The sequence below is a fragment of the Cibotium barometz genome, chromosome 21, assembly GCF_041138505.1.
Source record: "Cibotium barometz isolate CiBa-2024 chromosome 21, ASM4113850v1, whole genome shotgun sequence".
NCBI classification, from domain to species: Eukaryota; Viridiplantae; Streptophyta; class Polypodiopsida; order Cyatheales; family Cibotiaceae; genus Cibotium; species Cibotium barometz.
In genome coordinates this window covers 54,272,695-54,344,783 of record NC_141066.1, presented here as the reverse complement: position 1 = coordinate 54,344,783, position 72,089 = coordinate 54,272,695, and the positions used below count along the sequence as shown (strand labels likewise).

Here is a 72,089-nt window from a genome sequence, read left to right as displayed (position 1 = left end):
CACACCTTGGACATACTGACTAGTCTAGGAAGGGGGATGGCCCAAGGACTCACTGAGTCTCTTCCAACAAGAGCACTCACATATGGCCTCAGTGACATACAAAAATACGGCCGTACAAATTTTTAAAATTATGGGCAAATCTGATGGAACAATAGACCCTGTTCAATTCATTCAAATGCTTGAACAGAGATGTGAAGCCTTTGAAAATCCCAACTGCCCCACTAAGGTACATGTGTTGAACTTATGTTTAAAGGGAAAAGCTAGTCAATGGTTTATCATCTTGATACACCGGCGATCAAGAATAACTTCAAAACCATGAAATCAGCCTTTATACACAGCTTTTCCAGACAAGGTGACTGGTGGAGTGCAGTAACAGAACTCTATTCAATTGAGCATCAACCAAATGAATCCATTAGAGATTTTATCCTTAGGATAAAACTCTTAGACTCACGTTGTGAGTCATGGGAAAAATTAAACGATGTTCAATTGAGGAGATGTTTCATGATGGGCTTGAAGAATAACAACTTACACAACTTGATCATTGTATCCAATCCGGAAACATTCGATCAATGTTGCAAAGAAGAAATACGTTTAGATGACAATAGGCTAGAAGATGATCATGCTATGAGGTGTTTCTCATCTAAACCAAGTGAAGCAATGGCAAATGTGTTGAGATTCAAGCTCAATGTCAACTTGTGCCAGCCGCACCATGTGTTGGCATGTTAGGTAGCAGCATGTGTGAGACATAAATGACCGCGTCCAGCTGGTCATAGTGTGTGGACATTAGCTAGGGTTAGCTGTGTGTGGACATAACATATAGTGTGTGCTGTGTACTATGGATTATGGCTTTATGCATTGTGTGAGAAGGGAGTTGGCTTCCCTCTATGGTTAGGGTTTGCAATATACATTAGGGTTTGCTCCTGTGTGTGTGTGTCTCCTCTCCCTCTACCTATTTTTCATCATGGTATCAGAGCCTGGTGCTCTCTATTAGGGTTTATGAGTGAGTGAGAGAAGAGGGAGAAGAATCTGTGAAGAAAAGCTATGAAGCTTGCCATTGATGCTGTGAAGCTTGGAGCACACCGATTTCTATCAGATCTGAGAGAGCTTGGCCTACCAGGTAAGGACTACTAAACACCCTTGAGAAAATTGCAGGTGATTCAAACACAACAAGGCAAATTAGGGTTGCCCAAAGCAAAAGAAAATTCTGGTTTTTTGCAAGCTCTCCATTGAAGCTTGAGTGTGGTGAATGTATGAGGCAAATAGATGTAAATCTAACAAAGAATCATGTATCCGGCAAATGGGAATGTATTGACAACTCATGTGCAAGCCCTATAATGAATTTGGAGCAAGTATAATGCATTTGAGTGATTGAAAAATTATCGTTTTTGAAGCTCTCCATTGAAGCTTGAGTGTGGTGAATGTATGAGGCAAATAGATGCAAATCTGACAAAGAATCATGTATCTGGCAAATGGGAATGTATTGGCAACTCATGTGCAAGCCCTACAATGAATTTGGAGCAAGTATGATGCATTTGAGTGATTGAAAAATTACTGTTTTTGAAGCTTTTACAAAACAGAGAAGAGAGGTCAATTTTTGATGAAATTAAAGCTAGTTTTTTGTAAAAATCATGACATTGATGGATTGGGTACATGCCTAGGAGTGTTGGGCATCTTCATGTATAATCAATAGCCATATTATACTCTCCAAATCATCCCTACAACAGGCGGCGTAGCCAGATATGCAAAAACAGAGCAGATTTCACATATTTTTGATACGAGGAGGCCAAATACTACTTGTGTGTTAGATTAAATCCATAACTTGCTTAGCAATTGTGTGATACAAATACTAGAGGAGGTTGCTATATGATTGGTTGGAGCAATTATGCATTATGGAGCTGGAAATGAGCTGATTAAACAGGCTGTCTACTGTGATTAGTGAAACAAGGGATGATTAATCAGCTAATTACTCTCTCATCTTAAACAATTGGTCTAATTACTTTTACATGGAGTTAGTGGACATCATTGCTAAGCTAATGAATGCCTAGTCTCCCAATTTGGACAAGCATTGAAGAAATTAGAGCAATTCTACTACTGGTTTTTTGGTTTTTCTCAAAACAGAGAAGGGGGTTTTAAAAATTTGGTATGTACGCACCTTGGTTGGTGTTGATATGCAACATTGAGCTTGTTTAGGTGTCAATTCAAGTTATCCACACTTGATTGAACCACTACATTGTAATTTGAAGCCTTGGAAAGCGTGCCAAAATAGGATACCTTGGACTATGCATGTCAGCTCAATTTGGATGCAATCAGTTTGATTTTCTACATCAAAAGTGAAGTTTGTTGAGTACTTTGGAGTATGTGGAACACTTATTAGAGTGTAGTTGAGCTGAGGAAAGATCGTTTATAGATTTGGACGTGTGCGGAAGGTGCATTTGCATTGAGCAAATATGTCAGATAACCCAGTACAAATTGTGGGTGAAAAGTTAGATAGGAAGAACTTCCAGGCATGGAAGTACAGGATCAAAAGCTTTCTGAAGGGAAAAGGTTTTTGGAATCTTGTTACAGGTGCAGAGCCCAGAGCCGAAACTACCCCGATAACCTACACAGCAACAGGTCATAGCTCATAAGCAATGGTCAGAAAGAGCATACAAAGTTTTGCATTACCTGTCTATATGTATCTCGGATGCTATACTCATACATATACATGATGCTGAGAATCCCAAGGATGGGATACATTAGTAAAGCTGTTTGATATATACAGACACCTAGTGCTCGCAAGTCTCAGTTGTTGCGACAACAGATTCATAATGTGAAACGAAAAGGAAGGAGCATCCATGATTATGTACAAGAGATAAAGAAGTATACAGATGCATTAGCAACAATCAATGCCCCCATGCCTGATGATGATTTGGTAGATATATTACCTTGCATGGTCTTGGCAAGGAGTATAAGTCTTTTGATACATCCATCTCGGTTCGGAGTACAGGTTTACCAGATTTTGATGAGTTGGTTTCCCTCTTGCTTGTTGAGGAAATCAAACTCAATGACTTTTTTCATGATGCATCTACTAGCCATGATGATAATGGCAGAAATCAGGCTTTCTATTCACAAAGGGGATTTAGAGGCAGGGGGAGATTCGCATCACGTTGCCGTGGTAATGGTCATGGATGGTAGGACAAGTCACCACAACAGAATTTTTAGCCTACATATGGTGCAAGAGGTGGTCATGGATATACACCTCAGAGAGACAGAGGTAATCCTCATGGGAGAGGATGTTTGGCAAGGCCAACAAACATCTATGCAAAATGTGGAATGCCATTACTGTGGAAAATTTGGTCATATGGCACATGATTATTTCTGCAAACAAAATGATTTGAGAGGGGGTAGAGCACAACATGGTGGACATTATGCACAACATGGTGGAAATTATGCAAGTGGTGGAAATTATGCATCAAGCAGTAATGATGGCAGCGCAAATCACTTGTTTGCCATGAAACATGTTGTGGGATCTATGATGACAAATGGTGAAAGTGATGACACTTGGTATATGGACTCACTTGGTATATGGACTCTAGAGCATCAAACCATATGACTTGTCATGGCGAATGGTTTGAGCATATGAAGCCTATGGATGTGAAAGGCTATGTGGAGACAGGAGATGATACCCAACATGCTATCACACATGTTGGAAGTGTACCATTGGTTATGCACAATAATGAAACAAAATCTATGGCAGATGTCTTGTATGTGCCTTCTATTACAAAACGTTTGGCCTCAGTTGGGTCAAATGGTGGAACAAGGTTTACAGGTTCGTTTCAAAATGAGCATGGTTGTTTCGTTGAGGATTTCAAAAATGGATGTCGAGTCATTGCCAAAGGCAAGAAAGAAGGCTCTAGGAGAGGATGAAAACCTTCAAAACCAGACATCCTTAATGACTTTAAAAGTGAGGAATTAAATGCCTTGTATTGAATGTAATCACTATGACCATCCCAATCCTCATTGTGCATACAAGGCACCTATTCTTATATATTGCATATATTGTAAAACCTTTGACCATGATACTAAAAAATGTCCTGCTTCATCCACAATGGACTCAAAACCTCCATCTCCCATGTACCAAACAGAAATAGTCCAAAAGGTCAAAACTGCTTTGGAAGCAGTTAATCGGACACTTCAGTGTTTCTATTGTCATGGACCTCACAAGGTGGCAGAGTGCACAATTTGGAATACTTCCATGCCCATAGTCACTGACACCTTGCGAGGACGACCAATGTGTGAACAATGTGGCATTGATCACATGTTTCAAGATTGCACAAGACGAGTTGTCTCACAAAATACAGCTCTTAACATCTTAAGTATATAAAACGGGCAATTGGTTGCAGTACCCTTGAATGTGCTTACACATTTACAAGCTAAGGCACGAGAAACAGTCAAAAGGAATGCAAAAGTCAATACCGCAACATGGGTAGAAAAACGTGCTTTAAAACAGAACCCAAAAGAGAAAACAAAACCTTCTAAAACCAAGAAAAACAAAGGACAACAAACTGTCAAAACCAAGGTCGAATTAAAAGACAAGGAAAAGGAGCCTATAGTAGAGGACATAAACCCAAAAGGAAACATAAACACAAAAGAGCCAAAAGCTATACAAGATGTAAAAACATCCACCTCAAAGACCACCACACAAACCTCGACACCCATATGTGCGACACAGGATATAAAAACCCAAAAGAAAATTCGATCTCGTCGCATGGGTAAACATAATGAAGAACTGACAAACCAAATAAAGTCAAAGAATGAAACAAGTTCTAGTACATAGCTAAGTGAGGATGAGAAAAGTTCTTACTCTTCAGTGCACCACATAGACCAATCAAGAAACTAGAACCCACCCAACCACCCCAAATGGATAATAATGATCACATGACATATGTGGAATGCAAAAAGCAAGCTCAGGAGAGCATGCTTAGCTTGGTTGAATGTCTTATAGGGTCACCAGTTGTGATTGATCATAATGCCAATCCTAAAACAACAACCAGAATACAAAGCCCACAAGAGTATCGCTTCCCCTTTCAAGAGAAAAACATAATCTCTACAGAAGAGTCATTTGAAACAGATTGTATGAATTATACGCTTGAGAAAGCACGTGAGAAATTTGATAATTCTCTTATAAGATTAAAATAGTCTCTTAAAACCTCATTTGGAGGAATGCTCTTCTCTCATGATAAAGCCAGTATCACATTAGCACTTGCACCTTTAAGGGCTCTCAACCTGAGTTAGATAAGGACATAACAATTTCCATAAAATAGGACTGTCAGGATTTGCAAGTTTCCAAACAGTCCTCATTAAGAATTTTCAGAGGGCCAAGTGTGCCAGTGTACGCATTGGGTACTCTTGAAAAAGCTGAAATCCAGATGAAAGTGAATGGGAGTATGAAACAAAAACGGGATCTGAAGCTGAAACAATAACCGAAACACCCATGGTTTCTTTGGAAGATTCTATCATGGTATGGTTGGATTTTCCTACATGCAATCATGTTAAGCGCAAATGTGCATTGATTAGCCCTCGACCAAGTCATAATATTGTGACAATAGACACTTGGGTTTCATTGGGACAACCTAAACTCATCCCTACAAGCAAGTCTTGCAAAAGGAGCCAATGGACAAAACATTGAAGTTCCTGGCTACTTTAGATACACTACTCAAACAATCGATGGTGATATAAAATTCACATTCCATGTTACTCTAAATTCCCTTAAGTATGATGTCGTCCTTGGGTGGTGAAACTTAGATAGGTGAATCGTTGTATTCAATAGATGAATCCATGCAAACAGTCACCTTGAACACTCTTGCAGGCAATGTAAAATTGCTATTACGGGAGGAAGAGACCTTGCAAAAGAGCTGGAATTTCCAACATATCTTACTAAAAAGATCCCTAGGATTCTAGTTGGATTGGAAATTGCAAATAAAATCACCACAGCTCAAGCACAGCTTTATCCAACACGAGAACACAATTTCATGACCCTCGAGCTATGGGATTTGTTAGGTCAACCAACACTCACGGCACATTTTGAAAGGATTACCTTTATACATAAGACTTGAACATGCCATGTTTGGGGTACTTTGAACATACAATGTATGTTGAAACTAGCCCCCTCACTTGTAATTTTTTTGTGGGTTGAGTATGTGTTGGAAGCAGATTTAATCTTGGGACATAAATGGACTGTTACTGCCCAAGCACCACTGTGCTTTGCGAGCAATAGAGTAATCATGATGGTCAACGACAAAAAGTTGACAATACTATACTGCAAGGAAGAGGATCCAACTATAATGGATATCTATGATGCTAAACGCAAAAGGATACAAGCCTCTTCCACAAAATCCCCTGCTTTAGGGAGGTCGCCGTTGTTTGTAAAAATTATCACGTGCATAAAAGAAATAAAGGCAAAAGACTCCTCTGACTCTGATGTTTCTTGTGTCCTTAGGCTCTTGGGATTAGCTTGTTCTTAGAATAGACACATTGTGGTCATCTGTTTATTTATTAAGCTCGGTAATTTTCCTTGACTTAGACCAATTGTATCTACCTTGATTAACCTTCGACACCTTGCTAACTCTTGAATTACTTTCAATAGTTTTAAACTCCTGTTAATTTGCTACGCTAGCTCCTTAATGTGACCTCTTAACTAGGTTCTCATGGCATACTTCCATTGTGGTCTAACATGCTTGATTTTTTTTTTGATACACTCTATATCTTTTGAAGACCAAGAATGCTTTCACTCTACTTCCCTGTTTTGCAGATACAGTCTACCACAACAAACCCTGTCGAGCTTACCATACCATAGCTTCTGAGGACGAAATGTACATCAGGAAGGGGGGCATGTTAACCTATGGCAAACATTGAGACGTATTACTTTTTACGTCATATAAATATTTTACGTATTCTGAGTCATGGGCCGGGCTTGTCGGCACCAGGTGTAAAGGGTAAGGGGATTGGGTGATCACCGATGAGAGGCGCACCTCGAATTTCATCAAGATAAGGGTTAGGATCGGCCGGTCATGTGTGGGCGCCCATGTGTGAACGGTCAAGTCACATATAGAAGTCAAATGTAACCTAAAACCTCTCATTCTCCGAGTGTTGAATATAAGGAGTGCTCTTGCTTCATCTTCTCCATCTCCTTCTCTAGCGTGTGTGTGTGTGTGTGTGTGTGAGAGAGAGAGAGAGAGAGTGTGTGTGTGTGTGTGTAGCGATCGAGCATTGCATGGTGGCACCGCGGGGGCAAGGCGGTAGAGCGACGGCAGCGGCTCCTTCTTCATCGCGGCACGAGAATCCTTCACGACAGCAGTGTGACACACCATTGCTCCCTGTTTTGAGTTTTTTAAGACACCCCTTTACACCCTTCATAAATGATCCCCAAAATGGATAATTTGACAACTCATGGGCATCTACTCATTGAATGCTCATTAGCCTTGATGAGTTCTGTAAAAAAGTAATTAAGAATTAATCAAGATCAATCACATTATTGGATAGAGCAAGGGAATTCTAAACTATGTGCATCAGCAAATGTATAAATTGATCTAAAATAGGATATTAATTAGACTCTTAATTTTGATCTCTTCTTTTAAGACAAAATTAAGCAAAAGAGAGTTAAATTCCTCCAATTGATCAAGAAATTGATATAATTAGGTGTTTTGAAGCATTTAGATGCTCTCAAAACACTCAAAAACACTAATTTCAACTACTTACATGATCAATTTGGACCACCCCAATTAACATATTCTCTAATTTTTTTACCTCTTGAACAAGATTAATCACCCTTAATGACAAAAACCAATCCATTAAGAGAAATTAGTCGAATTCAAGGATTTTTTTAAGGTTTTGAGAAATTTTTTAAAAGATTAAGCTACTCCTAATGCTTGCTAACACTCTAATGCAAACTCTTTCAACAAAAAAACACACAAATTAAGCTAAAATTAATAATTTTAGTTCTATGTTTAACACTAAAGAGAGTTCACACTCACTAAAAATTACATTCTATTGCATTGTTTGATGTAATGGATGCAAACTAAGCCTAATAAAAACTATGTGCAAGTCCTAAGAACATTAAAAACCACATTAACAACAACAAAAACAATAAATTAAGCTAAAAATTAAGCAAAAGCGTATTCTTTACAAAACAAAAAAGAGAGGTATTTCTCACAAAATCACACACAAATCTCCATCAAATCCTTATCTTTTTCATGGGAAACCATTAATCAAAAGATAATAGAAAATGAGTAATACGTAGATTAGAGGAAAAACGATGGAAAAAGCAAAGCAATTGGTGAAGCTTGGATGGCTTGCATAATCACTATTGGGATCTTCCTCTAGCATCTTAGATTAGGGCCTCTACTTCTTGCACCTCCTCTTCTGTCCTGCTATATCTGGCGGCAGACAGTAAGTTTTGGGTGAGGTTTCGTTCTATGGATATCCGATTGCCAGTCAAGATTGGTCCCATATGTGGACAGGGATTTCCACATGCAGGGGGTTCGTGTGTAAGGAAATACTAGGTGTGGTCCTACAGCTAACCTCCATGCCCTCATTCCCAAGTTGAAATGCCGCTTGGCTAGGTGCAGAGGATGGAGTCGAAGCTAAACCCCTGAAGTAATTAGTCATGCGGCCTATCAAGCTAGTGGCGGGTCTAGTGTTTTAATGTTTGAGTGGGGATTTCTCTCCCATGGTCCATTATCCCTTCCATCAATTCCAGATCGCAGGAAGTGTCGCTGCTTGTTGAGTCCCAGGCCCTACACCATATTGAATCTCATTTCTGAAGAGGATCCCAAGATAAAGGAAGTGTGGATTGAGAAGAGTCTACTTGAGTCGACGTGGTTTCCTCAAAAAATTTCTCTAAAACGCACCCAAATTGTGATTGCATATCATTGCAGGTTCTTTTAGCGCTAGAGGGATGTTTTACAATTTTTATTTGTGTATTTTTTTTATGTTAGAGAAACTTGTCCAAAATGAGTTTTACATAGTTCTAAACACTTTGGGAAGGGTTGTTCATGCACTTTTCAAACCGACCAGAGGGTTTCCTATAAGGTGGATCCCTTAACTATGGAAAATTACAAATTTTTAAGTTTTGTATCAAGTGCACCAAAACAATCTCAACGGCCTAAAATCTATATTAGGCAAACTTGTTCGTGCACTTTTCAAAAAATTTCTATACGCTGGCCTACCTTTTCCCGTTTCTTTTTTCTTTTTCCTTTTCAAAAAACTTTCACTTTTTTCCCTTTTTTCTGGTTTACAATTTTTGGTTTGTGGTTTTTGGTTTTTTGGTTTGTGGTTTGTGGTTTATGGTTTTCGGTTTCACAACTCTACCCGAAAAGGGATGGTTAGGATTTTTGAAGTTTTTGAAGATTCCCTATTTGACTTGGGACCTAAAGCCTGCACGCATTACATGCGGCTAGCCAAAAGACTTACAACTTATGGCCCAAATTATAAGTAGATTAAGCTAAGTTAATCTGCATAATTTACACTAATGCAAAAACACAAAAAAACCTACAAAACACAGAAATAATTTTGGTTTGCAAATCCTATTTCAAATCGTTGTTTCTAACCCAATTTCTCTGTGTAAGGAGTTCAAATTGGGGTAAACCCTATATTCCAAAATCAATTTTAAGGTCTATTTCACCTAATTCATTAAATTTAAAGCCCAATTTATTATTGTTTTATATACAAAATTAAAAAATAATAGAAAACAAAAATGCAAAAATTGAACAAAAAACTTGAATTGCAGCAATCAAAGGACACATAGTTTTAGAGTAGCATGAAAACCTAAACATAGAATTCCTAAGATAACAAAAGAATGCAAAAAAAGAACACAAAAAATTTAAAGTTCTCTTGAGATTTCCTATCTACTCTTTTCTTGCAAAAACAAAAAATTTGATCAATTTAATCATTCACTAGCTCTCAAAATGCATTATTACTATATGGTGGGGCTATTCCCCGACATCGATGGCACTTATGGAAATCCCTAGCGCCATATAAAGAACTCAAGGATGTTGTACAAGTTGTACCAGGGTGATCCCCATAGCCTAAGACCAGTATCTAGAGAGTTTGTGCATGTGTTTTTCCAAAAGTTCTCATTTTTGGGTTATCTTCAACAGCTAGTTCTTTTCCTTTTTAAATTTTTACTTTTTTACTTTTTTTAAAATAATTTTTTTTAGTTTTCTTTCTTATTTAATTTTAAATTTTTACTTTTTACAGTTTTAGTTTCATACATTCTCCAAAAAGGAGTCAAGATTAATTCTCGGACTCTCTAGTCCACCTAGGCTAGTGTAAACACTCATCCAAAACCTAAACTCCTTGATTTTATGGTATGCTTTTCATAGACAAGGGGCGAGCACACAAGTAAAATATATAATACATAGCTTTTAGAGGAATTCTAACCATTCCAATGTATGTGGCCTAAAGAAGTGAAAATGATACGATGGTCGGCATCGATGCCATAGGAATCTCCGCTAAGGGTTAACATGCAACACTCTACCAACTCTACTCTACCAAGTCTATCCCTAGCACCTTAGATTCTCAACATGGTATTAGAGCCATGATAGGTACTTAGGATCTAGTAAAGAGTTTAGAATAGATTTGCACATTGGTTCATTTAATTAGGATTTTATGAATTTTGTTCTTTGATTTTGAAAAATTAGCACACCCATTATCTTAGGGAGAGATTATTTGGTGAGAATGCCTTGTTTAATGGCTCAATGACAAGATTAAAGGTTTCTTGAAGAGCTACCCATGGAGTAAGCAAGTGAAGATTTCAACAATATGAAGATTTTTGGAGTCTACATCCTCAAAGAAGATACCAAGAAGACATCTGTGTCTCAAGAAAGGTTGGTTTTTGTTTTTTTGCATCATGAAGTGTTAGTTTGAGCATAGATTATGCTTAATTTGAAGAAGGGATGCTAGAAGAGATATGTGATGGGAAATGAGAATCCCATGGTTCTTTGCTTTTTGCAAGAAACATGAAGAGGTGCAAGCTTGTCCAAGCAAGGGATAAGCGATCATGCACTAAGGATGGAGCGCATCTTGAGCACACCAAAAGAAAAGGGTAGTGCTGCAAATTTGCTCGTGGAAGATGATTAAACTAGTGTGGAAGCTATTGATGGCTTTCATGATGGTATATATATACCTATGGTATCATTAAAGAAACCTATGAACAAAACCCTTGTGAAGATTTGGCAAGCAAAGAGGGAAAGCATGCATGTTGTAAGCTCAATGGTGAGCCACGCCTTCTATAAATGCTTCAACTAATAAGCTTGAAAGCAATGATGAGGATGCTTCAACCAATGAAAGCGAAGAGGAACTATCAAACTTAGAATTTTAGTCGAAAAAGTCAAAAATGGAGATCGAAAAGCTTATGCATAAACTTATCATCAACGGTGATGATGGTGGTAGTGAAGATGGCAATGAAGATAGTGACAAGGATGTCGATGAAGATGAACATGCTCAGGTGGAAGAGAAGGTAAATTCTACCAAGACTACGATACCTGCTCCAAGTGATGCCAGTGGGAGTGGCTACAAAGCTGTGTTTGTAAAGAAGTTGGGTTGGAGTGTTGATGAAGACTATGTTCAAGAGTTCTTCCAAGATGCTTAAGAAGTGGTGGAGGTACACCTCGCAAGGAGCTTTAGGAGTTTCGAGGAAAATTCCAACACATGGAGAAGGGCTTTTTGCTACTACTCCTGGACAAAAAGCAAGAGCCCAACCAGGTTGTGGCAACAGGCAACAATGCTCAATACTAAGCATGATATTGAAGAAGCAACGGCTCTAACATGCAACATTGAGCACACTTGCAACGATCAAGAACGGGTGAGGAGCTAAGGTGAAGCATGGTGCCATTGACATGTGAGGGAGAGAAGCAAACTCCAAAGCCCTTCACACGATTGTAGAAAAGTTGATGCCAACGAGAAAAGCGAAAGCACAAGCTACAGCTCATCTCCATGGCAACCTGTAGGCATGAAGTAGACATTAGTAGTACAAGAGAGCAACAGAGAGCAAGAGTTGAGCAACATGATGTACATGTCCATGAGCACGATAGCATCTGTGGTGGTAGCAAAGCCATGAGCAAAACCGTGGCAACAATCAACGAGCGACATGATTGAAGATGAGGTTTTCATTTTTATGGAAACCCTAACCTTAAGTTTATGAGGGTTTGATAAGGGCACTTGAACAAACCCATATTCACGTAAACATGGGTTTCTTGCTTCATAAGCAAAGAAACTGCTTTGCCCCATTGGATTTTGTATTTTGTGTAACAAGCTGCAATGACTACTTTGCCCTTCCACAAACTCTCTCCAACAAACTAGATATAAGTGTGAAGAGGTTATCGTGATTTGATGAGGGTAGTTAGGGAGACAATTATGAAACTAGATGATTAGGGAGATGATCATGAAACTAGATGCTTTTCATGTGAGCTATAAATTGATATATGCCATTGCTCATTTATGTGCTAAATGAACGAGTGATCAGTGTGCCATTGCTTACGTATTGTTTTAATCCTTTCTTAATTAATCTCATCTTTTAATCATGGTGTGTAACACTTGCTATGATCCACCCTAGGTAATAATCATTTTTATGTTATTTAACCCAAATTAAGTAATCAAAACAAAGAAAATATTGGGATTATAACTAAAATGTATGCTTTTTGTTTGGTGAAAGTAAAGGCAATGCCAAATTTCAACAGGGAATTTTCAATTAGAACCAGAAAAATACATTACAAACCAGGTTTTTCAAGCACTTTGGCTACAAAGAACATGTGGTATGATGTGCTACTAGTCAATCCTCCTCGTTATTGAATGCTTGAGAATCCAATTGGAATGCTATGGGCCCATTGTTTACCAAATGCACCTGCCAGTCAAATTTCTGATCGAGTGAATGCTCCCGCTTTTTGGAAAACAGAAAGCCCACATACAGCCTGTCACAACTGTTGCAAACTATTTACGGAAAATACCTGCCGTTTGACTCCAAAAATGCCATCTGCATTGAACAAGCACCAGAAGTAAAGATTCTGTTCAACTTTGAAGACAGAGACATCCCTAAGAGCTGCCGTAACAAGAAAGAAACGTGGCTACGCAGATGCAAAATGGTGATGTGCTACTCTGAGTCCTGACTATGCAGCACTAGAGCTCTAGCTGCATGCTTCCTTTGCTAGGTGCTTCTGTTGCATGGCTAAAAGAGCAAAGAATATTTCAAGGCTAATTTACACACATCGGGAAAAAAGAGAAAAAGGAGGAAAGTCCCCTAAAAAATGAGATCTCCCCCACTCATTACCGTGGACTGGGAGCCTCCTGCGTCCATCTCCGCACCCACCCATGATACCCACTAAGAGTCTGTAACATCCTAAATGTCGGAATCTATCAAAGCAGTTACCCTAAACCTGAACAGAATCACTACATGTTCATGTAGCATGGCCCACAAGCAGAGAATATCATTACATCTTTATGTTACCCTAAACCTGAAAAGTAGCAATACATGGGCAGGCAGAAAAAATGGGTGAATACCTGAGGTATGCCCTGTCTGGTGGTTATTATAACGAGTGTCCCACCTGGTGAAACTCATGGCGCCCTTTAACACACTTGTTGATACCATCAACGCATATTAAAACACTTAAACATGGCCACAGCCTTAACACATATCCATCATCACTTTGCATAAAACATAAAAGCTGGACAAAACATCCACAAATGCTCAAAATGGAGCTTGCACATGTGACACCGCATAGACGCCGGAATGGGCCGACCCCCCCTTGGAGTATTTTATTACCCAAGGAGAATAATATCATGTACAAGCTTTGAGGGCCTTACTCTCCCCACGGGAGATGCCGGATTATCCATATACAAATGCCATAACACAGCCCAACACGAGGCTACCAAGCCAGAACATAGGCTGTAGAAATGCCGAGCCAACAATATAATCCATATACCTCCGTGTGGGTACTGATTCTTCCCCAAAAACCACGGGTCTTTATGCAATAGAGCTGGTAGAACAAGTACGAGACTCCATTCAGCTGGTACAACAAGTACAATGGTTGGTACTACAGGTACAATGGTTGGTACAATCGGTACAAGGGCTGGTACAGCCAAAATAGTGGCTGGTACAGCAAGTACAGTGGCTAGTATAGCTGGTACAGTGGTTGGTACAGCAGGTACAACAAGTACAAGGGCTGGTACAACCAGTACAGTGGTTGGTACAACAAGTACAAGGACTGGTACAACAAGTACAATGGCTAGAAATCATAATAAATGATTAAATACCCTTGCCTTCGCAATGGAAGCCTCCAAGACAATCCCCAACAGTCGGTATTCTTCATGGGCAGCCTTCAAGAGAGAGAAAGAGAGTAGCCATCATTAGGGCAGCCTGTAACAGCGGTAGAGGCTAGTGTGCAGCAAGAGAGCCTCCATTAATGAAGAGAGAGGGCATCAGATTTGAAAACATGGAACATGGGTTTACCTAATCCCCTCCATAGGACTGTCGGGGTCCTCATCAAGCACGGTGGTCGCACGAATCTCCGCTAGAGCCTCTCGCATGAAGTGGGTGAGTAGCCCCAATGTGGAGCCCTCCATGTCGGCCATGCGCAAAATCCTATACAAGGGAGTCACCGCAATGACAATGGCACACAACTCGCGCCAAAAGGAATCTCTCATGCATAGCCGTTGAACGGCTCGGGCCTTGTCCGCACTAGTCACCAACTCCTCTCTTAGCCATGCGACAAAATCCGAGGAGACCACAGTCATCTGGAGCTTCAGTTGCACGTCGTATAGCCGCTCCAAGAGAAGCCACATGTAGGCAAACCGCGTGGAAGAGGGCTTCTTAAGCTCCAAGTCGCTTTGCTCGCGAAACATAGTGAGCACCTTTATCTTCTTTGTGAAGAAATTCACAATGGATAGGCCTTGTGCAACCACCCTCCTCACCCACTCTAGCTTCCCCACATCCTCCATGAGTAGGTCTAGACAATGGGAGGCACAAGGAGTCCATACAATGGATGGGAACTCCGCCTCTACCAAGCGCCCCATTTTGCAGCAATTGGATGCATTGTCCGCGATGACTTGAATGACATTCTCATATCCGACCTACAAGTAACCCAATGGCAATTTGGCAAATGCAATGACATTCTTAGAAGTTAGAAGCTTGAACGTAGTACATAGTACATAGTACATACCTCTATGATGGCTTGCCGGATGTGACGATAGATAAAGTCCCCCGATGTATTTTGCCCCGCCTTTCCGGTATCCACGGCGCATAAGAAGTATGTGCCGAGAGCGCATGAAACAAGGATGTTCATGATACCTCTCTTCTTCCGATCACTCCATCCATCAGAGAGGATAGAGCAACCATACTTCGCCCATCCTTCCCGCATGGGTGTGAGTTTGTCATTGATTTTTTGCCTCTCGTCATCAAGCACGGTGGTGCGCATCTCATGGTAGGTGATACCATGCCATTCACCATGGGATGGCCCCACCTCCGCAATGGCCTTTACCATTTTGTGCCATTGTGGAACCTTGAGCACATTGAAGGAGAGATTGCAATCTATCACCGTGCGTGCAATCTCCTCATTCGCGGCTTTCATCTTTGCCTTCACATAGGTGAGGTTGTTATTGTTTGCACCGATGGCGGTTTGTCTCATTACCGGAGAGCTCTCCTCCCTTGGCCTCTTTGATTGAAAGTTGGAACCGCCTGAGGCGGAGCCAGAGCCGGATGGGACGGGCGATGGAGTCACGGATGCAGAGGTACCGGACATGGAAGCTCCCCCACGTCCACCTTTGCCTTGGTTGCGGATAAGCGAGTACTTCTTCACTATACCATCCGCAATTTCTTGGGGAGTCTCCTTGCACGGCGCCACTTCCCCACCAAGCTTGGACACATGTGCAAGGAGCCTTGTGACGCTACTTGTGTAACCCTTCCCGCAAAAGTTACGTGTCCATTTCCATGACCCTGAATTACCAGTAGGTTTCTCACCGGTGGTGGTATATAAGGCAAATGCCTCATGCTTGTCCTTTCCTCCGGACCTCATTGCCAAAGTCTAAAGAGAGAGAAAGAGATTGAGAGAGGGAAAGAGAGCTTGAGAGAGAGAGAGAGAGAGATATAGCCTAGAGAGCTTGAGCCTTGGCCCTTGACTCTTGAGCTTGAGCCTTGAAAGTTGAGGCTTGAGCCTTGAGAGAGAGAGAGAGAGAGAGAGAGAGAGAGAGAGAGAGCTTGAGGCTTGAGGCTTGAGCCTTTAAGACTTAAGCCTTGAGAGAGAGAGAGAGAGAGAGAGAGAGAGAGAGAGAGAGAGAGCTTGGGAGCTTGAGCTTGAATGATAAGAGAGGGAGAGACCTTGATGAGAGAGGGAGAGACCTTGAGAGCTCTTATACAAGGCCAAGGCTCAAGCATGGAGGTGAAAGCCTAAAGGGATCCAAGGCCATGGCACATGTGGCATGCCCAACTTCCAAGGGCCAAACGGCTACAACAAACGCGTGAAAGACACGCACAAAAAAACGATCAAAAACGGGCAAAAAAAAAACCGAGCAAAAACGGCGTTTTTTCCAATCTCGGTACGACGGTATCGTTTCTAGACCGAAATGTCCACCACCTGTAACACGTTTCGGATACGTTTCGCTCTGGTAGTTTCACACCGTCCCATACTTTACGTACCTGTGCTGCGGTACACATCCCGCAAACAACTATGTGCCACATGTCCCAATCTAAGAGATGGGTCCTTCCATAAACTTTATCTCTAAAAATATTCCAATTGGTAGACATTCTGTCATAGGCACTTTGCCAACTCTTGGTATCTGCTCAATTCGAGATGTAATGACGCGAATAGAATTTCCATCGGAGTCGGGCCAAAAATAGCAACTCTCCTAAATTTTAGGAGTGTGGTCCTTTGTATTCTAGGATAATCCCCCATTCCCAAAGCTTGTACTTTCCAAATATTTAGACATCCTGGAGTCCACCAGACCCCTTTCATACTGGGAAATGTCCAAGCTGGTGACACCTGGACCCTGCTGGTTGGCTTGTCAGCTAGCAGTAGACAAAATAATTCATAAGAATTGTCCGCTAGCAGCCCCGAGCCCATCCCTTGGGGGCCTGCCTGTGCTAGTGTTGGACTGCCAACAGATTGTAGACAGCTCTCAAAATGCTGCCCAAAAAACCTGCACATCTATTAGGGCCAATTTCCACGCAGGGCATGGTTGGCAAAACAGTGGACGGTTTTGTCTCTTTCTACTTTATTCCTCTTCCAAACTGCAACCGATTTTTCTTACTGGCAACTAGTTAAAGCATGGAAACTAGCCCTTCCATGCTGAATTCCTCGCTTTGCTCATAGTTTCTGTCAAAAAATTCCTCACAGCTTCTGTTTTCTACTGCTCATGTGTGGCATATGGAGCTGCTCATGTGTGGCATATGGAGCCTGACATGACATACATGTAGACTGATATGGTGTGTCTGTATGGCATATAGAGCCTGACATGACATACATGTAGACTGACATGGTGTGTCTGTATGGCATATAGAGCCTGACATGATAGTACATGTATGGCTCGTGCAGCCTGACATGATAGTACATGTGTAGCTTGTGGGGCCTGACGTGGTGTACATGTATGGCTCATGGAGCCTGACATGGTGTGATTCCCTAGGACTAGCTATCCTGGAGATCTTCTGTATTTATGTTCTTGGAAGGTTCCGGAAGGATCATAAGCCTTGGGCATTTCAGCTGATACAACTGAGCAGATGGGTGTTTCTTCCAGTTTAGTTGCACTCATGTGTATGCATGACTTTGATTTTATATTTGGATGACTTGTCTTGTTTGCCTGACAATGCCTTAGATTACTGCATGTGCTGTCCATGGGACCGAGGACGCCTAGGCACCCTATGGCCATGTATGTGCACACCTGTTTGGGACTGACAGGTGGTCTACATGCGTTTTGCAAGTGGTAAGTATCCCTAAAAACCCAATTTACAGCTTTATGATTTCACAAACTAATAATTATGGGTGCAGGTTCACACACTTATAAGTGACCGGGCAACTTATAAGTTGTACACACTAGACATGACTTATTTTATACATGTGGCAACCATAAGGCGCGCACCGGACCTAATTTGCACCAACCACTTGTAGGCGCCCCCTTCTGGACCAATAAAGCACACAATTAAGCTATTTTCAGCGGAGAGGCTCTATTACTAGATAAAAACTCAGATTTGGAGGATGCGCATGCTTTTCTAGGTGCATGGGAGCTGGTCGACCAGTTTTGCAGCTGTTGGCAGCCCTCTACCACCTTCTACCGCAACGGAAACCATCCAGGTGTATGGGGGAAGCTGGTTGACTACTTCTGGGAGATTTTCCTACTGCTGGCCGGCTGTTTACAGCTCTAAGAAGCTGCTGGACAGGGCACTAGAAAGGGCAGTAAGCTGGCCGATTTGTGGTGTAATATGCGGAAGCTTCGGAGAAGGATCGGTACTTCAAAACTCAGAAATCAGCACTCTTTTCGCGACGGAATTAACGCACAAACTGAAAGGAGATGTGCAGAAAATAGAGAGAGAAGGGGGAGATGGAGAGGACACAGTATTGGGTCCCAATTACCCTTTGTAGGGCCCCCACCACGGATGGTGTATTTGCTTTATTAGAATGATGTAAATCTGAAAACAAATACAGAAACTTGACCTTTTCTTGGCTGGAAAACCTGCCCGTGACCTTCAGTCCTTCACCCCTTTGCGTTAGCAACCTCTTGGCTGTCCTGGCCCTTGTTTGCTTGATGCACTTGGTGAATTGTGAGATGACTTCAATGATTATTGGCTGGAGTATTTATACTCCCTTCAGCATCCAGTCGGCCAGCTTCATGAAGCTCCACGACTGGGTCTTATTCAATAAAATGCTTTCACACTATAATAAATGCCGGCCATTCTGCGCATGCTTTCTGGGACAGCTCCTGGCTGCTGGGCATTCTGCGCCGAGGTGTGGGACTGCCCCCTACACCTGGCCGACCTGCTGGGTAGGGGTATTAGCCCTGTCGGCTGCCTGTCCAGCAGCATGAAAGCTGGCCGACAGCCCCTTCCAGCCCATGCCATGGCTGGTGGGCACAGCCTGGGCCCTCCTGGCCCCTTGGGGGTGGTTCTACACCTCCCCCATGCCCACACTAAGGGTGCAACTCTTCGCACTGGGGTAGCCCTATGGGCTGGCCCCATCTCTACATGCAAACCTATATGCCCACAGAGGTCTGGCATCCAGTTGCAAACTAGATACACAGAACATCTGACATCATTCCAGAGGGAGACTCACAGCGCGGACTGGCACTGTTTCATGTGCAGGACAGTGCACACCTGACCTTGGACTCATGTGCAGGACAATGCACACCTGACCTCGGACGACTGAGATGGATCCCTGGCTGACTCGTCCCGGACTGGGCTCACATGGGACCAGTTCACCATCCCAGGTCCTGCACCTTCTGTACAGAAATGTCTACGTGGCATCCAAGTGCGGGATGCACGTGACATCCCCTTCTGCTTAACTTGACAGAAGCTGCATAGCCTCCGAATAATCCGTCAATAATGCCGGATAGTCTTCAAAAAATTCTTTGTCGAGCCATACCGCTTCATGAGTTCCTCGGTCCTGAAACTTCGTGAGAAACTGTCATAGTCTTCGGCCTGAGCCATGCTTGAAACGGTACAGAAGGATCTGTTCTGGAACCATTACTTCTGCTTCATCAATAATGTCTGGTTCCGCTTCGTCTTTGACCTCTGAAGGGGGTGGACCTGCATATGGCTTTAACCAACTGACATGAAATACATCGTGCATAGTCCAACTCGTAGGTAACTGCATAGACACCTCATTAATCTTTTTCCTCGCATCGGTGATCACTTGAAAAGGTTCGTCCCACAAAGCAAGGGCTAAACAAGGCGCTTCTGACAAAGCCACCTTGAGGTTCTGGAATGCCTCCAACGCTCGTGGAGTCATTCGAATCTTTTGCCTTCTTGTTTTCACTCCCTTTAGCAGATCGGTGAGGTCTGCCGAGAGATCAGAAAACTTGTCAATGTGGGTGGAATATGCCTGGCATATACCCACAAATGATCTAATGTCATAAGCTGTAACGGGAGGCGGACGCGTGTATTGGAATCGTATAAATGTGAACAAGATTCTGAGCACTTAACACTTGAGCATTACAACCACAAAGCTGAAAATGACAGTACACCACATAAAGGGGCCGATGATAGGCTGACCCCCCCCCTTTAGGTTATATTACCAAAAGAGTCTGCAAGTACAAGTTTACGGGTGCCTGGGGATTCACCACCAGCCTGCACCTGATTCTTCCAAATACATCATGAATGAATACATTTCAAACAAGAGAATCTGTAGGTACATCCGCCCTACACACAGGTACATCCGCCCTGCACAAGCCTCTTCACAGGTACATCCGCCCTGCACAAGAGTATCACAATCCTCACAGGTACTCCGCCCTGCACAAGATGTAAATGGATCTTTAGGCCCTGTTTCCACGCGAGAAACTGATCCAGAAACCTGTGTTCTCCGCGAGCAAGTGTCCCCAATGCTTGCCCTAAACACCTGTTACACCAGGAATCCCTGAGACACATCCATGCTCACATATTCCATTGCTGTCCGGCCTGTTTTGTGCAATAACCAGTCCAAAACAGCAACTTTCTATCGCGAGAATTCCACCTGTAAAGGGTCCTACAGCCCTGTGGAGGTCCCTAGAGCTGTCCTGTACTGTCCAAGTTGGCTTTGGACACCTGTAACCAACCCAAAACTCGCAATAACCAGAAATTACAGGTCTGAAATTTACCAACCAGCCCTTTAGAAGAGTGTGGGGATCGATATCCAAGCTTGTGTGAGTCCGGGAAGCAAGCAACCAGCCCTGTAGCAACTCCCAAAGCTTCAACCAGCTCTCCAATGTGTTGAATTATGAATAAAACAGCCCAAATGGCCTCTTGAAGGAGGCGCCTTTCTCCAGTGCCACCTATGGGGCTTGGTGGGTTCACATACACGCTGACAAGTGTCCCGATAAGGTGTCCAGGTAGGTGTCCAGCCCATAGTGCTCCATTTGTCCTGTTTGTATAAGTTTAGGTCCAACCAAATGGGAAATGGCCATAAGCTGTCCGGACTTCATTAATTTTGGTCCAACCAAATGCGAACGCATTATAAGTTGTCCGGCCACTTATTAATGAGTGTGGACCTGCAAACCAATAAACTTTAGTAGTAAATGAAATAAGCTGTAAATTGAGTGTGGACGCACTTACCACCTGCAAAACCCATAAGCCCACAGTTTTAGGCCCAAGCAGGAGTGCACACACGTGTCCACAAGGTGCCCGGGCGTCCCCGGTCCCTCGGACTTCACAAGCCAAAATAACAAGCATTGTCCAGGCAGCAAGACAATGTCACACAAAGTAAAATAAAGTTATGGCATGCATCATTTATGCATTGTGCACATGTAAACTTGGAGAACCACCTATCATCATTCTTGTACTTGAAAATATTCCGCCTGCCATCATAACACACCATGTGTGCATGGCCGGAATCCACACGGACACCGCCCGAAAGTCCACAAATGTCCTGCCATGTCCTTGGACTCATATGCATCCACTCATATGATCCATACACATGCCCAGGTATAATACATACATGCATCCGCATGTTTCTAGGCCTGACACGCATCCGCATGTCCCTAGAATATAGGGATTTGTGACATCCCCCCGGCTTCTAATCAGTTGACCGCAACTGAAAAGCCTCCAGATAGGCCTTCAAAAGATCTGGGTAATCCTCGAAGTAGGCCTCATCCATCCATTTCGCATCCAAAGCTGAATAATTCTTGAACTTCACAAGGTACCTACGAACAAGTTTGCCTCCCGCAAGCTTTCGTTCCTTGTGAAAAACAATCTGTTCAGGTTGAAGAATCTCTTCCAGCTCATCCACCTCGAGTGGGTCTTCCAAAACCGGCTCAAACGGTGTCGGTCCCACATAAGGCCTCAATAGGCTCACATGAAAAGCATTATGCATGTTCCAATGATCTGGGAGTACAAGCCGAAATGCAACATCATTGATCTTCTCCAAGATCTGAAAAGGTCCATAGTACCTGTTGGAAAGTTTAGGATACTTTCCCTCTTTTCCTGGCCTCTTCCGAAGGCGTGCCTTTTCAAATTTCAGCAAGACCCAATCACCTTGTTTGAATTGTACATCCCTTCTATGCTTATCAGCTGCCTTTTTATTCTTGGTTTGAGACCTCTCTATGGCTGTCCGTACCTGTGCAAATGCAGTATCCAAGTCTCTGACATAATCATCTGCTGCAAAAATCTCATCCTTTGTACGAAGGATGGGTGGTAGTACCACCTTGCCATAGATAATCTCAAAGGGCGCCTTGCCCGTAGAAGTATGTACCGTATTGTTGTAGGCAAACTCCACAAGTGGCAAATACTTCTCCCAATCCGATTTGCGGTCGGATACATAAGATTTCAGCAAGTCGAGGACGGCTGAATTTGCTATTTCACTTTGCCCATCTGTCTGTGGATGGTAAGCTGATGAGAAGTTCAGCTTTGTACCCATATTGTCAAACAATGCGCGCCAAAATAAGCTTGTGGTTCTAGGATCTCTATCCCCCACAATAGATTTAGGCATGCCATGGTGTTTGAATATCTGTGCCAAAAACATCCTAGCCATATGATCTGGCTTTATTGTCTTGCGCACGGGAATGAAATGTGCCTGCTTGCTAAACCTATCAATAATGGTCCAAATAGCATCGTTTCCCTGTGGCGTCCTTGGCAAATCCATAATGAAATCCATAGCAATGCTTTCCCATGGTTCATTTGGTATAGGCAAAGGCTGAAGCAATCCAGGTGCTTTATGTCGGTCAAACTTGACCTTTTGACATACCATACATTCACGTACATATGCTTCAATATCCTTGCGAATATGTGGCCAAAAGAAATACCTCTCCAAAGCTTGTGCTGTGGCCAAAATGCCTCTATGACCTGCATATGGAGGAGCATGGCACTCATCCATAACCTTATGGCGAAGGTTCTTTACCACACACATACGATTTTGCATCATGAGATATCCATCTCTTATGACATAAGATGGGACAGCAATACCCTCTTGCAAATCAGCCCATACATGTGCAAAATCCTCATCCAGATGATAAGTATTACGCATATCCGATAAGTCCTCATGGTATGCAACTGTAATAGCATGACTTGTGGTCGTCTAGATAAGGCATCCGCCACCACATTCTTTTTCCCTGGAGTGTGTAAAATCTGAAAATGAAACATTGAGAGGAAATTTGCCCATCTCATATGCTTCTCTGAGAGCTTACTCTGAGTCAAAAAGTATCTCAAACTTTGATGATCAGTTTTGACCATAAAATCAGCCCCTAAAAGATAGTGTTTCCAAATAGTAAGGGCATGAATTACAGCCAACAACTCCTTCTCATAAACCTGTAAGTGAAGCTCTGCATGTTGCAAGCGTCTGCTCTCATAGGCAATGGCATGTCCTTCTTGGTTCAAAACAGCCCCTATGCAGTCCCCACATGCATCACATTCCACCACAAAAGGTTTGTGCAAATCCGGAATAATGAGTACCGGTCCCGAGATGATTGCACTCTTCAACTTTTGAAAGGCATCTCTCTCTTCTTGTGTCCATTTAAAGATTGCTTTCTTCTTCGTTAAGTCATGTAACGGAGCGGCAATGAAAGCAAAATGCTTGACGAACCTCCTGTAGTAAGCACATAAACCAAGGAAGCTCCTCACTTCATGGACTGATTTCAGCTCTGGCCATTCTTGCATGGCTTGTATCTTTGCGGGATCCATGCGCACACCATCCTTTGATACAATGTGACCAAGATAGTGAATCTCTGGGAGGAAGAATTCACTCTTTTTTGCATTTATGTAGAGCTGATTTTCCTTAAGCTCTTTAAACACAATAGCCAGGTGCTCACGATGTTGGGCTTCATTCTTTGAGAATACAATAATGTCATCAAAGAATATACCTGTGAACTTTCTATGCTTTCTGAACACCCTGTCCATCATCCTGTTGAAGGTAGCGGGTGCATTTGTAAGGCCAAAAGGCACCACCAAAAACTCATAAAGACCAAAGGCTGTCCTGAATGCAGTCTTGTGTACATCTTGAGGTGCCACTCTCACTTGATGATACCCACTCTTGAGGTCTATTCGGCTGAAACATGCCGAACCTTCAAGCTTGTCCAAGATGTCATCAATGCGCGGAATCGGAAACCGATTCTTGATGGTTATCTTATTGAGGGCACGGTAATCAACACACATCCTGTAAGTACCATCCTTCTTTTGAACAAGAAGTACCGGCGAGCAATATGGCGAGGAACTAGGCCGAATCAAACCCTTTTCCAAAAGTTCATTCACCTGTGCCATAATCTCTTCTTGTTGACTAGCACTCACCCTGTATGGTGGCCTATTAGGTGGAGAGCTACCGGGAATTAGATCTATGCAATGATCTTCCGGCCTCTCTGGTGGCAACCTTGCTGGCAAAGCATTTGCAAAACAATCTTTGAACTCATTCAAAAAGTTAAGCTTGTCTTGATCTAATGCACTAACATCAACACTAGAATGTTCAATGGTATCACGTACAAAAACCAAGTAAGAACAAGCTGATTTCTTTATTGCCTTATTAATTTGTACATGGCTTACAAGAGGTATGGTACTTCCAGTAGTACCAGCATCTATAGAGTGCTCACGGCCTCTATGTACAAAGCTGATTTTCTTCTCTTTGTAAGCCTTAACAGGCTCTAAACGGTGATGCCAGGGCATCCCCAACAAAACATCACAACCTGTAAGAGGAGCCACTAGAAAGCTCTCATAGTCGAGGTAGTCCTGTATATGTACACGGAGCTTACCAATGACCGGAGTTACATCAACCTGTTTGCCCTCAAAGGCGGCATCTGCATTCATTTGCATTCCCATGTCTTCCACATTGAGACCTATGGCGGCAGCCATCTGTACGGATATAAAGTTATCTGTGGAAGCATCATCAAAAAGAAACAAAGCGGGCTGATCCTTCAATTTGCCCCAAGCCTTGCATATGACTCTACTCTTGGGCTCATGCCCTGTATTACCCTGCACATCGGGTACAACATTCACAAGAGGCTTTTGCACATTAGGCTCAGCATTCTTAGGATTCTATGGGCATTTAGGATATATATGATCTTTACTGCCACACTTAAAGCATTTTCCAGCCTTCCTGTACTCTTCCAATTGCTGTTTTGAGAGCCCAAAATTGTGGCGTTTACCCCCCGGCTTCTTTTCGGAGTCATCCTTTGCATCTCGGCCATCTTTGGGAGCATTCTTAGGTGGCTGTCCACCCTTTTTCTGGTCATAACCAGCCCTGAATTTGCTCTTGTTTTGACCTGCAAATGGCTTATTTGTGGGTGCTTTTATGTGCAAGTTCTCCGCAATCATGGCTGAGTGTATAAGCTCCTGTATGGTCTTATTTGGGTACACTCCCAAGCTTTGTTGAATGATGTGATGGAGCCCCGATTCAAACTTTCTCTTCTTCTCGTCCTCTCCAATCTTCATGAAGGGAGTAACCTTGAGAAGGACTTTCCAAAACTTTGCTATGTATGAAGCAACGGACTCTCCCTCATCTTGGGACAGCCAGTCCCATTCCTTGCGTACATCTTTTGCAAAGTTTGGTGGTAAGAATTGATCATAAAACTGAATTTTGAAAGAAGACCAAGTTGGGGCAGCACTTCCATCAAGTATTTTTGCAAGCCACCAATCACTTGCCGTATCCTTGAGATGCATTCCCACATGCCTGAGCATAGACTTTTCCGAAAAGTCTTCATTGCAAAAAGCTATCTCAAACTGTCTAATGAAAGCAAGTGCTTTGGTAGAGTCCATCCGTCCCTGAAAGTTTTCAAACTTTACATCCTTGTCACCGGACTTGAACTCTCGAGGCTTCTTCCTTCTATATGCATCCCTATGTACATCCTGTTCATCTGCATGATGATGATGCCGCGATGAAGATTCACGATCCCTCTTCGTTCTCTCTTGAGCCACACTCTCCAAATGAGTGGAAAGCTCAACACGAGAACGGACATGTCTTCTTGGAGCAAAGCGGGAATGAGTAGAGGATCCCTCATCCTTACTCTTCTCTTGACCTGCATCAAGCCTAGCACCAGGGACTCTTGTCCTTTCAGCATTTGGCACTTGCTGTGCTCTTTCTGCTTGTTGTGCATCATGTGCATCACCATGGGCAGCCATGAGGGGTGGCTTCTTGAAAGCCAAACTACCATCTGCTTCAGTGTATACATCACCCTTAACCATTAGGTATGCAAGTGCAAGCTCTCGGGGTTTCTCAACATCCATTTCCTTTGCAATTGCTTCAAAAGTGACTTCATGGACCGAAGCCTTTGCCTTCGCAGCCAACACCCTTTGTACATCCGGGTCATTTTTCAATGACCTAAGCTCTTCGGTTTCAGCCCTATAGCGTCGCACTTGACGCCTCAAAGATTCCAAATCAGAATGCATAGTGTCATGAGTACCTGCATCTCCATAGACATCATTGCCTGCAGCATCTCTTGCATCCTTTGTACCATGAAATTCACGGTCCTGTGTATTCTCCACACTGTCAGAAATGTGGCTGTCCATGACACTCAAATCAGGTCACCACTTATGATTCCAAGCCTCAGACCGTTTTCCAATGAGGGGAAAAAACTGAGCTCTGATACCAATGTAACGGGAGGCGGACGCGTGTATTGGAATCGTATAAATGTGAACAAGATTCTGAGCACTTAACACTTGAGCATTACAACCACAAAGCTGAAAATGACAGTACACCACATAAAGGGGCCGATGATAGGCTGACCCCCCCCTTTAGGTTATATTACCAAAAGAGTCTGCAAGTACAAGTTTACGGGTGCCTGGGGATTCACCACCAGCCTGCACCTGATTCTTCCAAATACATCATGAATGAATACATTTCAAACAAGAGAATCTGTAGGTACATCCGCCCTACACACAGGTACATCCGCCCTGCACAAGCCTCTTCACAGGTACATCCGCCCTGCACAAGAGTATCACAATCCTCACAGGTACTCCGCCCTGCACAAGATGTAAATGGATCTTTAGGCCCTGTTTCCACGCGAGAAACTGATCCAGAAACCTGTGTTCTCCGCGAGCAAGTGTGTCCCCAATGCTTGCCCTAAACACCTGTTACACCAGGAATCCCTGAGACACATCCATGCTCACATATTCCATTGCTGTCCGGCCTGTTTTGTGCAATAACCAGTCCAAAACAGCAACTTTCTATCGCGAGAATTCCACCTGTAAAGGGTCCTACAGCCCTGTGGAGGTCCCTAGAGCTGTCCTGTACTGTCCAAGTTGGCTTTGGACACCTGTAATAACCAGCCCAAAACTCGCAATAACCAGAAATTACAGGTCTGAAATTTACCAACCAGCCCTTTAGAAGAGTGTGGGGATCCAAGCTTGTGTGAGTCCGGGAAGCAAGCAACCAGCCCTGTAGCAACTCCCAAAGCTTCAACCAGCTCTCCAATGTGTTGAATTATGAATAAAACAGCCCAAATGGCCTCTTGAAGGAGGCGCCTTTCTCCAGTGCCACCTATGGGGCTTGGTGGGTTCACATACAGGCTGACAAGTGTCCCGATAAGGTGTCCAGGTAGGTGTCCAGCCCATAGTGCTCCATTTGTCCTGTTTGTATAAGTTTAGGTCCAACCAAATGGGAAATGGCCATAAGCTGTCCGGACTTCATTAATTTTGGTCCAACCAAATGCGAACGCATTATAAGTTGTCCGGCCACTTATTAATGAGTGTGGACCTGCAAACCAATAAACTTTAGTAGTAAATGAAATAAGCTGTAAATTGAGTGTGGACGCACTTACCACCTGCAAAACCCATAAGCCCACAGTTTTAGGCCCAAGCAGGAGTGCACACACGTGTCCACAAGGTGCCCGGGCGTCCCCGGTCCCTCGGACTTCACAAGCCAAAATAACAAGCATTGTCCAGGCAGCAAGACAATGTCACACAAAGTAAAATAAAGTTATGGCATGCATCATTTATGCATTGTGCACATGTAAACTTGGAGAACCACCTATCATCATTCTTGTACTTGAAAATATTCCGCCTGCCATCATAACACACCATGTGTGCATGGCCGGAATCCACAGAGGCACCGCCCGAAAGTCCACAAATGTCCTGCCATGTCCTTGGACTCATATGCATCCACTCATATGATCCATACACATGCCCAGGTATAATACATACATGCATCCGCATGTTTCTAGGCCTGACACGCATCCGCATGTCCCTAGAATATAGGGATTTGTGACATAAGCAGTCTGAGGTACTTCCCAGTTAACAATCTCGGCCACTTTAGCCGGATCAAGTCGAATGCCGTCGGCACTAATTATATATCCCAAGTAATGTACCTGGAACAGATAAAATTCTGACTTCTTTTCATTGACATAGAGCTCGTTGCTTTCCAGCAACTTAAGGACTTTCTCCACATCAATGTCGTGCTGCTCAACTGTAGCTGAAAATATGAGTATGTCGTCCAGAAATATGAACACACACACTCCAATCAACTCCTGGAAAATACGCATCATCATGCGGTTAAATGTAGCTGGGGCGTTCGTTAATCCAAATGGCATAACCACAAATTCATAGTGGGCCCGTTCGGTACGGAAGGCTGTCTTGGGGATGTCCCCCTCTACAATCCATACCTGGTGGTACCCACTCTTTAAATCCAGTTTGGAGAACACTTTAGCTCCATTCAGCCTCTCGAGAATATAGTCAATTCGAGGCATCGAGAATCTGCTCTTGATAGTCAGCTTGTTGAGTGCACGATAATCGAGACACAACCGAGAAGACCCATCTTTCTTCTTGACAAACAAGATCGGTGCTGCAAATGGCGACACGCTGGGGCGGATGAAGCCATCTTGCAACAATTCTTGGAGTTGGCGGTCCAACTCCGATTCCATTGCCTTAGAAAGGCGATACGGAAACTTGCTCGGGGGTTCCAAGCCTGGGAGGAGGTCAATCTTGTGATCCTCCGGTCTGGACGGGGGAAGCTGGGGAGGGAGACTGTCCCGAAGAAAAATCTTCTGGAACTTTTCATGGAGAACCGAGTACTTCTCGGAAGCACTGGCCACCGTCTGGGCTGTCTGGATGTAAATCATCGCACACTGTGCGCCTTTCCTGACTGCTCGCTTAGCCTGCAAGTGGCTTATGAGCGGAAAGTTTGGAATACCTGGCTCACACTTAATGGTCACCGGGGTGTTTGACACATTCCGATCGATTTGGAACGTGTGCTTGTCCCACTTGACATCAAGAAGAAACTTGTGAAACCACTGGATACCCAAAATTATGTCTGCTCCTACAAGAGGGGCAACCATAAAGTCACGCACAAACTCTATGCCCTGAATCACTAACTTAGCACCTAGAGCTTCATACTTGACGCTCGTTGTCATACCTGTGCTAAAACCCTCAACTTGTTTGTCCACTGGAGTCAGCTCGAAACGGGCACGCCTAGCGGCCTCTTCCGTGATCACATCCTCCGTGCTGCCGCTATCAAACAAGACGACCACTCTCTGGCCACCTATGTAGCCAAAGGACTTGAGCAATTCGTTGCGCTCATACTCCTGGTCATGGGCGCCCTTCTGCTTATCTTCGAGCTCCCGGCTAATAATTGCTCCAACTGAAGCACCGGGGGTTGAAGAACTAGGGGTAGCCACTGGGGTCTGTGTGGGAGCTGTGCTCACCACGGAAGGTGTGGAGGCGGCGGCGGCCTTTGGAGGCTTCTTCAGACAATCCCGAGAAGTATGTCCTTTTGTGTGACAAAAGAAACATCTATCCTCCTTCGTGTACTGAGAAAGCTCCTCAGCACTCAACTTGCCACCTGTCTTGCCTGCCTCCGCTTTTTGGTCTGGAGTAAGCTTAGACGCATTGTTCGAGTTCTTGGAGCCAGAGGCTCCCGGGCTCTGTCCTGGGGAAGACCCCGTCTGGTTCTGGCTTTTGCCCCCCGAGGCGTTAGCCTTGGGAGAAGCCGGCTGGGAAGTCTTGGGCTTGCCACCATTGTGTTTCATTTCTGCACTCTGCACAAGCGAGAGTGCGTCCTCAAAGGTGGCTGGCCTAAACATACGCACCTCCCATTGGATTTGCGTGTCCAGGCCATACAAAAACTGCCCCTTCTTGTCCGTATCAGATAAGCCTAATTGCAGACACAAGGTCGAAATTTTATTGGCAAACTGAAGGACTGGTTGCGCGTTCTGACGCGCTCCCCTGAACTCGTCTTCGAGTCGCTCAAGGTAGTGGGGCGGTAGAAACCGCTGCTTAAGGTCGCGGACGAACTCGTCCCACACATAAGCTGCCATACCTGCTCTGGTGTGGGCATGAGCCCACTGAGTCCACCAAGGAATGGCCTCACCTTCCAAGTACCAACTAGCTAAGACCTTGTCAATATCTGTTTTCCTAACTGCGGCAAAGTAAGCTTCAAATTGATGTAACCATGAATACAGAGTAGTGGGATCGAGTTTACCATTATACTTACTGAAATTCATTTTCTCGGGAAAATGATTCGAGGGCGCCGCAGGTGTCAATCTAGCGTCCAAAGCTCTGAGGTAACGCTCGTGTTCCACTCGTCGCATGGCGTCGTCTTCTCATTGTCGAATCTCCAATGCACGCATCTGCATCTCAAGCAAGGAGCTTGGCTGCGGCTGTGACCCCGTGAGAGGGTCCCTGTGACGAGGATCTGGTATCTGGGATACGGAAGGAGAGGGAGGAGGAGATGGAAAACGCGACGCTGGAGAGCGAGAACGCTCCTCCAGAGCCAAAATCCGCGCCTTCTGCTCATCCAACTTGGTTGTCTGGTCTGCGATTGCTCGCATCATCTGCTGGAACATGTCTATGACACTCAAGCCGAGTGCCCTAGCTGGGTTGCCTGGTGCACTCTGGTCCCATGGTTCTGGTTCTCTCTCGTCGCCAAAGCTCGCCATAGCGGGAAAATGCAATTCCTTTCCGAAACGCAATCTGACCATCCACTATCTGTGTGGGAGACTTCCGGAGGCTTCCGGAGGCTAAAAACCAACCGTCCTTCGAGGGACAGGAGTCACTCCGAAAGGGGTAGTCCACCGGCGTCTAAAAACCAACCACACGAGCGAAAAAAATTTCTGGTTTTCTTTGCTGAATCTTTGTCCTTGAAGTGAGCTCTGATACCACTGTAATATGCGGAAGCTTCGGAGAAGGATCGGTACTTCAAAACTCAGAAATCAGCACTCTTTTCGCGACGGAATTAACGCACAAACTGAAAGGAGATGTGCAAAAAATAGAGAGAGAAGGGAGAGATGGAGAGGAAACAGTATTGGGTCCCAATTACCCTCTGTACGGCCCCCACCACGGATGGTGTATTTGCTTTATTAGAATGATGTAAATCTGAAAACAAATACAAAAACTTGACCTTTTCTTGGCTGGAAAACCTGCCCTTGACCTTCAGTCCTTCACCCCTTTGCGTTAGCAACCTCTTGGCTGTCCTGGCCCTTGTTTGCTTGATGCACTTGGTGAATTGTGAGATGACTTCAATGATTATTGGCTGGAGTATTTATACTCCCTTCAGCATCCAGTCGGCCAGCTTCATGAAGCTCCACGACTGGGTCTTATTCAATAAAATGCTTTCACACTATAATAAATGCCGGCCATTCTGCGCATGCTTTCTGGGACAGCTCCTGGCTGCTGGGCATTCTGCGCCGAGGTGTGGGACTGCCCCCTACACCTGGCCGACCTACTGGGTAGGGGTATTAGCCATGTCGGCTGCCTGTCCAGCAACATGAAAGCTGGCCGACAGCCCCTTCCAGCCCATGCCATGGCTGGTGGGCACAGCCTGGGCCCTCCTGGCCCCTTGGGGGTGGTTCTACACCTCCCCCATGCCCACACTAAGGGTGCAACTCTTCGCACTGGGGTAGCCCTATGGGCTGGCCCCATCTCTACATGCAAACCTATATGCCCACAAAGGTCTGGCATCCAGTTGCAAACTAGATACACAGAACATCTGACATCATTCCAGAGGGAGACTCACAGCGCGGACTGGCACTGTTTCATGTGCAGGACAGTGCACACTTGACCTTGGACTCATGTGCAGGACAATGCACACCTGACCTCGGACGACTGAGATGGATCCCTGGCTGACTCGTCTCCCGGACTGGGCTCACATGGGACCAGTTCACCATCCCAGGTCCTGCACCTTCTGTATAGAAATGTCTACGTGGCATCCAAGTGCGGGATGCACGTGACATGTGGAGGAGGAGATTCCCTACTGATCGGAGACCTTCAAGCTTGTGTACTGCTGCTGGTCGATTTCTATGGCTACTGAGAGCTGGTCGACTGCTGTAAACAGCCCTTCAGGGCTGGTCGACTTATTCTGTGAGCCATGCAGGAGGAAGGTGAAGATGCAGGATTGTCCCGGGCTGATGTTGTAACACGCGGAAGCTCTGGGGGTCTTCTTTCAGCCCTAAACACTACTGGAAACCATCTGATGCAAAACGCATATATGGAGAGAGAGTAGAGAGAGAGAGATGTGCTGGAAATTCAGTATATTACTATAGTACAAAAAGGGTACTTTGCTACAGCCCTAGGCTGCCTTCATAAAAAGGTGGTAAACACCCTAGATCTGGTCCCTACTTGGACCCCTAAGACCCAATCCCTAGAGGATTGAATGAGTTCATCAATGGGCATACACGCCTATTTATAGGCTATTGGATTTTCTTGGAGTGCTGGCCAACCAGCAGTCAGTCGGCCAGCCGATTGGTCATAAATGCCTTAATCTGGAGCGCCTGCACAGCCGCCTTGCCCCTCTCGTACAGCCGACATCTGTATGCAGCCGACAGCACCAAGTCATGCAGCCGACAAAGTATCCACGTCCTTCTCCAAGTCCAACCTTGGCCCAAAACTGTAACATGCTGTAACACGCGGAAGCTCTGGGATTCTTCTTTCAGCCCTAAACACTCTTGGAAAACCATCTGATGCAAAACGCAGATATAGAGAGAGAGTAGAGAGAGAGAGATATGGCTGGAAATTCAGTATATTGATATGGTACAAAAAGGTACCTAAATCTGTAGCCATGGGCTGCCTTACATAAAAGGTGATAACACCTAAATCTGTCCTAAACTAGGACCCATTCCCTAGTGGAATGAATGAGTTCAATGATGAGCACACTGGCTTTTTATATGTGTCTTAGACACTTGGTATGCTGGCCAACTGCTGGTCGGCCAGCCATAAATGCAGTAAATGCGTTTTAATACAGCCGACTGGTCCTCCTTCTAGCCGACTGGTCCTCCTCCTTGCGCCTGCTGCTGCCCCTGTCCTCTGGTTCAGCCGACCACTTCAGTGAGCAGCCGACAGCCTTGGGTGCCCAGCCAGCAACCCCTTTTCTTGCAGCCGACAGCCATCTGACCTTCAGCTTGCTCTCCACGCCTGTCTCCAGTCTACACTGCCAAAAGTGCTCTGTGCTCTATCATCCTGGTTTTTCTACCTGGTTCATACTCTTTATCTGGCTGCCTCTTCTGGATCTAGCCCTGAGAATGTCCATGGCATCTATGATGCACATGACGTCCTCCTCTGCTAAACTTGATGACAGGATTCCAACCTGCTCTTGGATGACTGTCATCATCCCAATCCTTTCCCGAAGTCCCTCTGTCATCATCCATCCCAGGCAACCCCTTTTTCTCTGAAAACCCGGCCTGTTCTCCAAACCACTCTGTCTCTGACGAAGATCTATGCATCTGGTTTCCTCTAGTCCACAATCCATTCCTACCCTGACTCTGAACACCGTCTTGGTCTTCTTTCCTGAGAAATGAGTCTGGCACTCTCACATCACCCTTGGAGGATAAACCTCCCTTGGGACCGTTGCCCGAGAACCTATCTGGCTCACAAGACTGCCATCCCCTCTGGCACTGTGGAACACCACCAACAAACCTCCTGGGAGTTCTTCCTTATCTGTGTTCCTTGCCTTGGGCTTTTAATCCGTGTACTTTCCTGTACCTTGGACCTATACACCATCATATGGAACTGAATCAGTGTTTAGCTTTGCTAAGCCTGATGCTCTGATACCAATGTAACACGCGGAAGCTCTGGGAGTCTTCTTTCAACCCTAAACACTCTTGGAAAACCATTTGATGCAAAACGCAGATATAGAGAGAGAGTAGAGAGAGAGAGATATGGCTGGAAATTCAGTATATTGATATGGTACAAAAAGGTACCTAAATCTGCAGCCATGGGCTGCCTTACATAAAAGGTGAATCTGTCCTAAACTAGGACCCATTCCCTAGTGGAATGAATGAGTTCAATGATGAGCACACTGGCTTTTTATATGTGTCTTAGACACTTGGAATGCTGGCCGACTGCTGGTCGACCAGCCATAAATGCAATAAATGCGTTTTAATACAGCCGACTGGTCCTCCTTCTAGCCGACTGGTCCTCCTCCTTACGCCTGCTGCTGCTGCCCCTGTCCTCTGGTTCAGCCGACCACTTCAGTGAGCAGCCGACAGCCTTGGGTGCAGCCAGCAACCCCTTTTCCTGCAGCCGACAGCCATCTGACCTTCAACTTGCTCTCCACGCCTGTCTCCAGTCTACACTGCCAAAAGTGCTCTGTGCTCTATCATCCTGGTTTTTCTACCTGGTTCATACTCTTTATCTGGCTGCCTCTTCTGGATCTAGCCCTGAGAATGTCCATGGCATCTATGATGCACATGACACATGCTCCTAAACTCTGGTCTTTTTCTGGTTGCCCCTGCTGGACTAGCTGAGGAACTTGTCCATGGGCATGACAGATGTGGGAGTGCTATGAGCTGTCTATAGTTGTCCTACTTGTGCTTGATACCGGGAATGCTCTCTAGTGCTGAGGATCGTCATCAAATTCATCATATGTTTTTGTTTTGCTTTCATACTGTACTCGAAGAGATAGGTGCTAGCCAGTGGAGAATCTCTGGGCACCCGTGAAGTTGTATTTGGAAGCAGACCGTGGTCACAAGGAACGGAAGGGACGGATGCTTGGAACAGCGGGACGCCGAGTCAAGACGGATCGGGAATGGGGACGGCAGGGGACGGTCGGTTGTCCCCCTGGAGGTGTCCCCCACAAGGGACAGAGATGGGGACGGCTGCAGGAGCGGGGACAGCACTGTGGGGGACGGCAGGGAGCCGTTGCACGCTGTCCCGACTGTTTTTGGGCCGTTTCTAGCCGTTTATGGCTGTTTGGGTGGCCGTTTGGGGATGCCTTGAGGCTTGGCCTTTGAGGCTTGGGCCTTGGCCCTTGCCTCTCTCTTGCCTTGGCCTTTAGGCTTGGGGCCTTGGCCCTTGGCCCTTGCCTCTCTCTCTCTCTCTCTCTCTCTCTCTCTCTCTCTCTCTCGCCCTTGCCTCTCTCTCTCTCTCTCTCTCTCTCTCTCTCTCTCTCTCTTTTGAGTGCCGTTCCCTCCCCCGTCCCCATTCCATACTTATGGCCGTCCCCCGTCCCTTGTGACTATGAAGCAGACTCCTTTTTGGTAATCTAACCATAAAGGGGGAAAGGGGGAGGGAGGGGGGTCAGCCCATCTTTTGGCCCCTTGTGTGGTGTACTGTGCAGAGTTGTCATCCTTCTTTTATCTGGCATGCTTATGTGTATTTTCACTTTTCATGATTGATAAGATTTCCGTGTTAAAGTTGCCCTTCCGTTACAGTTTCCGGCCTGCACATTCTCATGGGCAAGGTTGCCTTTTTGACCGGAATCCTTGGACTTCAAGATTGAGGAGGAAAGGCTAAAATCCAAACGTTTAATGTAATTGTTGATATGCTTCCAAGTTTTTGATGCCCAAAACCTTTGCTTGAAGCCATCATTTGCATTCATCATAACACCTTTTGAAGAAGTTAGAAGCATGTAGAAGGCCAAAGGTCAACCCTATGGAGTAGACCAAGGGCCTAGAAGATGTATAGACATCTCATGTCACCTTTTTGTACTATAATACAAAAAAACCTTGACACCAACTCTCTCTCTCTTCTCTCCTCTATCTTAATCATGTTCATTTAGCATCTTGTTCTTAATCAGGCTTAGGGCTGTGAATTAAGCAGTAATGCATGCAACATTGGTTTCAAAGCATTCAGGCTCACCCACTAAGCATAGTCCCAAGGAGGTGCACATATCCATCAGAAGAATGCAGCCAAGGTAGTATATCGAGTGGTCTGCAAAACAGGTAAAGTTGGACGAAAGCATTCTCTAGGAGTATCCAAAGACCTAGCAACAAGCATGATCAATTCGGGCAAGTGACCCGCCGCTGTGTTAAGAGAAAGGGATAGCAAGCATGGGGACAGCAATGGAACAGATGCTCGATTCTTCACCAAGGCTTGGAAGTGGAGTTTAGAAGTGGAATGTGTTCAAGCCAAAAGTCAAAGTCAAAGTAGAAGGTCAAAGTCAAAAGTCCAGGGAGGAAGGAAGGATGACAAAGTGTCCACCCCGTCATTAAGTTTAGCAGGAGGGGATGTCACATGCACAGCAGTGCCATGGCATAATCTCACCATATTTTAGCATAATCCTTGTTTGGGACAGCATCATAAGCATACTAGGGGGCATGGGTACCCAGCTAGAAACAACAAGACACTCATACGGTAGTCGGGAACCACATGGGACCCATGCAGGCAGTCGGTCAGGTACTATTCAGTTGGCCAACAGATTTGGGTAAGGATTGAAGTCAGCGAAGCATTTATAGTAATGTTTTATGTAATATTCTAGTCCACAATAGGCCGACAACAGCAGTATAGGCCGACCAGCACCTTCTTGCCATATATAAGTAGAAGCCATCATTTGCATGCATCATAACACCTTTTCAAAGAAGGCAAAAGCTAGTAGAAGCATGTAGAAGGCCAGAGGTCACCCCTATGGAGTAGACCAAGGGCCTAACAATTCAAGTCACCTTTTTGTACTATAATACAAGAAAACCCTGACACCAACTCTCTCTCTCTCTCTCTCTCTCTCTAGCATAGACGGAGGTTGCAGCGGCAGATTCGGATTATTCTTGCGAGGCATGCGAGACACCCAGTCAGGGTGCTGACCACAGAGGATATTGAGGAGATCCGCCAGTGTCCGATGCGGCACATATTATGAGATGGAGGTACCTCCATAGTGTACCTTCCAGTTCCAGTTTCATTTTCTAGGTGCCAGTAGTATCATCTTTATTTTTCATTTTTCTGGGTTTTTTTTATCCAGACATTGTATCAGATCCACCATGATGTAACTTTTGGTCTCATAGGTCATTATGGCCTTTTGAAGACGTTAATATAACATTTCATTTCATTTCATTTCATTTCTCTCTCTCTCTCTCTCTCTCTCTCTCTCTCTCTCTCTCTCTCTCTCTCTCTCTCTCTCTCTCTCTCTCTTGCCATATATAAGTAGAAGCCATCATTTGCATTCATCATAACACCTTTTCAAAGAAGGCAGAAGCCAGTAGAAGCATGTAGAAGGCCAGACCAAGGGCCTAGAAGATGTACAGACAATTCAAGTCACCTTTTTGTACTATAATACAAGAAAACCCTGACACCAACTCTCTCCATCCGGCAAAGACCCATGCTAGAGCTCCTAGGATGATTACCACTCTAGCCATATACTGTTGTACTTCACTGTCACTTTTGTACTCCCCCATAGTCATGTATTCATGTATCCATGTACTCATGTACCCCATTTTGACTAGTAGCATTAGCTTCCCACTCTCCCTAGTTGCTGCTTCCAGATGCTCCCTACTGATGTATTGTAGGGCTAGTCAATTACCTTCAGTTCTTTCTTTTCTTTTACAAATAGTGTATCAGATGTCACATGGTTGTAACTTTGGTCTCATAGGTCACTTTGGCCTTTTGAAGACGTTAATATAACATTTCATTTCTCTCTTCTCTCCTCTGTCTTAATCATGTTCATTTTGCATCTTGTTCTTAATCAAGCTTAGGGCTGTGAAATATGCAGCGAAGCTTCCGCGCATGCAACACTACAAGCACTAGAATCTCCCATTATAAACGTGCAGCTACTCAATATTCATGCTGCATGCATATGCAGGTGAAGCTGGTTGTTCAATGAAATTGCTAAGACCACTAAACAGGCTATATTACTTAACAAGTTCCTAATAGGTGGCTTCCAAGATCCTTGGGCTAACAACTAGAGTCATGCTATCTCCATGACCTGCTGGCCTACAACACATGGCACTCCTTAATAAAGTGCACGGCTGACTAGAAGTTGTTTCCTACATCTTGCTGGCTAGGTGAGATAAAACCATTTTCCTACCCATCTAGAGCCATTTTTATTATAAAACACCGTTACCCTTGCTTACCTTTGACCTTGTCTATGTTGTATGCTTGACAGAACCTTTCAAACAAAGCTGCATAGAAAGGTTTGGCTTGATGAGAGGGCATTGCATCGTGAAAATCCAGTCGGTTCCCTTTAAAAACTCCATACAAGGTAAACTGGCTAACTGGAACCAAAAATAATTATCGTTTTAAACTGGAAAAAATAAATATGGTCTTACTGCAAGTAAATATAGAAGAGCAACCATGTGGAGGACAAACCTAGAAGAAGCTCATAATTCTTTTGCATGACCTGGGGAAAAAAGAAAACCAAGAAATTAGAAAAAAACAAGGGATTATGAATAGTCATTTCAACACTGTCTAACAGCATAATCTTTCAGTGTCCTTATTACCAGAAGAAATTGCTGATTAATAGAAACAAAGGTTAAAGTCTAGCACCTGATATACATACATACTCACGTACGTACATACATACATACACAAACTCACACAAATATGCATATGCATGTGTTTATATGTCTGTATGTACGTACATACATACATATGTATGTATGTATGTAACTCAAAAATGAAATGCCAATTGATTTGATGTGTCTAATGTACTAAGAAACTTACACTCTGATTTGATGGGTTGCCAGTCTCCGCATTATTAAACATGGGCATGTTTAGAACCTTTTGGCATCTATGATGACGGCACATTAGATACATCAAAAAATCTCTAACAATTATGAATTGGGAAAAAAAAGCAACTTTGAACTGATCTTGATCACACCCACAAGCAGTGTTTAAAGAAAACTAGACATGCATTATTTGACCTGCAAAGTTTATGTTCTCTATAATAAAAATATATAACTATTCATATCCAAAACCTTCAAAATCTTGATGTTTTAGCATAAAACTCTCCGAATTTGGAGGGGGAAAATTTGCGAGATTTAAAGCTTCCATTTTTTTGCTTTCTGGAAAAAAAAAACTCGCAAATTTGTCTCACAAACAGAAAAGTTTAAAAAAACATTTTTTTAAAACCATTTTTTTAAAAAAAAAATTGAACATTCATGCTGCGTACATGGAGTCTGCATCAGCTTCAGTGTCGGAATTGTAAAATCCAACCAGCACAAGCAGGCCAGGCCCTATCTGTGAGACGGTCCGCTGGTCAACCTGCACATTGTTTTTCAAACAATTATCAGAGAAGCGATGGCGATGCCCGGAATTTTCCAAAAAACAGGGGCTCTTCACCTCCACACGAGCTGATTGAACCCGCTGCACCAAGGCCCTCATTTGGACTTCGGTTGGTTGGATTCAGATTGGGGCCTTCAAAGCAATCTTGAAATTGCGGCGCCCAACACCAAGTCTGACCGGGTTAACCAGTTTCTCTAAGTGTGAACGTTCTTTATTAGATCTCAATAGACACGTAGCCATACTGGCTGACAGCCATCAGATTGTGACGAGGTTCTCGTCTTTGCAAGACTCCGGTTCAGCCAATCAGAAGGTATTTTTAAGATGAGAAACAATATGCTAATCCTATTTATCATATTGTTTGCGTTCCAAATCAGTTTTCCCATGGTGATTTATCATATTGTTTCTCATCATGCTAATGATCTATGCACTCAGCTCACCTCTATAGAAGCCCCAACATACAAGTCTCTTCCTGAAGAAGATGGTGCTCGTACTGCTACCCTTGGTGGTCCAGTTCCAAATCTGATTTTTGTAGGTGATACAATCAATTATTCTGAGATGTAACATGATTTCACTAATGCTTGGGATGGATTTCCTTATGTTGAAAGTATAGCACTACAATTGCTGCTCGTGTTCAACATGCTCAAGCTCAAAACAATGTTCTTCAAAGCATGGAAGAAGGGAAGATTACTATGAAGATTCGAGCGCTCGTTGTGCCGTGAAGATGATGAAGATGCCGAAGTTCGTGAAGATGATAAAGCCACTCAGTTACTAATGCTCACTTCAAGCTCGAGTGAAGAAAAATCTTGACACTGTCTATGTCTCATAGATTGCCATAGATCTAGGCTAAGCACACATCATTGCACTTGTATCATAGTTGTCAGGTACCAAAATAAAGGTACAAAAAAAAAACGGTACCAGTATGGGACTTTTAAATTTTAAAAAATAAGTTCGATTGAGGCACGATCCACTTTAAAAAACACTTGAAAAAAGATATTTGTACACATTTAGAGATGTAAAGTCTAGAGAAGTTGTAACTTGTCATAAACTAGAAAAAAGTTAAAACACTAGTACAAATGAAAAGATGCAGGGGGGAAGAGAGCTTGAGCTCTTGCAAGCACACACACACACTCACAAAACCCTAATAGAGAACACACAAGGTGAGAGGCTGAAAATCTTCTTCTTCTCTTCTCAACACTCAACACACCATATACAAGAATAAGAGTACACAATAATATGAAAGGTACTCAACCAATACATACACGGGTTCTCTATAGTGTGAACCCGACTAAATGAGCTGGCGCTATAACTATGCCAGTCTCTAGAGTGACTGTCACACAGCCTGTCATCCCACTGGCTGCATATAACCCAAGATCTCACCAACCATGCCAGTGGTGTAAGTGTGGGGCCTATCCCCCAGGCGGGTCATCAGTGTCCACCGCCTCACTAGAGCTCGATATCTCAACACTCCCCCTCGAGCTCAACTCCATCTCATGTACACCAAGTGAAGCCCTGAATCTGCGGAGCTTCTCTGTACCCAATGCTTTGGTGAAGATGTCAGCTACCTGATCCTCTGTGCTGACATAAACAAGGTCAAGGTCTCCTGCCAAGACCTTCTCTCTGACGAAGTGATAGTGGACCTCTATGTGCTTCGTACGAGCATGAAAGACTGGGTTCCTGGCCAACTGTATACTGCTAATGTTGTCACAAAAAATGACAACTTGTCTATCCACTGATAGACCCAAATCTGCAAGTAGCTTTCTCAACCAAGCTACCTCACATGCTGCCATAGCAGCTCCTCTGTACTCGGCCTCTGTACTCGATAGAGCAACCGTAGGCTGCTTCTTGCTGCTCCAAGTCACAGCAGCACTTCCCAAAGAAAACATGAATCCACTGGTAGATCTTCTGTCTGAGATACTACCAGCCCAATTAGCATCTGTGTACCCATGTACACATATCTCTGTCCCAATCTCATAGAATAGTCCACAATGCAAAGTAGACCTCACATACCTCAGTATGCGTCTCACTGCATCCAAATGCGGTTTCCGTGGAACCTGCATAAACTGACTCACCAACCCAACAGCATAGCTCAAATCTGGTCTGGTGATCGTCATGTAGATCAAACTTCCTACAATGCGTCTGTACATAGTAGGATCCTCCAAGATCTCTCCTGAATCTGCACTCAACTTGCCATTCTGATCCAATGGCACAGAAATAGGCTTACAGCCTGTCATACCATACTTGGACAACATGTCCAAGCCATACTGTCTCTGCAGTAATCCAATACCATGTGGTGACCTAATCACCTCAATGCCCAAGAAATATCTGAGCTCCCCCAGATCCTTCATCTCGAACTTCTGTCTAAGCAAGATCTTTACATCAAAGATCTCTGCATCATGGTCCCCCGTAATGATCAAGTCATCTACATAGATGACAACAAGCACAACTCCTCTATCACCATGTCTCACATACAATGAGAAATCTGCATTGGCTACATGAAAGCCAATAGTGACAAGATATTCAGAAATCTTGTCAGACCATGCTCTTGGTGCTTGCTTTAAGCCATACAAGGCTTTCTTCAACCTGCAACAAACATGCTCGGGGTGACCCACATCCTCATAACCAGGTGGCTGCAACATATACACCTCTTCTTGCAAATCCCCATGCAAGAATGCATTCTTTACATCCATCTGATGTAAAGACCATTTCTTTGACGCAGCCACTGCTATCACAACTCTCACCGTTGCCATCTTGGCAACTGGGCTGAAAGTTTCCTCATAATCAATCCCATATGTCTGCGCATATCCTTTGGCTACCAACCTAGCCTTGTACCTGTTTATGCTTCCATCTCACTGTTATGTTTAACTTTGTACACCCACTTGCATCCAATGGCTTTCTTGCCTTCAGGCAATTGCACTAAATCCCAAGTTTCATTTCCATATAGTGCATCCATCTCCTCATCCATAGCTTTCTCCCAACACACATTTCCAACAGCCTCATCAATGCATGTGGGCTCAACAACCTGCACAACCTTTGCCATATATGCATAGTGATGTGCCACATAACCATCATATGTAAATCTCTGCACAGGGTTCTTCACTCTCCCTGATCTTCGCAGCTTTTCATTCATGGCTTCCATAGCCTTCTTTACACCAGGTGTTCTCATAGCTGGGATCCCAAGCTCCTCATCAAGGCTCATATCTGAGCCACTAGATTCTCCATCAACATGAGAATGCCCTGCAGAAATGTCAGGCATACCAAGGGGCTCAACCACTTTCTCTTTTCCTTTACGTGATGTACTAATCACATTTGCAGGACTGGTATTATGACGCAGCCTGCCACTCCATGGTCTATCAACAGACCCACTAGATGAGGACTCTCCTGGTCCACTCAAAGACTGTGATTGCTGACCTGCATTCTGTGCAACCACACTTCCACTCACATCAGCCCCAACAGCTTCTTTTTCAGCAGCATACCAGCTGCTCATCTCATCAAAGACAACATCCCTGCTTACCCTCAACTCACGTGTAGTAGGGTTATAACACCTGTATCCCTTTTGCTCAAGGGAATATCCAATAAACACACATTTTTCAGCTTTCGGATCCAGCTTAGTTCTCAGCTCATCTGGCACATGCACATATGCAATGCATCCAAAAACTTTCAGATGAGACAAATCTAGTTTTCTGCCAGTAAACCTCTCCTCTGGAGTTACATCATGTATGGCTGCAGTTGGAGTCCTGTTCATGATGTATACTGCTGTAGAAACAGCCTCAGCCCAATAGCAATGCGGCATATTCTTCTCTTCCATCAATGCTCGCGCAATCTCAGCAATGTGCCTGTTTTTCCGCTCAGCAACTCCATTTTGCTGCGGAGTATATCTGCATGTGAACTGTCTCCGAATACCATTCTTCTTCAAGAATTCAGAGAACTCATTGGAGAAGTACTCTCCCCCTCCATCTGACCTTAGGCACTTTACATATTTCCCTGTTTGCTTTTCAACCAAAACTCTGAAATTCTGAAAGTGAGTGAATACCTCACTCTTCTCCTTCATGAAATATACCCACACTTTCCTTGTGTGGTCATCAATGAAAGTGACATAGTACCTGCAGCCTCCCATAGAAACGGTCTTCGTAGGACCCCATACATCTGAATGCACAACATCTAGTGCATTTCTGCTCACATATCTGTTACGTGGAAACACATGCTTTGTTTGCTTCCCAAATTGGCATGCTTCACAGATTTTCTGCATACCTTCCACTTTAAATTTTGGCAGCCCTGTCACAATTCCTTTTGTCTGCATAGACTTCAATCTTTGCACATTTACATGTCCAATTCTTTTATGCCATATGTCTGTGTCTGCAACAACTCTTGAACCATTTGCAAACATCGCAGCACTCATTTCAGGCATGTCTACATTCAACGTAAACATTCTGCCCACTCTGTTGCCTTTTGCAACCAACTTGCACTTGTCTTTGAAATCTTCAACATAACACCCATCTGGGTTAAACCGAACCTGCAACCCCTGCTCAATCATCTGGCCAACTGAAACCAGATTCTTTGTTATGTTCGGTACATGAAGTACATCTGCAAGGTACTTCACTTTGCCATCCTGCATAGATAATGGCACATCTCCAATGTGGGCAATTGGATGAGCAGTGTCATCCCCTGTTTCCACAAAACCTGGTCTTTCCGGGTTTTTCATCTCCTTGAACCACTCCCCATGACTCGTCATGTGGTTCGAAGCGCCTGAATCCACATACCATACATTATCTTTTTGTGCTGCATCAACATTTTCAGACATGGCATTCACAACATGCTGCATAACAAACAACCTTTCATTATCCTCATTATTTCTGCTTGAGGATGCATAGTTGTTTTGCTGCACTTTCCCATTTTGCATGTCAGCCTGCTTCTTATAACATTCTGACTGCACATGTCCTGGCTTACCACAATAGTAGCATTCACGTGCATCATTATATTGCCTTTGCCAATTTCCACGGCCTCTTTGACTCCCCCTGCCTCTGAATTTGCCTCTTCCACCTACGTGTTGTTGTTGTTGTTGATTCTGGGACTGTTGTTGTTGCTGCTGCTGCTGGCCATAATTCTGATTACCTGTTCGGCCACCTCCTTGACCGCGTCCACGGCCTCCTCTACCTCGTCCTCTTCCTGAACTCGTGTAGAAGGCCTGTTGCTCTGAACTGTTTTTGCTTTGTGAAGGCTGTTGGTCTTCACCCAAGTTCTTCTCTTCGATAATCAGCATAGACACCAAATCTGTAAAGTTGGGAATATTTTCCCGAGTCTGAATAGACGTCTTAAACGCCTTGTATTGTGGCCCGAGACCACGTAGACAGACTTCCACCTTGTCATCATCATCTACTGACATACCAATAGATGCAAGGGATTCGACAATGCCCTTTATCTTCAACGCATAGTCATTCACAGACATGCTCTTTTTCTCCACAATATGAAGTTCATTCTTCAACTGTATCTTACGTGCCTTGGTATTTGTTTCATAGAGCTTTACCAAGGTGTCCCACGCCTCCTTGGGGGACTTGGCATCCTGAATGTGCCCAATCATGGTGTCCTGTATACTAATGGATAGCCAATACATAACCTTCCTGGCTCCTTGGTTCCAGTCTTTAAACTCTTTCACATCTGCAGCAGTCGGATTTATATCCGGTATCTCCGGTGCCTCTTCATGCTCACCTTCTATGTAGTCCCAATAGCCTTTTCCCATCAGGAAATTCGTCAACCTGAACCTCCAAGCATGGAAGTTATTCTTATCCAGCTTCTCAGCCACAATCTGAGTTATCCCATCATTTGACATCTTGCTAAACACACAACTTTACCAGAAACTGCACTCTGGTTTTTCTGCACAAATGCTGTATTTTCTGCACAGCGGTACTGCAGTACTCTCAAATGTCACAACCAGTGACTTCAATGTGCATACATACACCCAATGGCAACTGTAGACCTCTTTGCAGCACCCACAGTGTCTGCACAGTCAATCTGTCTTCCTGCAGTTCTTAAAACAGAGTTCTGCAGAGAATCGATGACTTACTCGCAGTGCTCAAAATCGCCTGCTTTCTGAAAAACGGAGGTCCAGACGCGCCCGAAACGCGTTTTCGGCCCGGAAATTGTAGTCCGAAGGACTGTAAAGTTTCCCTATAGCTTTACTCCCGCGAAGAAAGCTCCTCAATCAGAGATCGTTTGCCGGTGCCTCCCGTAGAGCTCCCGACAAGGGTGTAGTCACCAACACAATAGGGAAGAGTAGTTGCAGCTCTTACCCTCGTACCGCTTCCTGTGGTTCTCTTGCTTGCAGCTCAGCCCTTAGCACAAACCAGGCTCTAATACCATGAAAAGATGCAGGGGGGAAGAGAGCTTGAGCTCTTGCAAGCACACACACACACTCACAAAACCCTAATAGAGAACACACAAGGTGAGAGGCTGAAAATCTTCTTCTTCTCTTCTCAACACTCAACACACCATATACAAGAATAAGAGTACACAATAATATGAAAGGTACTCAACCAATACATACACGGGTTCTCTATAGTGTGAACCCGACTAAATGAGCTGGCGCTATAACTATGCCAGTCTCTAGAGTGGCTGTCACACAGCCTGTCATCCCACTGGCTGCATATAACCCAAGATCTCACCAACCATGCCAGTGGTGTAAGTGTGGGGCCTATCCCCCAGGCGGGTCATCAGTGTCCACCGCCTCACTAGAGCTCGATATCTCAACAACAAAGACTCAAGAGTCATGAACAATGAACATTGAATATATGCACCGTGTGGCATGCCAATAAGAGTTGTGGCCTGTGCTGCGGCCTACAAAAGGAAATACAAAAAAGTGTGTTGTAACTAGTCACAACACTAAGTACAAAAATGTCTAGAGTCTACTAGACTCTAGACTCTAGTCCTCCTCCTCAGAGAAATCACTAGGGGAAGGAATGCCCTCGCTAGAAGTGCTCCCATCATCAGAGGCCAATCCAAAACTACCATCGCTAAGGACATTGCCCTTGTCATCGTACTCGGGCTCTCTAATGCCTGCAACAATAGGAGCATCCTCTTCTTTAGCAACAGGTGCTAAAGTGCACCTCAAAGTCGAGCAAGAGCCACCCCTTGCATATGTAGCCATCGTGGTCGAGGTAGGGCACCAAACAGTGCATCCACGGCCTCCTACTCGTGTGCCACCTCTAGCTGCGCGACCTCTACGAGTACGAGAAACTCGACGATCAATCTCTTGTAGCTCCCTGCAGAGATCGGCATATATAGCCTCCTCATCTGGATCTCGCTCCTTGTGGACACTCTTAAGAGTGTCCACTGTCAACTTGAACTCGTCGACATTCACTTAAAGGAAAAGTTCAAACATTTATAAATTATTAGTCACAACTCATCATTCATGACATGCTATGAATCATTCATTAATGAGTCAAACTTTGAACTCTGGAGATCTCTACCTTCTTGGAGATATCCATGTTGTGCATCTTCTCCACCATGCACACGTTAGCATGGTAATATACAAGCTGCTCTAACTGCATGGTGCTGAGACGGTTTCGTATCTTTGTGTGTGTGAGTGAGTAGGAACCCCACTTCCTCTCACATGCCCCGAAGATCAATCCAACGAAAAAATAAGAGAGGGTTAGGAATTAGAATGTAAGAACTAGTTAGCAGTTACTACTCTAAAGTATATACTATAAACTTTAAAGTTTAAAGTCTTAAATATTCAATAGTCACATGTGACAAGACTATCAAAGCCACTTTTTGTATGTGAGCCATTTGATAACCAAATGACTCCCACCAAAAAAATGGCCGGACCATTGACTCCCTACTCGAGCAAAGTGGGTTCATGAAAGTGGCTCCCCTCTAATATTTATACCGAATGAGCTCTTGGAGGAAGTCTCTTTGCTCGTGGGACGGGAAGTATCCTTGGCAAGTAGGCATTCCAATTGGAAAGTAGCTCCTCATTAGTGAAGAGCCTTGGTACTTTTTAGGCAGAATACAACAAGGCCGCAAGACCATGGATAGGTCTATGCATCCATCGCCACCTCCTCTCCACAAGCGCCACAATCAAATTGCGTCGTGGAGTGGGTGGAGGATCGGTTGGATCCAAAAGGTCACTTTAAGGTTAAGCCTTTAAGGAACGAGAAAGAGATGTGAAAACGAGATTTGAAAACATGGGACATGGGTTTGTCTAATCCCGTCCATAGGAATGTCAGGGTCCTCCTCAACAAGCATAGTGGTCGCACAAATCTCCGCTAGAGCCTCTCGCATCATGAAGTGGGCGAGTGTCACGGTTTGTTCATCCATCCTTCTGTGGTTAATTGGGAATGCCTAATTACCACTATGTTCAAAGCATGGCACTTTGGGTGTGTTGAGATATCGAGCTCGTCTAGTGAGGCGGTGGACACTGATGACCCGCCTGGGGGATAGGCCCCACACTTACACCACTGGCATGGTTGGTGAGATCATGGGTGATATGCGGCCAGTGGGATGACAGGCTGTGTGACAGCCATTCTAGAGACTGGCATAGTTATAGCGCCAGCTCATTTAGTTGGGTTCACACTATAGAGAACCCGTGTATGTATTGGTTGAGTACCTTTCATATTATGTGTACTCTTATCTTGTATATGGTGTGTTGAGTGTTGAGTGAAGAAGAAGAAGATATTCAGCCTCTCACCTTGTGTGTTCTCTATTAGGGTTTTGTGAGTGTGTGTGTATGCTTGCAAGAGCTCAAGCTCTCTTCCCCCTGCATCTTTTCATGGTATCAGAGCCTGGTTCGTGCTAAGGGCTGAGCTGCAAGCAAGAGAACCATAGGAAGCGGTACGAGGGTAAGAGCTTCAACTACTCTTCCCTATTTGTGTTGGTGACTACACCCTTGTCGGGAGCTCTACGGGAGGCACCGACAAACGATCTCTGATTGAGGAGCTTTCTTCGCGGGTGTAAAGCTATAGGGCAACTATAGCGTCCTATCGGACAAAATTTTCTAGGCTGAAAACGCGTTTCGGGCGCGTCTCGACCTCCATTTTTCAGAAAGCAGGCGATTTCGAGCACTGCGGGTAAGTCATCGATTCTCTGCATAACTCTGTTTTAAGAACTGCAGGAAGACAGATTGACTGTGCAGACACTGTGGGTGCTGCAAAGAGGTCAACAGTTGCCATTGGGTGTATGTATGCACATTGAAGTCACTGGTTGTGACATTTGAGAGTACTACAGTACCGCTGTGCAGTAATACAGCAGTTTGTGCAGGACAAACCAGAGTGCTATTTCTGGTAAAATTGTGTGTTTGGCAAGATGTCAAATGATGGGATAACCCAGATTGTGGCTGAGAAGCTTGATAAGAATAACTTCCATGCTTGGAGGTTCAGGTTGACGAATTTCCTGATGGGAAAGGGCTATTGGGACTACATAGAAAGTGAGCATGAAGAGGCACCGGAGATACCGGACATAAATCCGACAACTGCAGATGTGAAAGAGTTTAAAGACTAGAACCAAGGAGCCAGGAAAGTTATGTATTGGCTCTCCATTAGTATACAGGACACCATGATTAGGCACATTCAGAATGCCAAGTCCCCCAAGGAGGCATGGGACACCTTGGTAAAGCTCTATGAAACAAATACCAAGGCACGTAAGATACAGTTGAAGAATGAACTTCATACTGTGGAGAAAAAAGAGCATGTTTGTGAATGACTATGCGTTGAAGATAAAGGGTATTGTGGAATCCCTTGCATCTATTGGTGTGTCAGTAGATGATGATGATAAGGTGGAGGTCTGTCTACGAGGTCTCGGGCCACAATACAAGGCGTTCAAGACGTCTATTCAGACTCGGGAAAACATTCCCAACTTTACAGATTTGGTGTCTATGCTGATTATAGAAGAGAAGAGCTTGGGTGAAGACCAACAGTCTTCACAAAACAAAAATAGTTCAGAGCAACAGGCCTTCTACACAAGTTCAGGAAGAGGACGAGGTAGAGGAGGCCGTGGACGCGGTCAAGGAGGTGGCCGAACAGGTAATCAGAATTATGGCCAGCAGCAACAACAACAGTCCCAGAATACACAACAACAACATCAACAACACACAGGTGGAAGAGGCAAATTCAGAGGCAGGGGGAGTCAAAGAGGCCGTGGAAATTGGCAAAGGCAGTATAATGATGCGCGTGAATGCTATTATTATGGTAAGCCTGGACATGTGCAGGTAGAATGTTATAAGAAGCAGGCTGACATGCAAAATGGGAAAGTGCAGCAAAACAACTATGCATCCTTAAGCAGAAATAATGAGGATAATGAAAGGTTGTTTGTTATGCAGCATGTCGTGAATGCCATGTCTGAAAATGTTGATGCAACACAAAAAGATGATGCATGGTATGTGGATTCAGGTGCTTCGAACCACATGACAAGTCATGGGGAGTGGTTCAAGGAGATGAAAAACCCGGAAAGACCAGGTTTTGTGGAAACAGGGGATGACACTGCTCATCCAATTGCCCATGTTGGAGATGTGCCATTGTCTATGCAGGATGGCAAAGTGAAGTACCTTGCAGATGTACTTCACGTTTCGAACATAACAAAGAATCTGGTTTTTTTGGCCAGATGATTGAGCAGGGTTTGCAGGTTCGGTTTAACCCTGATGGTTGTTATGTTAAAGACTTTAAAGACAAGTGCAGGTTGGTTGCGAAAGGCAACAGAGTGGGCAGAATGTTTACATTGAATGTAGACATGCCCGAAATGAGTGCTGCGATGTTTGCAAATGGTTCAAGAATTGTTGCAGACACAGACATTTGGCATAAAAGGATTAGACATGTGAATGTGCAGAGATTGAAGTCTATGCAGACTAAAGGAATTGTGATAGGGCTGCCAAAAATTTAGAGTAGAAGGTATGCAGAAAATATGTGAAGCATGCCAATTTGGGAAGCAAACAAAGCATGTGTTTCCACGTAACAGATATGTGAGCAAAAATGCACTAGATGTTGTGCATTCAGATGTATGGGGTCCTACGAAGACCATATCTATGGGAGACTGCAGGTATTATGTGACGTTTATGATGACCACACAAGGAAAGTGTGGGTATACTTCATGAAGGAGAAGAGTGAGGTGTTCACTCACTTTCAGAATTTCAGAGTTTTGGTTGAAAAGCAAACAGGGAAATATGTAAAGTGCCTAAGGTCAGATGGAGGGGGAGAGTACTTCTCCAATGAGTTCTATGAATTTTTAAAGAAGAATGGTATTCGGAGACAGTTTACATGCAGATACACTCCGCAGCAAAATGGAGTTGCTGAGCGGAAAAACAGGCACATTGCTGAGATTGCGCGAGCATTGATGGAAGAAAAGAATATGCCGCATAGCTATTGGGCTGAGGCTGTTTCTACAGCAGTATACATCATGAACAGGACTCCAACTGCAGCCATACATGATGTAACTCCAGAGGAGAGGTTTACTGGCAAAAAACCAGATTTGTCTCATCTGAAAGTCTTTGGATGCATTGCATATGTGCATGTGCCAGATGAGCTGAGAACTAAGCTGGATCCGAAAGCTGAAAAATGTGTGTTTATTGGATATTCCCTTGAGCAAAAGGGATACAGGTGTTATTACCCTGCTACACGAGAGTTGAGGGTAAGTAGGGATGTTGTCTTTGATGAGATGAGCAGCTGGTATGCTGCTGAAAAAGAAGTTGTTGGGACTGATGTGAGTGGAAGTGTGGTTGCATAGAATGCAGGTCAGCAATCACAGTCTTTGAGTGGACCAGGAGAGTCCTCATCTAGTGGGTCTGTTTTGATAGACCATGGAGTGGCAGGCTGCGTCATAATACCAGTCCTGCAAATGTGATTAGTACATCACGTAAAGGAAAAGAGAAAGTGGTTGAGCCCCTTGGTATGCCTAACATTTCTGCAGGGCATTCTCATGTTGATGGAGAGTCTAGTGGCTCAGATATGAGCCTTGATGAGGAGCTTGGGATCCCAACTATGAGAACACCTGGTGTAAAGAAGGCTATGGAAGCCATGAATGAAAAGCTGCGAAGATCTGGGAGAGTGAAAAATCCTGTGTAGAGCTTTACCTATGATGGTCATGTGGCACATCACTATGCATATATGGCAAAGGTTATGCAGGTTGTTGAGCCCACATGCATTGATGAGGCTGTTGGAAATGTGTGTTGGGAGAAAGCTATGGATGAGATGAATGCACTATATGGAAATGAAACTTGGGACTTAGTGCAATTGCCTGAAGTCAAGAAAGCCATTGGATGCAAGTGGGTGTACAAAGTAAAACATAACAGTGATGGAAGCATAAACAGGTACAAGGCTAGATTGGTAGCCAAAGGATATGCGGACATATGGCATTGATTATGAGGAAACTTTCAGCCCAGTTGCCAAGATGGTAACAGTGAGAGTTGTGATAGCAGTGGTTGCGTCAAAGCAATGGTCTTTACATCAAATGGATGTAAAGAATGCATTCTTGCATGGAGATTTGCAAGAAGAGGTGTATATGTTGCAGCCACCTGGTTATGAGGATGTGAGTCACCCCGAGCATGTTTGCAGGTTGAAGAAAGCCTTGTATGGCTTAAAACAAGCACCAAGAGCATGGTCTGACAAGATTTCTGAATATCTTGTCACTATTGGCTTTCATGTAGCCAATGCAGATTTCTCGCTGTATGTGAGACATGGTGATAGAGGAGTTGTGCTTGTTGTCATCTATGTAGATGACTTGATCATTATGGGGGACCATGATGCAGAGATCTTTGATGTAAAGTTCTTGCTTAGACAGAAGTTTGAGATGAACGATTTGGGGGAGCTCAGATATTTCTTGGGCATTGAGGTGATTAGGTTACCACATGGTATTGGATTACTGCAGAGACAGTATGGCTTGGACATGTTGTCCAAGTATGGTATGACAGGCTATAAGCCTATCTCAGTGCCATTGGATCAGAATGGCAAGTTGAGTGCAGATTCAGGAGAGATTTTGGAGGATCCTACTATATATAGGCGCATAGTAGGAAGTTTGATTTACATGACGATCACCAGACCAGATTTGAGCTATGTTGTTGGGTTGGTGAGTCAGTTTATGCAGGTTCCACGAAAATCGTATTTGGATGCATTGAGACGCATACTGAGGTATGTGAGGTCTACTTTGCATTGTGGACTATTCTATGAGACTGGGACAGAGATATGTGTACATGGGTACACAGATGCTGATTGGGCTGGTAGTATCTCAGATAGAAGATCTACCAGTGGATTCATGTTTTCTTTGGGGAGTGCTGCTGTGACTTGGAGCAGCAAGAAGCAACCTACGGTTCTATCCAGTACAGAGGCCGAGTACAGAGGAGCTGCTATGGCAGCATGTTGGTTGAGAAAGCTACTTGCAGATTTGGGTCTATCAGTGGATAGACAAGTTGTCATTTTTTGTGACAACATTAGCAGTATACAGTTGGCCAGGAACCCAATTTTTCATGCTCGCACAAAGCATATAGAGTTCCACTACCATTTCGTCAGAGAGAAGGTCTTGGCAGGCGACCTTGACCTTGTTTATGTCAGCATAGAGGATCAGGTAGCTGACATCTTCACCAAAGCATTGGGTACAGAGAAGCTCCGCAGATTCAGGGCTTCGCTTGGTGTACATGAGATGGAGTTGAGCTCGAGGGGGAGTGTTGAGATATCGAGCTCGTCTAGTGAGGCGGTGGACACTGATGACCCGCCTGGGGGATAGGCCCCACACTTACACCACTAGCATGGTTGGTGAGATCATGGGTGATATGCGGCCAGTGGGATGACAGGCTGTGTGATAGCCATTCTAGAGACTAGCATAGTTATAGCACCAGGTCATTTAGTTGGGTTCACACTATAGAGAACCCATGTATGTATTGGTTGAGTACCTTTCATATTATGTGTACTCTTATCTATTATATGATGGTGTGTTGAGTGTTGAGTGAAGAAGAAGAAGATATTCAGCCTCTCACCTTGTGTGTTCTCTATTAGGGTTTTGTGAGTGTGTGTGTGCTTGCAAGAGCTTAAGATCTCTTCCCCCCTGCATCTTTTCAGAGTGATTCCAAATATTCCATGTGTAGGATATATGAAATTAGGGATAGCTGGAACTAAGTGTGGATTTATTACTTATGTGTTGTCTTTGTGGACCTGTGCCCAGGTTCCAACAGGACAATCGTTCTTCTAAATTCTCCAAATATTTGACATCTTCTAGTGGTTTTGACAGGCGTTCTTCATTCAAGAGCGACCTTTTAAGAGCGACCTTTTAACAAGGGTCAAGATCAAAGAAACCAGCAATTCAACAACAATAACAGAGCAAAGATTGGCAACTATACTAATGGAGCGAGTGGAGAACCAAAGAAGACAGATGTTCTAGATTCATTGACTCGAGATGAAAAGGCAAGCAATGTTCGATGCTACACTTGTCATCAAAGGGGACACTATGTTAATAAGTGTCCAAATGACAACAACAACAATAAGAAGAAGCCAATGGCATGGCTTAACATGGTGGATGGTAGCACACACGACTTTATTTCTAAACGTCTTGCACATGCTCTTCATCTTGATATGATTCCTTCTTGTTTTAAAGTAAAGGCTACTTTTCAAAATCAAAAGTATAATTACACTAAGAAAGTAAAGAATCTTGCTTCTTCTATTGCACAATTATCGTATCAACGTACTGTCTTAGTAGCACCTTTTCATGGTATTGACGTGATTTTGGGAATGCCTTTTTGACATGAGTACACACCACAAATTGATTATGCAAAGCACACAATGTCTTTTATGCATCATGGAAAGAATATATTTGTTTGCAAGGAATTTCAGAGGGTAAGAACCAACCACTTTTGAGCCATACTCAAGCAAAAAGGGCTTTGAGAAAGAGGGAGAAAACTATTTTAATTTTGGTTAACCAACTTAGTGCTCAAGAACCACCTCCTAGGGATACATCCCATGACTCTTTCATTTCCAAATTCTTTGACTGTTTTCTTAATGAGTTACCTCCTAGACTCCCTAGATCACATCCTGAAGATCTTCACATAGACATTATTCCACGTAGTGCACCACCTTGTAGAGCACCTTATAGAGTTAACCCTCTTGAGCAAAGAGAAATTCAGACTCAAATCGAGGAATTACTTTCTCGGGGACTTATTAGACCAAGTAGTTCACCATATGGAGCACCAATTCTTCTTGTAAATTTTTTTTTGGTACTTATCATATGTGTGTAGACTACAGGGCTCTCAACAAGAATACTATCAAGAATAGATTTTCAATTCCTAGAGTTGATGATCTACTTGATAAATTAAGAGGAGCCAGTGTCTTTAGCAAAATTGACCTAAAATCTGGATATCATCAAGTAAGAATGGCCGATGGTTCTCATTTTGATATTTTTGCCGTAGTGTCTACTATGAGATTTTGTATTTAGCCACCCATTTTGATGTATTCGGGCGTGGACCTATTGAGCCACCCACTTTTGTTATATTGAGCGTGGATTTATTTATTTGCACATGAATTATCCCTCGGGGTTCTTTTTGTAATTATCCTTTAGTGTTTAGATAGGAACACTTTCTAAGCTAATCTTGTGTTAAAAGCAATCCCCATTTTTGTAAAGGGCAAGACCATGCATAAGCGTGCATCTATTTTTGGCTTATGGGCTATTTTTTATTGATAAAGCATAAATACTCAAGAAGTGGAAGGAAGCCGACACTTCTTGAGGGGGGATAGATTGCACCCAATGATTCTCTCTTTTGTGTTTATGCTATCTTATGTTTTTATGATATTTATTAATTTTTCAGTTATGGTAAAATAATTGAAGTGATGAACCAGTTGGTATTTGGTTGGACGGTGTGTCTCCCCATGATCCTAGTGGTTTCAGTGGTATCCCCAATGTGGAGCCCTCGATGTTGGCCATGTCTAAAACCCTATACAAGGGAGTCACCGCAATGATAATGACACGCACCTCATGCCAAAAGGACTCCCTCATGCCAAAAGGACTCCCTCATGCATAATTGTTGAGAACGGCTTGGGCCTCGTCCACACTAGTCACCATCTCCTCTCTTAGCAATGCGACAAAATCCAGGGAGACCACGGTCATCTAGAGCTTCCGTTGCACGTCGTATAGCTGCTCCAAGAGAAGCCACATATAAGCAAACCACGTGAAAGAGGGCTTCTTAAGATCCAAGTCGCTTTGATCGCGAAACATAGTGAGCACCTTTACCTTCTTTGTGAAGAAATTCACAATGGATAGGCCTTGTGCGACCACCCTCTTCACCCACTCTAGCTTCCCCACATCCTCCCCACCATGAGTAGGTCTAGACAATGGGAGGCGCAAGGGAATCCATACAATGGATGGGAACTCCACCTCTACCAAGCGCCCTATTTTGCGGCAATTGGACGCATTGTTCGTAATGACTTGAATGAAATTTTCATGCCCGGCCTACATGTAACACAATGGCAAATGCAATGACATTCTTATAGAAGCTTGAACATAGATACTAGAGAGTCAAGACTTGAGAGTTAAAACTTAAATCGCAATGCACATGTGACATAGTACATACCTCTATGATGGCTTGTCAAATGTGGCGATAGATAAAGTCCCCCGATGTTTTTTGCCCCGCCTTTTTGGTATCCACGGCGTGTAAGAAGTATGTGCCGAGAGCGCATGAAATAAGGATATTCATAATACCCCTCTTCTTCTGATCACTCCATCCATTGGAGAGGATAGAGAAACCATACTTTGCCCATCCTTCCCGCACGGGTGTGAGTTTTTCATTGATCCTTTGCCTCTCGTCATCAAGCGCGGTGGTGTGTATCTCATGGTAGGTGACCATGCCATTTTCCATGTGCAAGGAGCCCTTCCCGCAAAAGTTACACGTCCATTTCCATGACCTCGAATTACCGATAGGTTTCTCGCCGGTGGTGGTATATAAGGCAAAAGCCTCATGCTTTTCCTTTCCTCCGGACCTCATTGCCAAAGTCTAGAGAGAGAGAGAGAGAGAGAGAGAGAGAGAGAGAGAGAGAGAGAGAGAGAGAGAGAATGCTTGAGAGAGAGATAGAGGGAGAGGCTAGAGCCTAGGCCCTAGAGGGTGGGACTCAGGAGAGGGAGAGAGGTAGGGGAGGAGAGAGAGAGAGAGAGAGAGAGAGAGAGAGAGAGAGAGCTTGAGCCTTGAGAGTTGAGACTCAAGAGAGAGAGAGAGAGAGAGAGAGAGAGAGAGAGAGATAGCTTGAGAGCTTGAGCCTTGAGCTTGACTCTTGAGGCTTGAGCAGAGAGAGAGAGAGAGAGAGAGAGAGAGAGAGAGAGCTTTGTGAAATACTTGAGATCATGAGAGAGAGAGAGAGAGAGAGAGAGAGAGAGAGAGCTTGAGAGATCTTATACAAGCACCAAGGTGAAGGGAGCCTAAGCTATGCCCCAAACGGTTACAACAAACAGGCAAAAAAATGATCAACAACGGGTAGAAAAAATGATCAAAAAACGGTGCAGTTTTTTTTCAAGGTTCGTTTCACTGTCACACCATATCGTACGGTACAAAATGTGTGTTTCGTTTCGTATGTTAGCAGCAAAACGACAGTCGAGAAAAAAACTTTTTTGCTGTCATTTCATTCTAGTCATTTCGGTTTGCCCCGTACTTTACATGCGGTTGTTGTGGTACACGTCCCATAGACAACAATGACTTGTATTAAGCTTAAATAACTGACGACTCACCCCACCAATCAAAACCGTGAAGCTCTTTTTAGTGCACATGTACCTTAGGCATACATTTCTCCTCACAAGAGGGGAAATGTAAGTGTGAATGCTCATTATTAGATCTCAACAGACACGTAACCATGCAGTTCACATGAATACGGCAGTTACATGCCTCATATATGTCCCGATCTCTCTCACCAATCTAAAACACACAATCAATACAATTTATCTCAGTTATTAATCTCTATATGTGTATTGCATATATCTCTGCTCTATGCTTATGTTAGTCTAATTGTTAATCATGGTTCATCTAGACAATCCCACAAGCATATAGCATGTTTTAAGTTTCTACACAAACCAAGTGTACTGGGCCACCTTTGCACACATCACTAGACCCAAAATTACCATTAGATATGGCACGCGGGTAGTGGCACCCAAGAATGAGAATGGAACAAAACTCAAGGTTTAAAACATGGGACTTATTGTTAGTGCAACGTGAATCGTATGAAGAGGTTAACGAGTAACAATTTGCATCTGATAATGATTTTGGATTTGTTGACTGTGATGCCCACTTTTGTAAAGCCATGATACTCCCGCAAAACAAAAACAATCAAGGATTTAGATCCATGGCTTGTTGTGCAACTTTTCCCTTGGTTAGCAACAGTTTTCATTAGCTATTAATAAGGAAGCTGGTATAACTGCTCCTAGCTACAAGTATGGTTGCTCACATTGTCAATATGGCTTTCATGGCAAGAGTCAGCCAGCTTGGAGGAAGCATTAGTCGATGGGAGCGAGTGTCTCTTGAAAGTTGAACCCTTCAATTTGTGCAAAACTATTTGTCACCACAAACCTTACCCAATGCTAAAAACTTTCCATTTTGTAGGACGATGCATAAGATCCCAAGTGTGATTTCTCCCTTCTTCCAGTTCAAATCTACTAGATTGTTCACTATTCGCAGCACAGGGCCTTGGTCGCTCAAGGTAAGTATGTGAAGTCAACATTTATGAATGGCTATCTCAAGGAGGAGGTTTATGTGGCACAACCACCTGGGTTTGAGATATCTGAAAAAAAATGTGCAGACTCCAAAAGGCATTGTACAAGCTGAAACATGCCCCAAACAAGTAGATGTTTTCTTTGTAAAGTATTGATCTTTCTAAAAGGCATTGTACAAGTTGAAACATGCCCCAATGAGTAGAAGCTTTCTTTGTAAGTATTGATCTTTCTAAAAGCCCGTTAGACACAAATTTATGAAGTCAACATTTATTGTGATAGTAGAGTAGGGATAGGTTTAGTAGATTAGGCTAGCTATGGTGGCTTGAAGATCATCATTGTGTGGTGTGGAGAGAGAGAGAGAGAGAGAGAGAGAGAGAGAGAGAGAGAGAGAGAGATTACACGATAAAATGATAGTGTGATTGGATGTAAAACCCTTCTTCAAGTACAATACCTTTATAGGCATAAAGATCCTCCTCATGACATCAGTGTTCACATCAAATCTAAATAATAAGTAGATATTATTCAAACCACTCCAAGAGTGGGTTCACACACATGCACACTCCATTAGGGGAAATTCGAGCTCCAAATGGTTTTTTTTAGAGTCTATTAAAATAATATAAGGTTAGCCAATGAGAGTGCTTGGATTTTAGATCCATGTAACATGGATCCTTTTTGTCAGAGTCATCCTCACGCAATGTTGAGCCCGATGGAACCACTCCCTGTGTCAGTTGGCTTTTGTGGATACTGCCAAACCCGACGGCATTGGTCTTGGCCATTGTGGAGGGGGCACAAACGGATATGGCACACCAGGCTCTTGGTGCCCAATATTGTTAATTAGAGTTTCCTATGTTGGAGAGTATACTGTGATAGAGAGAGAGAGGGACACGAATGTCCCATGCTTTTTCGTTTTTAACAATCGACTCCTCTTTTATTGTAACGTTGGAATAACAAATAACATAAAATAACCTATATGCACTTTTTGGAACATAAGAAAATCCCTTCAAAGCATAAATGAGGTGCTTTCAGCATGTTGTCCCCCAGACAATGCTTTTTAGTGCTTCCATGATTGCTGTGACCCCAAAACGATCCTTAGAGCACTAAAAATCACAAAAAACAGCGCAAAACTGATTGTGGATCATATTCGGGCTACTTTTTGAGGGTCTAAATGACAAAATCACGAATGACTCAAAGAGGCAAAGTTGTAGTACTCCAAAAATACTACAACTCTCTCAAATAGAGTTTTTCTAAATTTCTTTTGAAACACCCTAAAAAACGTGCTGCGAAATAGGGAAACAATTCCTGATTTTTTTTTCCATCTTGAGACAGTGATGGAAAATAGGTTTTAGGACCTCCTCTTCCATTTGGGAAGTTACTAGCATGCACTTTTTCTGGAAAAACATCCCCAAGTTCGTTCTTCACGTGCGTGGTCTAAGCTAATTAGGGCAAACGGACACTCGTTTGACCCAACAAAGAGTACGCTAGGCCTCTTGAGATTGTAATGGGTTGTGAGAAAAAAAAACACTTGTGCTTGCTCATTAAGGAGCAAGTAGGTAATCATACATGGAAATGATTGAGGGACTACGTGGGCCGACACCCTCACCTCCCAATGGCTGACATCTTTGATTCATTGAGATCTATGTCCCAAATGCACCTCCCAATACCATTTGTCATGCAACAATCAGAGTGTCATCGAGTTTTGCACCCCTTGTCACTTCAATCCCAACGGGCTTTGGTCCTTTACCTAACATTTCTATAATTTCTATAGGTACCAACCCTTTTCAACACGTGGATATCTACACCTTGGACATACTTACTAGTCTAGGAAGGGCGGTAGCCCAAGGACTCAATGAGTCCCTACCATCAAGAGCACTCATATATGGCCTCAGTGACTTATAAAAAAATATGGTTGTCCAGATCTCCAAAATTATGGGCAAATACGACGGAACAACTGATCCTGTTCAATTTATTTAAATGTTTGAACAGAGATGTGAAGCCTTTGGAAATCCAAACCGCTCCACCAAGGTACATGCGTTGAACCTATGCTTAGAGGGAAAAACTAGTTTGATGGTTCATCACATTGATGCTGACGATTAAGACAAACTTCAGAACCTTGAAGAAGTTAGCCTTTATCCATGGCTTTTCAAGACAAGGTGATCGGTGGAGTGCAGCGAAAGAACTCTATTCAATTGAGTGGAAACCAAATGAAACCATTAGAGACTTTATCCTTCGGATAAAACTCTTAGACTCATGATGTGAGTCATGGGAGAAATTAAACGATTCTCAATTGAAGAGATGTTTCATGATGGGCTTAAAGAATAACAGCTTACACAACTTGATCATTGTATCCAACCCGAAAACATTCGATCAATGTTGTAAAGAAGCAATATGGCTAGATGACAACATGATAAAAGGTGATCACACGATACGAGGTGTTCCTCATTTAAACCAAGTGAAGCAATGGCTAAAGAAAGATTGATCTCAGAATTGTCATTCCCTAAATTTTATGCAGCCTTACTTAAAAGCTTTCAATCGACATCTCTAAGAGAGGATGAAATCCTTCAAAACCAAATATCCTTAATACCTCTACAAGTGAGGAGCGAAATGCCTTGTGTTCAGTGCAATCATTACGACCATCCCAATCCCCATTGTGCATACAAGGCACCTGCTTTTTTGTATTGTATATATTGTAAATCCTTTGGTCATGATACTACAAAGTGTCCCAATTCATCTACAAATAACTCAAAACCTCCATCTCCCGTGCACCAAACAGAAACAGTCCAAAGGGTAGAAACCGCTCAAGAAGGAGTTAAACAAACACTTCATTGTTTCTATTATCATGCACCTCACAAAGTGGTAGACTGCACAATTTGGAATACTTCCATGCCTATAGTCACTCACACTTTGCAACCCATGTGTGAACGATGTGGCATTGTAAAGAAAATTCGATCTCGTCGCATGGGCAAACATAATGAAACCTGACGATCCAAAGAAAGTCATAAGATGAAACAAGTTCTAGTACGTCACTTAATGAGGATGAAACAAGTTCTGATTTGTCACTCAGTGCACTTAATAGACCAATCAAGAAACTAGAACCACCCCAAATTGAAAATCATGATCATATGACATATGCGGACTGCAAAAAGCAAGCTCAGGAGAGCATGCTTACCATTGTTGAGTGTCATATAGGGTCACCGGTTGTGATTAAACCTCATAATGCTAAACCGAAAAAGTAACCACAATACAAGAGCTTAAGGAATATCACTTCCTCTTTCAAGAGGAAGACATACTCTCTATAGAAGGGTCATTAAAAATAACTTGCATGAATTATGCGGTTGAAAAAGCACGTGAGGAATTTGATGAATCTCTTATGAAATTAAAGCAGTCTCTCAAAACCTCATGTGGAGGAATGCTCTTCATTAGGAGACCTTTGGACGTCTTTTGGGCCTTGTAAGGATTCCTAATTTTTAGGGATTAAGACTAATTTTGTGCTTTCTTAAGGAAACAAGGTCAATCATGAGGCTTACTTGGAGCCTATAATTTAAGCTTTCTAGCACATAACTCCCCTACAAAAATAGGGTCTAATGTTGTCATTCTCTCTCCTCTTCTCTTTCTAGCAAGCTCGTACTAAGGGGAGGGGGAGTAAAATGGATAATTTTTTTTTTCCATTTTGCAAGTTGAATACTTTGAAACTAATCCCAGACCCATATATATGTAAAACATTCAATGTTTAACCTTGATTTTCTCCTAAAACCCACTCTATCTCATCATTGAATGCCTCCATCTTTTTCTCCTTCATTTAATGCCTCCACTTCCCCACCAAATCAACCAAATTAGTGCGGAAAGTGTCAAGATCTCTTGTCACTTTCCACATCATCAATCTCGTAACTAGGGGGTGGGGGGGGCAAAAATAATGAATTTTGTTTTTTGATTTTTGAACTTTTTTGCTTTAAAAGTTATCCCAAACCCATATACATGTCAAAAAATCATTTTTCAACCTCTTTTTCTTCCCAAAATTGAACCAACTCTCTCTCTCTCTCTCTACTCATCTCTCTATTGTGATCTTGGCCTGCATAGCCTCACTCTATCTCTCTCTCTACAATCCTCTCATCTACTCTCAACTCTCCCTTTCTCTCTCTACTGTGAGCTAATGGCCTGCAAACACACACACACACACACACACTCTCTCTCTCTCGTGACTGCATCCTCCCGCTCTCTAATCTCAACTCCTTGGGATATCTCTCTCCATTGTGAGCTTGGCTTGCATAGCCTCACTTCATCTACTCCCAACTCTCCCTTTCTCTCTCTACTGTGAGCTAATGGCCTGAAAATACACACACTCTCTCTCTCCTGTGAGACTGCATCCTCCATCTCTCTAATCTCAACTCCTTGGAAGGTTATGGCATGTACTCACTTCCTCTAATCTCAACTCCTTGGAAGGGTATGGCATGTACTCACTTCCTCTAATCTCAACTCCTTGGAAGGTTATGGCATGCACTCACTCCCTCTGATCTCAACGCCTATCCCTCTCTCTCTCTCTCTCTCTCTCTCTCTCTCTCTCTCTCTCTCTCTCTCTCTACTTTGAGCTTAGGGCCTCCCTCTTCTTTCCCACTACCAACTCCTTATAAGCATGGCATTGCGTGGTCACTAACACTAATGTGCCATTGCATCAACGCAAGGTCGATTTGCATGTGCGGGTGTGTTGGAAGAGTATGCAACTTTGGGCAAGGTTCATCTCACAGAACAAGAGAGGAATGTACGTAGACAAGGGAGTCACACTTGCTAGTTTTTAGAGTATTCCTTCAAGATGCCACAGGTTCTGATCAAACCGGGGATTGCAATGAGCTCTTGCGCTCTTTTACAATGAGGGAGCATGTGCTTAAAATGAGTAGGGATCCCCGTTGCAAGAAGATATGTAGGGCTATTTCCAATGAAATCATATAAGAGGTTTCCCAAAGTATCAACAATGTTGATGTTGTTAATGCATGCGATAAGGTAGCCATTAACACGAAGGGTTACAAAGCTCTTCATCAATTTCTAGGAGACACCCTTCTTAAGAAAGGTATCACCCACGCACAACCTTTTCCCGTCGCCAAAGAGAGTTTGTCTAGCAAAGGGAGTGAGAAATGAAAATGTAAAATGCAGGATTGGGGATTACTACCACATCAATGATACACTTTGCATTGCAGCATAGGGAAAGAAGAAGACTGCGGATGGTAATGTTTCATTCGAATTCAATGAGCTCAACAACATTTTTGTTGAAATGCGAAAGCTACAAAAGGCAATGATATTGTTCTATGGGTTGCCTTCTGGATGTAAGTAGGTTTCGTAACGTTGCACGCATTAGTTCTGTGCTCATTTATGGGAACAATTTAATATTTTGTTTGATTTCCATGTTTAATAAGTTTCAAGGTCTCCTTCATGCTGAAGTTGGATGAGTGCCAGATTGTGAAGGGAAGAAGGCTCGAGAGAATGAGTGTCACACTTATAAACCATGCTATGGCGGAAGCCTTTAAGTCTCCATCTGCTACCACTGTTGCAGAAGGGACTGGTGATGAGAGAGAGAGCACAATTGATTTTCAAGAGCAAGGGAATGACAATATTTCACACACTAAACCATCGTTCAAGAGCAAGGGAATGACAATATTTTACACACTAAACCATCGTTCAATGTTCAATCAGAGAATATATGGTGGGGTTTGGAGCATTTGAGATTCCCAAGGAGACACACGAGGTGCTAACATGGGTCTTTGAGAGGTTGCCTTGGGTTAATGATGTGATAAAGTCACAAATAGGGGGTGAGAAGCTGGATGTTGATGGTTTAGGGAGCTTTGAAGTTTATTGGCATCTTGGCGAGGATCTAAAGACAATAAAGTGTATGCTGGGTTGCACTCAAGGTGTGCAAATATAGCTCACCCATGCCCTTGGTACATGTATGGATTGAAACAAAAAACCAAGAAGTAACCCAGGGGTACGACCAATGGTAAAGAGGAATGCGAGAAAATAGGAAATTGCGAGGGCGAGTGGGACGGTGGTGCCCTTTCATCACCTATGTTGGCGCCTCCAAATAGGGACTTAAGGGATAATAGCTGGAACCCCATAATTCCTTTCCCTCTTAGGAATGTTCACTTTTGTACTTTGCATGCTTTCATGCATATCTTTGACCGCCTCTTAAAATGTCACATAGACTATGCGTTCACTATACTTGGTAAAACTCGACAGGATGAGGCGATTGCTAGAGTGGAGAAGATTTTAACCGACATTGGCTGCCATGGGGGCAACGTGGAGATATGAGTTAACCAAAAGACCTCTGGAGTTTCACATATAGTTTCTAAAAAGGTTTCAATGAGTGGAGGCAAGGTGAGAAGGTTTCTCTAGAAGCCTTTCAACAAACAGAACAAGGCTTAGAGAAATGCAAATAGGCAACATGTTGAGGAAGGTAAAAATGTTCCTGCAAAGAGATGGGAGCTGTGGCAATACCTTTTTGCTTGTACTACTTCGGACTGCTTGGATGCAAACATTGTTGTTTTGCATGAGTAAGTGGGAAAATTTCAATAAGGTAGTGTGGTTGATGAGTCAAAATAGCACAACAGAGGAAAACCGCAAACAATTTCAAGCATAGTTGCAAAGCTTCATTGAAGCCGTGGTCCGCACATGGGGTGAATTGAATATAGCTCCTTCTATCTCATGCAGCTTCAAATTTGGTACATTCTTTAAGGTTGCCACAATGTTCTCATACTCTCCCTTGTCCACACTCTTTAAGCACTGCTAGTGCCTCATCATCTTCTACTTTCTTCCCAATAAAGTTGTTCCTTGATGCTTTTGTGTTTGTTTAAGTGTGTGGTTAGAGGTCCACTTTCCTTTATGTCAAGTTTATAGAATTGCATTAGCAGATTTATCTTTGAATTCTTTACTTGAGTGCCAAATAATTTGTTAAGTTCATCCCATGCATCTTTAGCTTGTTGTATACCCGCAATGTGGTGAATGATTTCATCATTTAAGCTAAGTGCAATGAGTCCTAATGCTTTCTCATTCTTGATCTTCTACTGATTCTCCCCATTATCCTCTAGTCATTCATCTCTTCCCTCAACTAGCCCCCATAGATTCTTCCTCGTGAGCAAGTACATGGTCTTTGTTTGCCATGTATGGAATTGCTCCCTGTTCCACGGGAACACTCACAGGAACACAGATTATGGAAGGAGGCCGGAAGCAATTAATGCGAGAGAGCGGGATTGTAGCCATGGGAACATAAAGATGCACATAATTTTTCCATATTTTTGTGCCGAAGTGTAATGTAAATCGTTTTAGGCCAATGTGGGTTCTAAATGAGAGTTCTAAGTGTATTAAGCAAGGCTCATTTATGGGGTTGTCCGCCCATGTGTGAAAGAGGCCTAGGGTTAGGGTTAGTGACATCTCTACAAAAGAGATGTTAGCTAAAGAAAGTGGACGTTTTTTGGCCATTCTCATAAGCTATTGAGTGAAGCTCTTGAGCTCTCAAGCTATGGCAACTCTCTAACTCTCTCTCTATTGTACTCTAATGAGCATGAAGCTCCAATGATGAGTATAGCTCCACTTCATTCTCTTAATCTGTTTTAGCATCATTGAAGTAGATTAATCTATGATTAGTTGAATGCTTCTTTCTGTTGAAAGAGGCACAACCTAACAAACACACGATGACGCGTAAGGCCCAACCGGCCGGGGCTCCCCCTCTCTTCATCCCTATACCCACCATAAAGGTGGAGGGATAATGGGAAGGAGCCCCCTTATTTCTATTTATATTGTGCTTGGAGGAGGCTGCATTCGCTTATGGGATACTCAACGAGAGGTCAACGACACATGGCAGCCAGCGTATGAAGATGAATTCCAACACCCTCCCGTCATCGAATGCTGGTGACACTCATCCATCAAGACAGAGGCTCTACACCAGGACTTGGCTCAGAGGCACGAGGGGTTTAGGGTTCATAGGCTCACAATTTTCGGCTTGACCCATGACTACACACGGCTTGGCTCAGAGGTTCTACTGGCGGGCTTAGGCTCAGAGGCGCACACTTTTGGCTTGTCCATGGCTAGGCTTGTACACACGGGGCAGCAACAGCAGCAGGCAGACGGCGAAGAGGATGGCGACAGGCTTTGATACCATGTTGAAAGAGGCGCAACCTAACAAACACACGATGACGCTTAAGGCCCAACCGGCCGGGGGCTCCCCCTCCCTTCATCCCTATACCCACCATAAAGGTGGAGGGATAATGGGAAGGATCCCCCTTATTTCTACTTATATTGTGCTTGGAGGAGGCCACATTCGCTTATGGGATATTCAACGAGAGGTCAACGACACATGGCAGCCAGCGTATGAAGATGAATTCCAACACTTTCTTTCTCTTGTGTATGCTGCATGCTTGTAGTGTGTGTGTGTAGTCTCCATTGATGCAAGCTCTTGCCCATTTCATTGGCAATGAGTTATTCATGGATAGACTCTCTCTATGAGTTTGTGGGTTTGTGAATGTTACATTCTCTGCTTGCTTAAGCTTGTGGGTTAGTAGATGCACGCTTATGGGTTTGCAGGCATTAGGGAAAGCTAAGATTTAATCAATGTTTGAATGGGATTAAGAGATTGCTATGCATTGCTTGTTCTCTTGATTAGTGTAGTGGATTTAAGGAATTGAGAGATTGATTGAGGTATTGAATGGTTGAATCGTCAAGTGGTGGTTTGTGTATGTGAACTCTCCCTCATCATAGGATAAGCCTTCATGCACTAATCGGGTCAAGTCCTCGGATTGACATTGTGTTTCTTAACACATTTGTTGATCGGTAGTACTATGAGCACTATATTGCACGGTAGAGAGAAACGCTCTACAATGGCGCCGCTGCCGGGGAGCGAGTGCCTACATTAGTTGAGCACCATACACACACTACCACTCCTTGTTAAGCTCCAATCGGTTGCAAAACTGTTGGGATAAGAGAGCAGGCTTTGAAACTAATTTTGGTATTTATTTAAGACTAATCTGTTGTTAAATTCTCTTTATTTGTCTTGCAATTTGAGTGCGATTGGCTAGCTACGCTTCTCACTTGAGGTTAGGACAAGGATTCAACACACGGGAAGGATTGGATGTAGGTGCTAAACCTACAAATTTCAATTTGTGTGCGAAAGAGAGAGGCCTGTTTTTGCATTTCTGTCATTCTGTTTGAGGATAATTTTTACAGTATCAGTTTTCTGCATGTTTGTTTTATTTTCTGTTCTTAGCTTAGTTTAGTTTTCTGCATCTTTAATTTTGTGCATTTTAGTTCTCTGTTAAACCTGCATTTTAGTTCTCAGTTAAACCTGCACCTGTAGAGAAACTGAAATCTGTACACACACATGAAGATTGAACATTTCGAATAGCTGCACACGCATTGAATTCGCTGCACAGGCACTTCAAAAAAGGAAAAAAAATAATAAAAGAAGGCGGCTGTGCGTGAACAGCGTACCGCGAGGAGAGACCCACACACTGCACCATAAAGACCGCCACCGCACCGGATAAGGGGGTGCAAAAAAAAAAGTCTGGAAAATTTTTCATTTTCTGTCACAAAAATTTGGGAGGTTATCTAACTTTTTGAGAGGAGTTAGAAAACACCCATCGTCGAAATTTCGGTCCCGGAACCATTTTCCCATAGTGAGTCAGTATGGGAAACTGGTAAATTTTACGCGATTTTCGATCCGAAAAAATATGCTATTTTTTGGCCTAATGTGTTCGAGGGGGTTCAAAATGGGTTTTGGTAAAGTTTGAGCCAACTTGAAAATTTTTGGATTTTTTTGAAAAAAAAAAATTAAATAAAAATAAAAAAACAAACCTTAAAATTTGACCTTATGCACTTGCGGTCGGGACGTCATATAGACACTGCCATAGGGCCTAGGGCACCTTCTAAAGTACCTATGCAGGAAAGTGGGACCCAATCGGTAGGAAATTTGGCAGATATTGCTGAAACCTTTTTCGAATCCCAATCTGATACCCTTTCCAGGACAACTAGCTCATTGTCTATGGACAATCTAGGGCCGTCAAATAGTCATCCCTTAGCCCCAAATAGGACACCCACAAGATCTTTTAATCCATTTGAAGCTGACACCATGGGGTTACCACTCACTGTGAGACTTCAATATGTCTACACGAATGCTCAAGGAGTTGAGATCTTTAGGGATCCACAACAACGGTATCTCGTTAAAGATCGCAGACTTTTTCTCAGAGCTTGATAGAGCACCTCTAGTCAATGACCAGGGTAACATGTACATGGGTGGAGATGGTGTTCGCTCTACGAAGTCACCTATCATCCAGAGAATGTAGACAAATTAGGGGAGCTCTCTAAAAGTGAGTTCTTAGACTTATCAAAGCCTTCCAAAGCAAGGGAGTCTAGAGATAATTGGCTCATTGAGCCGGACATGCCTGGACAATCCAATGCCCAGTCCTTAAAGCCATCCATAGATGATTTACTTTTTGTAGATCTAAATTTAGAAAAGGACAGGAAAGGAAAGAGCAAAATGGATCAGGGGGCTGAGAACCAATGGAAGTTTGTACGACAAATTCCAGTGACAAAGGTCTTTCAAGACGACCCACTTCAAGAGGTCTATAAGGACCCTTTAGAAGGATATTATGCCACAATTAGATTGCCAGAGCTAGATCTTCCTCTAGCACTTGTGGTGGTGGTCGAGAAGCTTGCAGAATACAAGAACCGAATCGTTGATAAATGGGCCAATGAATACCGAACCTTAGATTGGAAGGAGATTCGTGAGCTCACGTGGAAAGGACAACCATTATTCATGGAAGTGTTCTGAGAGGGACCCTCGACATCAAAGTGGACCACTGCAAGTAGCCCAACTCTAGCACCAAGATATTATCCTACACCAAAAGTGCAACCACAGATCACACCACAACAACGTTTCTCTCACTATGACAATCGGAGGGTAGGGGAGCCAACTCGGCCTCCCATAAATGCACCTTTTGAAATGCGGGTATCAAGATCTTTGGAGGGGGTTGTGAGGCAGGTAATAGGGGACCCACACCAATTTGGGATGCATGTGGACCATCTTACCAAAGAGAGGAACAGTTCCCACTGAGGGTGAGTATTCAAGACGAGTAAGGCCATCAACTCTTCAGAAACTGGTAAAGAAGTACGAAGGGTCGAGAGATCCATATGACCATGTAGCAGCATTTAGGCAAGCAGTTTGAGCTGAGCAAGTGACTGACAAGCATATGCAAATTGAAGGATTTGGGCTCACTCTTGAGGGAAAGGCCCTTGCTTGGTTTCAGGCACTAGAGGCTTCAGACAAATCTTCTTTACGAGTTTTAGAAGAGAGATTCATTGCTGCTTTTTCCTTGATGGGGATTCAGCATGACACAGTAGCAAACATCTACTCTTTCAAGCAAGGCGAGACTGAGAGTATTAGAGACTATGTAAATAGGATGAAGCAGTACATTAATTGTTGCCTAGAAGATGAGAAGCCCACCCAGAGTCGATTAATTTCTCTCTTCTTAAAAGGACTTAAAAATTCAACACTGCACACACATCTCCATGCAAAGAAGCATACAAATTTCAATGAGTGTTGCCATGATGCTATGGATTTCAGAGATAACTTCAAATTCCAAGATGGTACTGGCCCTGAGTTGCAACCTAGAGATCAGTGGGGTGATACCAAAGTTCAGGGTCTAGCGCACTAGTAAATCCAGACCACATAGCTAACCTAGTACTAAGGAGATTGGACAAACCTATCGCCCACCCATGCAACCACAACAACAGCAGCAGCGAATGAGGAGTGTACTACCTACAGGTCCTCATCTTTGTGGAACATGTGGCAGTAACCATAAAACCGAAGAATGTAATACCTTTTCTCCTCTAGTCACAAAGCAACCCACAAAGAAGTGGTGCCAGGCCTGTGCTTGGAATTATACCCACACCACACAGGAATGTACTCGCATTGCAAGAATGAGACAGGAGCGTGAGCAGCAAAGGGGTGCAGTGGCTCCACAAATGCATCAACAGTATACTAATTTTGAACGTAAGTCACCGATGGCACAAGAGCAAGCACGACCTGTACTTGGAGCTCAACCTCTTGCTCCTGGGACTGCTCCTGTGAGGTTTGTTGACTACGACAATTCAAATATGTGTAGAGACTTGGTAAACCTAAGCTATGTGGAGGAGGAATATGCATCATATTCATCCAAGGAAAATCTCTTTGAAAGTCTCGCATATCCAAGCCAAGCACTGGCGGGGGAACAAAATTCTTTGATGTTGCTAGGCGGCTACCAACCTAGGACTCCAGGCCCCTCAGGTCAATGGCAGCAAAGGAAAGTAGAAGCCAAACTAATGGGCCCCTGTTATGAGTGCGGAGAACCCCATTGGGCTCGTGATTGTCCACATCGCCCAAGGCAAGCAGCTCGATCCAATACAACAGTACCACAGTTTTCACCAGTTGAAAGATATTGTCTAGGGTGTTGTGTAGAACACTTTACAAAGGATTGTTTGCTGAAACCACATGAGGAAACTACCTCTCAACCAAAGGTCTCACTCAACTTTGTAGAGGCAGTTCCATCGCCACCTTCAATAGAGAATGAGGATGTCGTGCCACTTAGAGTCATGACTAGATCACAGACACGAAATGCCGAAATGCAGACTGATGAGACACCTCGAACTAGGGATGCAAAGGCAAATCTAGTGGACAAGACCCTACATTCCAATAGAAAAAGGACCACTAGGAGGAAAAAGAACCGCAACAAGCAAACTAAGAGTGCATCCACTAGTTCTCAAGAAGTCTCTAAACAAAACATGAAGGATTAAGCTTTTACATCCCAAGAAGTGCACGAGGAGCATCAACCTCTAGTGCTAAACAAGATGAGGCTAGTACAGCCGAGGATAGTTCTGGGGGTTCTGTTTTTGTGGATAAGGTGAACGGGACTCTAGATGCCATCATTGATGCTCATAGAAGTCGCATTGCAGCTTTATCTGAGCTACCCAAGAAGCTTCAAGAATACCCAAACCCTCGTGAGGAGAAGATCAATTTAGCTGTACATCAGCAACTCATTAGGGAAGCTCAATCAATACTTGAGGGCCCACCTCCACCTATCCCTTGGGGCCCAACCTCTCTTAAGCCAACATTAGAAACCATACGAGAAGTGTCATCAAGTTGGGAAATGAAAAGTGAGCTGATCTCCCACGCTCATAGCGAGAAGTCTGCACAAATTGACACCCCATTGAAAGAAGGCATTATGCCACCACCTAGTCTTGCCTTCCCATGCAATGATGAAGTTATTGATGCTAACGAGGACATGGCAAATGAGATGTGGGCAGAAAAGTTCATGAGAAAGTTAATGAGAATATGTCCTCTATTATCTCACCTCCATTCTCTGAGGTGGATTTTACCAGGGGCACAGAAAACAACTTTAGAGGACCAAGCATCCAGGAGGAAGTTCAAACAATTGTTTCTCCTAGAAGTAAGCATACAATGAAAACCTTACCATCTTATTTGGGAGAATATGAGATTTGTTCTCAAACCTTGAGGATACCCTCCATGCATAGAAGGTTGACAAAGGAGATGGATATGGGTATCGTGTAAGCTATTTTGTCAGCACCAGTGGCTTGTACCTTACTTTTGCTTGATTTGATAAAGCTTCGACTAGAGTTGTAGAATGATATTGCCACATGTTTGTCAAAGCAGGTATTGCCACAAAAGAGTCACCATCATTGTACTATACACCCTGAGACAAAGCATGTTATGCCAGTTCCTATCAACAAAGTAGGAAACTTTTGTGAGGACGATCAGGGAAATGCTACCCTCCCATTAGAAGTGCGAAAAGTAGCTTCAACTGCAATACTTGATAGTGGTGCAGGAGTGGGCATTGTGACAAGGTCCATTTGGGAAAAGTGGGGCAAACCAGCTATTAGGAGTACCAGGATGTGCTTGCAGCTAGCAGATGGAAGCTTAGAACATCCCATTGGGCTGCTAGAG

General features: G+C 43.7%; 1 protein-coding gene across 10 annotated transcripts; it reads right to left on the bottom strand.

The window, feature by feature from the left end:
* Positions 1-12,705: 12,705 nt before the first annotated feature.
* Positions 12,706-39,796, bottom strand: LOC147627369 (uncharacterized). Of its 10 annotated transcripts, none has more exons than XM_086816012.1 (7): positions 39,533-39,796; positions 39,363-39,454; positions 38,915-38,981; positions 38,561-38,591; positions 38,326-38,373; positions 12,984-13,075; positions 12,706-12,895 (listed from the first exon to the last, which is right to left on the bottom strand). In XM_086816012.1, exons 1-7 carry the CDS (start codon positions 39,572-39,574, stop codon positions 12,809-12,811), a joined length of 459 nt encoding a protein of 152 aa, XP_086672138.1. In that variant the 5' UTR covers positions 39,575-39,796; the 3' UTR covers positions 12,706-12,808. The 10 variants fall into 10 exon arrangements, with proteins under 10 accessions (XP_086672138.1, XP_086672140.1, XP_086672143.1 ...); XM_086816014.1 differs by having other exon boundaries at positions 12,984-13,009; positions 39,533-39,793; XM_086816017.1 differs by having other exon boundaries at positions 12,706-12,880; positions 12,984-13,009; positions 39,533-39,788.
* Positions 39,797-72,089: the final 32,293 nt, after the last annotated feature.

Coding starts and splice junctions, on each gene's coding strand:
- LOC147627369 (XM_086816007.1), bottom strand. CDS start 39,574: ATGAGGGCCTTGGTGCAGCGGGTTCAATCAGCTCGTGTGGAG. Junction 39,455..39,532: donor TTCAATCAGCTCGTGTGGAG/GTGAAGAGCCCC, acceptor AACAATGTGCAG/GTTGACCAGCGGACCGTCTC. Junction 38,467..38,560: donor GAATTATGAGCTTCTTCTAG/GTTTGTCCTCCA, acceptor TTTTGGTTCCAG/TTAGCCAGTTTACCTTGTAT.